A 72,089-nucleotide genomic window follows, 5' to 3' on the forward strand; every position below is an offset into this window, starting at 1 on the left:
GACATACTGAGGCTGGGGGAGCAAGGCTGAGACACACTCTGGGGCTAGGGGGGAAAAAGGCTGAGACATACACTGGGGCTGGGGGGAAAGAGGCTGACACACTGGGGCCTGGGGGGAGCAAGGTTGAGACACATACTGAGGCTGGGGGGTGCAAGGCTGAGACACACTCTGGGGCTGGGGGGGAAAAAGGCTGAGACACACACTGGGGCTGGGGGGGGAAGAGGCTGACACGCTGGGGCTGGGGGGAGCAAGGTTGAGACACATACTGAGGCTGGGGGGTGCAAGGCTGAGACACACTCTGGGGCTGGTGGTGAAAAGGCTGAGAATCACACTGGGGCTGGGGGGGAAAGAGGCTGACACACTGGGGCTGGGGGGAGCAAGGCTGAGACACATACTGGGGCTGGGGGGGAAAGAGGCTGAGACACACACTGGGGCTGGGGGGGAAAAAAGGCTGAGACACACACTGGGGCTGGGGGGGGAAGAGGCTGACACGCTGGGGCTGGGGGGTCAAGGTTGAGACACGTACTGAGGCTGGGGGGGGTGCAAGGCTGAGACACACTCTTGGGCTGGGGGGGAAAAGGCCTGAGAAACACACTGGGGCTGGGGGGAAAGAGGCTGACACACTGGGGCTGGCGGGAGGAAGGCTGAGACACATACTGGGGCTGGGGGGGAAAGAGGCTGAGACACACACTGGGGCTGGGGGGAGGCAAGGCTGAGACACATGCTGGGGGAGCAAGGCTGATACACATGCTGGGGGGAAAGAGGCTTGACACGCCGGGGCTGGGGAGAGCAAGGCTGACACACACACTGGGGCTGGGGGGGAAAGAGGTTGACACATGCTGGGGCTGGGGAGGAAAGAGGATGACACGCACACTGGGGCTGGGGGGGAAAGAGGCTGACACGCTGGGGCTTGGGGGGAGCAAGGCTGAGATACACTCTGGGGCTGGGGGGGAAAGAGGCTGACATGCACACTGGGGCTGGGGGGGAAAGAGGCTGACACACTGGGTCTGGGGGGAGCAAGGCAGACACGCACACTGGGGCTGGGGAGGAAAGAAGCTGACACGCTAGGGCTGGGAGGAGCAAGGCTGAGACACACACTGGGGCTGGGGGGGAAAGAGGGCTGAGACACATGCTGGGGATGGGGGGAGCAAGGCTGAGTCACATACTGGAGCTAGTTGGAGCAAGTCTGAGACACACACTGGGGCTGGGGGAAAAGAGGCTGACACGCTGGGGCTGAGGGGGGAGAGGCTGACACGCTGGGGCTGGGGGAGGAGAGGCTGACATGCTGGGGCTGGGACACGCTGGGCTGGGGGGAGCAATGCTGAGAAACACACTGGGGCTGGGGGGGAAAAAGGCTGAGACACATGCTGGGGCTGGGAGGAGCAAGGCTGAGACACACACTGGGGCTGGGGGGAAAGAGGCTGAGACACATGCTGGGGCTGGGGGGAGCAAGGTTGAGACACATACTGGAGCTAGGGAGAGCAAGGCTGAGACACATACTGGGGCTGGGGGGGAAAGAGGCTGAGACACACACTGGGGCTGGGGGGAGCAAGGCTGAGACACACATTGGGGCTGGGGGGGAGCAAGGCTGAGACACATGTTGGGGGAGCAAGGCTGATACACATGCTGGGGGGAAAGAGACTGACATGCCGGGGCTGGGGGGAGAGCAAGGCTGACACACACACTGGGGGCTGGGGGGGAAAGAGGTTGACACATGCTGGGGCTGGGGAGGAAAGAGGATGACACACACACTGGGGCTGGGGGGGGAAAGAGGCTGACACGATGGGGGCTGGGGGGAGCAAGGCTGAGATACACTCGGGCTGGGGGGGAAAGAGGCTGACACGCACACTGGGGCTGGGGGGGAAAGAGGCTGACATGCTGGGTCTGGGGGGAGCAAGGCTGACACGCACACTGGGGCTGGGGGGGGAAAGAGGCTGACACGCTGGGGCTGGGAGGAGCAAGGCTGAGACACACACTGGGGCTGGGGGGAAAAGAGGCTGACACGCTGGGGCTGAGGGGGCAGAGGCTGAAACGCTGGGGCTGGGGGGAAGAGAGGCTGACATGCTGGGGCTGGGACACGCTGGGGCTGGGGGGAGCAATGCTGAGACACACACTGGGGCTGGGGGGGAAAAGGCTGAGACACATGCTGGGGCTGGGAGGAGCAAGGCTGAGACACACCCTGGGGCTGGGGGTAAAGAGGCTGAGACACATGCTGGGGCTGGGGGGAGCAAGGCTGAGACACATACTGGAGCTAGGGAGAGCAAGGCGGAGCACACGCTGGGGCTGGGGGGGAAAGAGGCTGACACACTGGGGCTGAGGGGGGAGATGATGACATGCTGGGGCTGGGACATGCTGGGGCTGGGGGGAGCAAGGCTGAGACACATACTGGGGCTGGGGGGAAAAAAGGCTGAGACACATGCTGGGGCTGGGAGGAGCAAGGCTGAGACACACACTGGGCTGGGGGGAAAGAGGCTGTCATGCTGGGGCTGGGAGGAGCAAGGCTGAGACACACACTGGGGCTGGGGGAGAAAGAGGCTGAGACACATGCTGGGGCTGGGGGGAGCAAGGCTGAGACACATACTGGAGCTAGGGGGAGCAAGGCTGAGACACACACTGGGGCTGGGGGGGAGAGAGGCTGATACACTTGGGCTGGGGGAGATGCTGACATGCTGGGGCTGGGACACACTGGGGCTGGGGGGAGCAAGGCTGAGACACACACTGGGGCTGGGGGGGAAAGAGGCTGACATGCTGGGGCTGGGGGGAGCAAGGCTGAGACACACTCTTGGGCTGGTGGGGGAGATCCTGACATGCTGGGGCTGGGACATACTGGGGCTGGCGGGAGCAAGGCTGAAACACACTGGGGCTGAAGGGGGAAGAGGCTGACACACTGGGGCTGGGGGAGCATGGCTGAGACACACGCTGGGGCTTGAGAGGGGAGAGGCTGAGACACACTCTGGGGGTGGGGGGGGGAAAAGGCTGAGACACACACTGGGGCTGGGGGAAAAGAGGCTGACACACTGGGGCTGGGGGGAACAAGGCTGAGACACATACTGGAGCAAGGGGGAGCAAGGCTGAGACACACACTGGGGCTGGGGGGGACAGAGGCTGACATGCTTGGGCTGGGGGGGAGAGGCTGACATGCTGGGCTAGGACACGCTGGGGCTGGGGGGGGAGCAAGGCATAGACACATGCTTGGGCTTGAGGGGGAGAGGCTGAGACACACTCTGGGGCTGGGGGGAAAGAGGCTGACACACTGGGGCCTGGGGGAACAAGGCTGAGACACATACTGGAGCCAGGGGGAGCAAGGCTGAGACACACACTGGGGCTGGGGGGGAGAGAGGCTGACATGCTTGGGCTGGGGGGGAGAGGCTGACATGCTGGGGCTGAAACACGCTGGGGCTGGGGGGGAAAAAGGCTGAGACACATGCAGGGGCTGGGAGGAGCAAGGCAGAGACATACATTGGGGCTGGGGGGGAAGAAGGCTGAGACACATGCTGGGGCTGGGGGGAGCAAGGCTGAGACACATACTGGAGCTAGGGGGAGCAAGGCTGAGACACACACTGGGTCTGGGGGGGAAGAGGCTGACACGCTGGTGTAGAGGGGGGAGATGCTGACATGCTGGGGCTGGGACATGCTGGGGCTGGGGGGAGCAAGTCTGAGACACACACTGGGGCTGGGGGGAAAAAAGGCAGAGACACATGCTGGGGCTGGGGGGGAAAAGGCTGAGAAACACACTGGGGCTGGGGGGAAAGAGGCTGACACACTGGGGCTGGGGGGAGCAAGGCTGAGACACATACTGGGGCTGGGGGGGAAAGAGGCTGAGACACACACTGGGGCTGGGGGGAGCAAGGCTGAGACACACACTGGGGCTGGGGGGAGCAAGGCTGAGACACATGCTGGGGGAGCAAGGCTGATACACACGCTGGGGGGAAAGAGGCTGACACGCCGGGGCTGGGGAGAGCAAGGCTGACACACACACTGGGGCTGGGGGAAAGAGGTTGACATATGCTGGGGCTGGGGAGGAAAGAGGATGACATGCACACTGGGGCTGGGGGGGAAAGAGGCTGACACGCTGGGGCTGGGGGGAGCAAGGCTGAGACACACTCTGGGGCTGAGGGGGAAAGAGCCTGACACGCACACTGGGGCTGGGGGGGAAAGAGGCTGACACGCTGGGTCTGGGGGGAGCAAGGCTGACATGCACACTGGGGCTGGGGGGGAAAGAGGCTGACATGCTGGGGCTGAGAGGAGCAAGGCTGAGACAAACACTGGGGCTGGGGGGGAAAGAGGCAGAGACACATGCTGGGGTTGGGGGGAGCAAGGCTGAGACACATACTGGAGCTAGTTGGAGCAAGGCTGAGACACACACTGGGGCTGGGGGGAAATGAGGCTGACACGCTGGGGCTGAGGGGGGGAGAGGCTGACACGCTGGGGCTGGGGGAGGAGAGGCTGACATGCTGGGGCTGGGACTTGCTGGGGCTGGGGGAAGCAATGCTGAGACACACACTGGGGCTGGGGTGGAAAAAGGCTGAGACACATGCTGGGGCTGGGAGGAGCAAGGCTGAGACACACACTGGGGCTGGGGGGAAAGAGGCTGAGACACATGCTGGGGCTGTGGGGAGCAAGGCTGAGACACATACTGGAGCTAGGGAGAGCAAGGCTGAGACACACACTGGGGCTGGGGGGGAAAGAAGCTGACACGCTGGGGCTCAGGGGGGAGATGATGACATGCTGGGGCTGGGACATGCTGGGGCAGGGAGGAGCAAGGCTGAGACACACACTGGGGCTGGAGGGGAAAGAGGCTGACATGCTGGGGCTGGGAGGAGCAAGGCTGAGACACACACTGGGGCTGGGGGGGAAAGAGGCTGAGACACATGCTGGGGCTGGGGGGAGCAAGGCTGAGACACATACTGGAGCTAGGGGGAGCAAGGCTGAGACACACACTGGGGCTGGGGGGGAGAGAGGCCGATACACTTGGGCTGGGGGGAGAGGCTGACATTCAGGGGCTGGGACACACTGGGGCTGGGGGAAGCAAGGCTGAGACACACACTGGGGCTGGGGGGAAAGAGGCTGACATGCTGGGGCTGGGGGGAGCAAGGCTGAGACACACTCTTGGGCTGGTGGGGGAGAGGCTGACATGCTGGTGCTGGGATATGCTGGGGCTGGGGGGAGCAAGGCTGAGACACACTGGGGCAAAAGGGGGAAGAGGCTGACACGCTGGGGCTGGGGGGAGCAAGGCTGAGACACAATCTTGGGCTTGAGGGGGAGAGGCTGAGACACACTCTGGGGCTGGGGGGGAAAAAGGCTGAGACACACACTGGGGCTGGAGGGAAAGAGGCTGACACACTGGGGCTGGGGGGAACAAGGCTGAGACACATACTGGAGTTAGGGGGAGCAAGGCTGAGACACACACTGGGGCTGGGGGGGAGAGAGGCTGACACGGTTGGGCTGGGGGGAGAGGCTGACAAGCTGGGGCTGGGACATGCTGGGGCTGGGGGGAGCAAGGCTGAGACACACACTTGGGCTTGAGGGGGAGAGGCTGAGACACACTCTGGGGATGGGGGAAAGAGGCTGACACACTGGGGCTGGAGGGAAAGAGGCTGACACACTGGGGCTGGGGGGAGCAAGGCTGAGACACATACTGGAGCTAGGGGGAGCAAGGCTGAGACACACACTGGGGCTGGGGGGGAGAGAGGCTGAATTGCTTGGGCTGGGGGGGAGAGGCTGACATGCTGGGGCTGGAACACGCTGGGGCTGGGGGGAGCAAGGCTGAGACACACACTGGGGCTGGGGGGGGAAGATGCTGACATGCTGGGGCTGGGGGGAGCAAGGTTGAGACACACTCTGGGGCTGGGGGGGGAAAAAAGGCTGAGACACACACTGGAGCTTGGGGGAAAGAGGCTGAGACACACACTAGGGCTGGAGGGGAAAGAGGCTGAGACACACACTGGGGCTGGGGGGGAGCAAGGCTGAGATACATGCTGGGGGAGCATAGCTGACACACACACTGGGGCTGAGGGGGAAAGAGGCTGACACATGCTGGGGCTGGGGGGGAAAAAGGCTGACATGCACACTGGGACTGGGGGGGAAAGAGGCTGACATGCTGGGGCTGGGAGGAGCAAGGGTGAGACACACACTGGGGATGAGGGGGAAAGAGGCTGAGACACATGCTGGAGCTGGGGGCAGCAAGGCTGAGACACATACTGGAGCTATGTGGAGCAAGGTTGAGACACACACAGGGGCTGGGGGGGAGAGGCTGACATGCTGGGGCTGAGACACGCTGGGGCTGGGGGTAGCAAGGCTGAGACACACACTGGGGCTGGGGGGGAAGAAGGCTGAGACACATGCTGGGGCTGGGGGGAGCAAGGCTGAGACACATACTGGAGCTAGGGGGAGCAAGGCTGAGACACACACTGGGGCTGGGGGGGAAGAGGCTGACATGCTGGGCCAGAGGTGGGAGATGCTGACATGCTGGGGCAGGGACATGCTGGGGCTGGGGGGAGCAAGGCTGAGACTCACACTGGGGCTGGGGGGAAAAAAGGCTGAGACACATGCTGGGGCTGGGAGGAGCAATGCTGAGACACACACTGGGGCTGGGGGCAGCAAGGCAGAGACACATACTGGGGCGGGGGGGGAAAGAGACTGAGACACACACTGGGGCTGGGGGGAGCAAGGCTGAGACATACACTGGGGCTGGGGAGGAGAGAGGCTGATACGCTTGGGCTGGGGGGAGAGGCTGACATGCTGGGGCTAGGACACACTGGGGCTGGAGGGAGCAAGGCTGAGACACACACTGGGGCTGGGGGGAAAGAGGCTGACATGCTGGGGCTGGGGGGAGCAATGCTGAGACACACACTTGGGCTGGGGGGAGAGAGGCTGACACGCTTGTGCTGGGGGGGGAGAGGCTGACTTGCTGGGGCTCCGACACACTGGGGCTGGGGGGAGCAAGGCTGAGACACACTGGGGCTGGGGGGAAAGAGGCTGACATGCTGGGGCTGTGGGGAGCAAGGCTGAGACACACAATTGGGCTGGGGGGGAGAGGCTGACATGCTGGGGCTGGGACATGCTGGGGCTGGGGGGAGAGAGGCTGACACACTGCGGCTGGGGGGAACAAGGCTGAGACACATACTGGAGTTAGGGGGAGCAAGGCTGAGACACACACTGGGGCTGGGGGGGAGAGAGGCTGACACGCTTTGCCTGGGGGGGAGAGGCTGACAAGCTGGGGCTGGGACATGCTGGGGCTGGGGGGAGCAAGGCTGAGACACACACTGGGGCTTGAGGGGGAGAGGCTGAGACACACTCTGGGGATGGGGGGAAAGAGGCTGAGACACTGGGGCTGGGGGGAGCAAGGCTGATACACATACTGGAGCTAGGGGGAGCAAGGCTGAGACACACACTGGGGCTGGGGGGGAGAGAGGCTGACATGCTTGGGCTGGGGGGGAGAGGCTGACATGCTGGGGCTGGAACACGCTGGGGCTGGGGGGAGCAAGGCTGAGACACACACTGGGGCTGGGGGGAAAGAGGCTGGCATGCTGGGTCTGGGGGCAGCAAGGCTGAGACACACGCTTGGGCTTGAGGGGGAGAGGCTGACATGCTGGAGTGGGACACACTGGGGCTGGGGGGAGCAAGGCTGAGACACACACTGGGGCTGGGGGGAGCAAGGCTGAGACACACACTAGGGGTGGGGGGGAAGAGGCTGACATGCTGGGGTGAGCAAGGTTGAGAGACATACTGAGGCTGGGGGGAGCAAGGCTGAGACACACTCTGGGGCTAGGGGGGAAAAAGGCTGAGACATACACTGGGGCTGGGGGGAAAGAGGCTGACACACTGGGGCTGGGGGGAGCAAGGTTGAGACACATACTGAGGCTGGGGGGTGCAAGGCTGAGACACACTCTGGGGCTGGGGGGGAAAAAGGCTGAGACACACACTGGGGCTGGGGGGGGAAGAGGCTGACACGCTGGGGCTGGGGGGAGCAAGGTTGAGACACATACTGAGGCTGGGGGGTGCAAGGCTGAGACACACTCTGGGGCTGGGGGTGAAAAGGCTGAGAATCACACTGGGGCTGGGGGGAAAGAGGCTGACACACTGGGGCTGGGGGGAGCAAGGCTGAGACACATACTGGGGCTGGGGGGGAGAGAGGCTGACACGCTTTGCCTGGGGGGGAGAGGCTGACAAGCTGGGGCTGGGACACGCTGGGGCTGGGGGGAGCAAGGCTGAGACACACACTGGGGCTTGAGGGGGAGAGGCTGAGACACACTCTGGGGATGGGGGGAAAGAGGCTGAGACACTGGGGCTGGGGGGAGCAAGGCTGATACACATACTGGAGCTAGGGGGAGCAAGGCTGAGACACACACTGGGGCTGGGGGGGAGAGAGGCTGACATGCTTGGGCTGGGGGGGAGAGGCTGACATGCTGGGGCTGGAACACGCTGGGGCTGGGGGGAGCAAGGCTGAGACACACACTGGGGCTGGGGGGAAAGAGGCTGGCATGCTGGGTCTGGGGGCAGCAAGGCTGAGACACACGCTTGGGCTTGAGGGGGAGAGGCTGACATGCTGGAGTGGGACACACTGGGGCTGGGGGGAGCAAGGCTGAGACACACACTGGGGCTGGGGGGAGCAAGGCTGAGACACACACTAGGGGTGGGGGGGAAGAGGCTGACACGCTGGGGTGAGCAAGGTTGAGAGACATACTGAGGCTGGGGGGAGCAAGGCTGAGACACACTCTGGGGCTAGGGGGGAAAAAGGCTGAGACATACACTGGGGCTGGGGGGAAAGAGGCTGACACACTGGGGCTGGGGGGAGCAAGGTTGAGACACATACTGAGGCTGGGGGGTGCAAGGCTGAGACACACTCTGGGGCTGGGGGGGGAAAAAGGCTGAGACACACACTGGGGCTGGGGGGGGAAGAGGCTGACACGCTGGGGCTGGGGGGAGCAAGGTTGAGACACATACTGAGGCTGGGGGGTGCAAGGCTGAGACACACTCTGGGGCTGGGGGTGAAAAGGCTGAGAATCACACTGGGGCTGGGGGGAAAGAGGCTGACACACTGGGGCTGGGGGGAGCAAGGCTGAGACACATACTGGGGCTGGGGGGGAAAGAGGCTGAGACACACACTGGGGCTGGGGGGAAAAAAGGCTGAGACACACACTGGGGCTGGGGGGGAAGAGGCTGACATGCTGGGGCTGGGGGGAGCAAGGTTGAGACACATACTGAGGCTGGGGGGTGCAAGGCTGAGACACACTCTGGGGCTGGGGGGGGAAAAGGCTGAGAAACACACTGGGGCTGGGGGGAAAGAGGCTGACACACTGGGGCTGGCGGGAGGAAGGCTGAGACACATACTGGGGCTGGGGGGGAAAGAGGCTGAGACACACACTGGGGCTGGGGGGAGCAAGGCTGAGACACATGCTGGGGGAGCAAGGCTGATACACATGCTGGGGGGAAAGAGGCTGACACGCCGGGGCTGGGGAGAGCAAGGCTGACACACACACTGGGGCTGGGGGGGAAAGAGGTTGACACATGCTGGGGCTGGGGAGGAAAGAGGATGACACGCACACTGGGGCTGGGGGGGAAAGAGGCTGACATGCTGGGGCTGGGGGGAGAAAGGCTGAGATACACTCTGGGGCTGGGGGGGAAAGAGGCTGACATGCACACTGGGGCTGGGGGGGAAAGAGGCTGACACACTGGGTCTGGGGGGAGCAAGGCAGACACGCACACTGGGGCTGGGGAGGAAAGAAGCTGACACGCTAGGGCTGGGAGGAGCAAGGCTGAGACACACACTGGGGCTGGGGGGGAAAGAGGCTGAGACACATGCTGGGGATGGGGGGAGCAAGGCTGAGTCACATACTGGAGCTAGTTGGAGCAAGGCTGAGACACACACTGGGGCTGGGGGGAAAAGAGGCTGACACGCTGGGGCTGAGGGGGGAGAGGCTGACACGCTGGGGCTGGGGGAGGAGAGGCTGACATGCTGGGGCTGGGACACGCTGGGGCTGGGGGGAGCAATGCTGAGAAACACACTGGGGCTGGGGGGGAAAAAGGCTGAGACACATGCTGGGGCTGGGAGGAGCAAGGCTGAGACACACACTGGGGCTGGGGGGAAAGAGGCTGAGACACATGCTGGGGCTGGGGGGAGCAAGGTTGAGACACATACTGGAGCTAGGGAGAGCAAGGCTGAGACACATACTGGGGCTGGGGGGGAAAGAGGCTGAGACACACACTGGGGCTGGGGGGAGCAAGGCTGAGACACACATTGGGGCTGGGGGGAGCAAGGCTGAGACACATGTTGGGGGAGCAAGGCTGATACACATGCTGGGGGGAAAGAGGCTGACACGCCGGGGCTGGGGAGAGCAAGGCTGACACACACACTGGGGCTGGGGGGGAAAGAGGTTGACACATGCTGGGGCTGGGGAGGAAAGAGGATGACACACACACTGGGGCTGGGGGGGAAAGAGGCTGACACGCTGGGTCTGGGGGGAGCAAGGCTGACACGCACACTGGGGCTGGGGGGGAAAGAGGCTGACACGCTGGGGCTGGGAGGAGCAAGGCTGAGACACACACTGGTGCTGGGGGGGAAAGAGGCTGAGACACACACTGGGGCTGGGGGGAAAAGAGGCTGACACGCTGGGGCTGAGGGGGCAGAGGCTGAAACGCTGGGGCTGGGGGAAGAGAGGCTGACATGCTGGGGCTGGGACACGCTGGGGCTGGGGGGAGCAATGCTGAGACACACACTGGGGCTGGGGGGGAAAAGGCTGAGACACATGCTGGGGCTGGGAGGAGCAAGGCTGAGACACACCCTGGGGCTGGGGGTAAAGAGGCTGAGACACATGCTGGGGCTGGGGGGAGCAAGGCTGAGACACATACTGGAGCTAGGGAGAGCAAGGCGGAGCACACGCTGGGGCTGGGGGGGAAAGAGGCTGACACACTGGGGCTGAGGGGGGAGATGATGACATGCTGGGGCTGGGACATGCTGGGGCTGGGGGGAGCAAGGCTGAGACACATACTGGGGCTGGGGGGAAAAAAGGCTGAGACACATGCTGGGGCTGGGAGGAGCAAGGCTGAGACACACACTGGGCTGGGGGGAAAGAGGCTGATATGCTGGGGCTGGGAGGAGCAAGGCTGAGACACACACTGGGGCTGGGGGAGAAAGAGGCTGAGACACATGCTGGGGCTGGGGGGAGCAAGGCTGAGACACATACTGGAGCTAGGGGGAGCAAGGCTGAGACACACACTGGGGCTGGGGGGGAGAGAGGCCGATACACTTGGGCTGGGGGAGATGCTGACATGCTGGGGCTGGGACACACTGGGGCTGGGGGGAGCAAGGCTGAGACACACACTGGGGCTGGGGGGAAAGAGGCTGACATGCTGGGGCTGGGGGGAGCAAGGCTGAGACACACTCTTGGGCTGGTGGGGGAGATCCTGACATGCTGGGGCTGGGACATACTGGGGCTGGCGGGAGCAAGGCTGAAACACACTGGGGCTGAAGGGGGAAGAGGCTGACACACTGGGGCTGGGGGGAGCATGGCTGAGACACACGCTGGGGCTTGAGAGGGGAGAGGCTGAGACACACTCTGGGGCTGGGGGGGGAAAAGGCTGAGACACACACTGGGGCTGGGGGAAAAGAGGCTGACACACTGGGGCTGGGGGGAACAAGGCTGAGACACATACTGGAGCAAGGGGGAGCAAGGCTGAGACACACACTGGGGCTGGGGGGGACAGAGGCTGACATGCTTGGGCTGGGGGGGAGAGGCTGACATGCTGGGCTAGGACACGCTGGGGCTGGGGGGGAGCAAGGCATAGACACATGCTTGGGCTTGAGGGGGAGAGGCTGAGACACACTCTGGGGCTGGGGGGAAAGAGGCTGACACACTGGGGCCTGGGGGAACAAGGCTGAGACACATACTGGAGCCAGGGGGAGCAAGGCTGAGACACACACTGGGGCTGGGGGGGAGAGAGGCTGACATGCTTGGGCTGGGGGGGAGAGGCTGACATGCTGGGGCTGAAACACGCTGGGGCTGGGGGGGAAAAAGGCTGAGACACATGCAGGGGCTGGGAGGAGCAAGGCAGAGACATACATTGGGGCTGGGGGGGAAGAAGGCTGAGACACATGCTGGGGCTGGGGGGAGCAAGGCTGAGACACATACTGGAGATAGGGGGAGCAAGGCTGAGACACACACTGGGTCTGGGGGGGAAGAGGCTGACACGCTGGTGTAGAGGGGGGAGATGCTGACATGCTGGGGCTGGGACATGCTGGGGCTGGGGGGAGCAAGGCTGAGACACACACTGGGGCTGGGGGGAAAAAAGGCAGAGACACATGCTGGGGCTGGGGGGGAAAAGGCTGAGAAACACACTGGGGCTGGGGGGAAAGAGGCTGACACACTGGGGCTGGGGGGAGCAAGGCTGAGACACATACTGGGGCTGGGGGGGAAAGAGGCTGAGACACACACTGGGGCTGGGGGGAGCAAGGCTGAGACACACACTGGGGCTGGGGGGAGCAAGGCTGAGACACATGCTGGGGGAGCAAGGCTGATACACACGCTGGGGGGAAAGAGGCTGACACGCCGGGGCAGGGGAGAGCAAGGCTGACACACACACTGGGGCTGGGGGAAAGAGGTTGACACATGCTGGGGCTGGGGAGGAAAGAGGATGACATGCACACTGGGGCTGGGGGGGAAAGAGGCTGACACGCTGGGGCTGGGGGGAGCAAGGCTGAGACACACTCTGGGGCTGAGGGGGAAAGAGGCTGACACGCACACTGGGGCTGGGGGGCAAAGAGGCTGACACGCTGGGTCTGGGGGGAGCAAGGCTGACACGCACACTGGGGCTGGGGGGGAAAGAGGCTGACACGCTGGGGCTGAGAGGAGCAAGGCTGAGACAAACACTGGGGCTGGGGGGGAAAGAGGCAGAGACACATGCTGGGGTTGGGGGGAGCAAGGCTGAGACACATACTGGAGCTAGTTGGAGCAAGGCTGAGACACACACTGGGGCTGGGGGGAAATGAGGCTGACACGCTGGGGCTGAGGGGGGGAGAGGCTGACACGCTGGGGCTGGGGGAGGAGAGGCTGACATGCTGGGGCTGGGACTTGCTGGGGCTGGGGGAAGCAATGCTGAGACACACACTGGGGCTGGGGTGGAAAAAGGCTGAGACACATGCTGGGGCTGGGAGGAGCAAGGCTGAGACACACACTGGGGCTGGGGGGAAAGAGGCTGAGACACATGCTGGGGCTGTGGGGAGCAAGGCTGAGACACATACTGGAGCTAGGGAGAGCAAGGCTGAGACACACACTGGGGCTGGGGGGGAAAGAAGCTGACACGCTGGGGCTCAGGGGGGAGATGATGACATGCTGGGGCTGGGACATGCTGGGGCAGGGAGGAGCAAGGCTGAGACACACACTGGGGCTGGAGGGGAAAGAGGCTGACATGCTGGGGCTGGGAGGAGCAAGGCTGAGACACACACTGGGGCTGGGGGGGAAAGAGGCTGAGACACATGCTGGGGCTGGGGGGAGCAAGGCTGAGACACATACTGGAGCTAGGGGGAGCAAGGCTGAGACACACACTGGGGCTGGGGGGGAGAGAGGCCGATACACTTGGGCTGGGGGTAGAGGCTGACATTCAGGGGCTGGGACACACTGGGGCTGGGGGAAGCAAGGCTGAGACACACACTGGGGCTGGGGGGTAGAGACTGACATGCTGGGGCTGGGGGGAGCAAGGCTGAGACACACTCTTGGGCTGGTGGGGGAGAGGCTGACATGCTGGTGCTGGGATATGCTGGGGCTGGGGGGAGCAAGGCTGAGACACACTGGGGCAAAAGGGGGAAGAGGCTGACACGCTGGGGCTGGGGGGAGCAAGGCTGAGACACAATCTTGGGCTTGAGGGGGAGAGGCTGAGACACACTCTGGGGCTGGTGGGGAAAAAGGCTGAGACACACACTGGGGCTGGAGGGAAAGAGGCTGACACACTGGGGCTGGGGGGAACAAGGCTGAGACACATACTGGAGTTAGGGGGAGCAAGGCTGAGACACACACTGGGGCTGGGGGGGAGAGAGGCTGACACGGTTGGGCTGGGGGGAGAGGCTGACAAGCTGGGGCTGGGACACGCTGGGGCTGGGGGGAGCAAGGCTGAGACACACACTTGGGCTTGAGGGGGAGAGGCTGAGACACACTCTGGGGATGGGGGAAAGAGGCTGACACACTGGGGCTGGAGGGAAAGAGGCTGACACACTGGGGCTGGGGGGAGCAAGGCTGAGACACATACTGGAGCTAGGGGGAGCAAGGCTGAGACACACACTGGGGCTGGGGGGGAGAGAGGCTGAATTGCTTGGGCTGGGGGGGAGAGGCTGACATGCTGGGGCTGGAACACGCTGGGGCTGGGGGGAGCAAGGCTGAGACACACACTGGGGCTGGGGGGGGAAGATGCTGACATGCTGGGGCTGGGGGGAGCAAGGTTGAGACACACTCTGGGGATGGGGGGGGGAAAAAGGCTGAGACACACACTGGAGCTTGGGGGAAAGAGGCTGAGACACACACTAGGGCTGGAGGGGAAAGAGGCTGAGACACACACTGGGGCTGGGGGGAGCAAGGCTGAGATACATGCTGGGGGAGCATAGCTGACACACACACTGGGGCTGAGGGGGAAAGAGGCTGACACATGCTGGGGCTGGGGGGGAAAAAGGCTGACATGCACACTGGGACTGGGGGGGAAAGAGGCTGACATGCTGGGGCTGGGAGGAGCAAGGGTGAGACACACACTGGGGATGAGGGGGAAAGAGGCTGAGACACATGCTGGAGCTGGGGGCAGCAAGGCTGAGACACATACTGGAGCTATGTGGAGCAAGGTTGAGACACACACAGGGGCTGGGGGGGAGAGGCTGACATGCTGGGGCTGAGACACGCTGGGGCTGGGGGTAGCAAGGCTGAGACACACACTGGGGCTGGGGGGGAAGAAGGCTGAGACACATGCTGGGGCTGGGGGGAGCAAGGCTGAGACACATACTGGAGCTAGGGGGAGCAAGGCTGAGACACACACTGGGGCTGGGGGGGAAGAGGCTGACATGCTGGGCCAGAGGTGGGAGATGCTGACATGCTGGGGCAGGGACATGCTGGGGCTGGGGGGAGCAAGGCTGAGACTCACACTGGGGCTGGGGGGAAAAAAGGCTGAGACACATGCTGGGGCTGGGAGGAGCAATGCTGAGACACACACTGGGGCTGGGGGCAGCAAGGCAGAGACACATACTGGGGCGGGGGGGGAAAGAGACTGAGACACACACTGGGGCTGGGGGGAGCAAGGCTGAGACATACACTGGGGCTGGGGAGGAGAGAGGCTGATACGCTTGGGCTGGGGGGAGAGGCTGACATGCTGGGGCTAGGACACACTGGGGCTGGAGGGAGCAAGGCTGAGACACACACTGGGGCTGGGGGGAAAGAGGCTGACATGCTGGGGCTGGGGGGAGCAATGCTGAGACACACACTTGGGCTGGGGGGAGAGAGGCTGACACGCTTGTGCTGGGGGGGGAGAGGCTGACTTGCTGGGGCTCCGACACACTGGGGCTGGGGGGAGCAAGGCTGAGACACACTGGGGCTGGGGGGGAAAGAGGCTGACATGCTGGGGCTGTGGGGAGCAAGGCTGAGACACACAATTGGGCTGGGGGGGAGAGGCTGACATGCTGGGGCTGGGACATGCTGGGGCTGGGGGGAGCAAGGCTGAGACACACACTGGGGCTGGGGGGAAAAAAGACAGAGACACATGCTGGGGAAGGGAGGAGCAAGGCTGAGACACACACTGGGGCTGGGGGGGAAAGAGGCTGACATGCTGGGGCTGGGAGGAGCAAGGCAGAGACACACACTGGGGCTGGGGGGGAAAGAGGCTGAGACACATGCTGGGGCGGGGGGGGAGCAAGGCTGAGACACATACTGGAGCTAGGGGGAGCAAGGCTGAGACACACACTGGGGCTGGGGGGGAGAGAAGCCGATACACTTGGGCAGGGGGGAGAGGCTGACATGCTGGGGCTGGGACACACTGGGGCTGGGGGAAGCAAGGCTGAGACACACACTGGGGCTGGGGGGAAAGAGGCTGACATGCTGGGGCTGGGGGGAGCAAGGCTGAGACACACTCTTGGGCTGGTGGGGGAGAGGCGGACATGCTGGGGCTGGGACATGCTGGGGCTGGGGGGAGCAAGGCTGAGACACACTGGGGCAAAAGGGGGAAGAGGCTGACACGCTGGGGCTGCGGGGAGCAAGGCTGAGACACACGCTTGTGCTTGAGGGGGAGAGGCTGAGACACACTCTGGGGCTGGGGGGGAAAAAGGCTGAGACACACACTGGGGCTGGAGGGAAAGAGGCTGACACACTGGGGCTGGGGGGAACAAGGCTGAGACACATACTGGAGTTAGGGGGAGCAAGGCTGAGACACACACTGGGGCTGGGGGGGAGAGAGGCTGACATGCTTGGGCTGGGGGGGAGAGGCTGACAAGCTGGGGCTGGGACACGCTGGGGCTGGGGGGAGCAAGGCTGAGACACACACTTGGGCTTGAGGGGGAGAGGCTGAGACACACTCTGGGGATGGGGGGAAAGAGGCTGACACACTGGGGCTGGGGGGAGCAAGGCTGAGACACATACTGGAGCTAAGGGGAGCAAGGCTGAGACACACACTGGGGCTGGGGGGGAGAGAGGCTGACATGCTTGGGCTGGGGGGGAGAGGCTGACATGCTGGGGCTGGAACACGCTGGGACTGGGGGGAGCAAGGCTGAGACACATGCTTGGGCTTGAGGGGGAGAGGCTGACATGCTGGAGTGGGACACACTGGGGCTGGGGGGAGCAAGGCTGAGACACACACTGGGGCTGGGGGGGGAAGAGGCTGACACGCTGGGGCTGGGGGGAGCAAGGTTGAGTCACACTCTGGGGCTGGGGGGGGAAAAAAGGCTGAGACACACACTGGGGCTGGGGGGAAAGATGCTGACACACTGAGGCTGGGGGGAGCAAGGCTGAGACACATACTGGGGCTGGAGGGGAAAGAGGCTGAGACACACATTGGGGCTGGGGGGAGCAAGGCTGAGATACATGCTGGGGGAGCATAGCTGACACACACACTGGGGCTGAGGGGGAACGAGGCTGACACATGCTAGGGCTGGGGGGGAAAGAGGCTGACACGCACACTGGGACAGGGGGGGAAAGAGGCTGACATGCTGGGGCTGGGAGGAGCAAGGCTGAGACACACACTGGGGATGGGGGGGAAAGAGGCTGAGACATTCTGGGGCTGGGGGGGAAAGAGGCTGACACGCACACTGGGACTGGGGGGGAAAGAGGCTGAGACACACACTGGGGCTGGGGGGAAAGATGCTGACACACTGAGGCTGGGGGGAGCAAGGCTGAGACACATACTGGGGCTTGGGGGGAAAGAGGCTGAGACACACACTAGGGCTGGAGGGGAAAGAGGCTGAGACACACATTGGGGCTGGGGGGAGCAAGGCTGAGACACAATCTTGGGCTTGAGGGGGAGAGGCTGAGACACACTCTGGGGCTGGGGGGGAAAAAGGCTGAGACACACACTGGGGCTGGAGGGAAAGAGGCTGACACACTGGGGCTGGGGGGAACAAGGCTGAGACACATACTGGAGTTAGGGGGAGCAAGGCTGAGACACACACTGGGGCTGGGGGGGAGAGAGGCTGACACGGTTGGGCTGGGGGGAGAGGCTGACAGGCTGGGGCTGGGACACGCTGGGGCTGGGGGGAGCAAGGCTGAGACACACACTTGGGCTTGAGGGGGAGAGGCTGAGACACACTCTGGGGATGGGGGAAAGAGGCTGACACACTGGGGCTGGAGGGAAAGAGGCTGACACACTGGGGCTGGGGGGAGCAAGGCTGAGACACATACTGGAGCTAGGGGGAGCAAGGCTGAGACACACACTGGGGCTGGGGGGGAGAGAGGCTGAATTGCTTGGGCTGGGGGGGAGAGGCTGACATGCTGGGGCTGGAACACGCTGGGGCTGGGGGGAGCAAGGCTGAGACACACACTGGGGCTGGGTGGGGAAGATGCTGACATGCTGGGGCTGGGGGGAGCAAGGTTGAGACACACTCTGGGGCTGGGGGGGGAAAAAAGGCTGAGACACACACTGGAGCTTGGGGGAAAGAGGCTGAGACACACACTAGGGCTGGAGGGGAAAGAGGCTGAGACACACACTGGGGCTGGGGGGAGCAAAGCTGAGATACATGCTGGGGGAGCATAGCTGACACACACACTGGGGCTGAGGGGGAAAGAGGCTGACACATGCTGGGGCTGGGGGGGAAAAAGGCTGACATGCACACTGGGACTGGGGGGGAAAGAGGCTGACATGCTGGGGCTGGGAGGAGCAAGGGTGAGACACACACTGGGGATGAGGGGGAAAGAGGCTGAGACACATGCTGGAGCTGGGGGCAGCAAGGCTGAGACACATACTGGAGCTATGTGGAGCAAGGTTGAGACACACACAGGGGCTGGGGGGGAGAGGCTGACATGCTGGGGCTGAGACACGCTGGGGCTGGGGGTAGCAAGGCTGAGACACACACTGGGGCTGGGGGGGAAGAAGGCTGAGACACATGCTGGGGCTGGGGGGAGCAAGGCTGAGACACATACTGGAGCTAGGGGGAGCAAGGCTGAGACACACACTGGGGCTGGGGGGGAAGAGGCTGACATGCTGGGCCAGAGGTGGGAGATGCTGACATGCTGGGGCAGGGACATGCTGGGGCTGGGGGGAGCAAGGCTGAGACTCACACTGGGGCTGGGGGGAAAAAAGGCTGAGACACATGCTGGGGCTGGGAGGAGCAATGCTGAGACACACACTGGGGCTGGGGGCAGCAAGGCAGAGACACATACTGGGGCGGGGGGGAAAGAGACTGAGACACACACTGGGGCTGGGGGGAGCAAGGCTGAGACATACACTGGGGCTGGGGAGGAGAGAGGCTGATACGCTTGGGCTGGGGGGAGAGGCTGACATGCTGGGGCTAGGACACACTGGGGCTGGAGGGAGCAAGGCTGAGACACACACTGGGGCTGGGGGGAAAGAGGCTGACATGCTGGGGCTGGGGGGAGCAATGCTGAGACACACACTTGGGCTGGGGGGAGAGAGGCTGACACGCTTGTGCTGGGGGGGGAGAGGCTGACTTGCTGGGGCTCCGACACACTGGGGCTGGGGGGAGCAAGGCTGAGACACACTGGGGCTGGGGGGAAAGAGGCTGACATGCTGGGGCTGTGGGGAGCAAGGCTGAGACACACAATTGGGCTGGGGGGGAGAGGCTGACATGCTGGGGCTGGGACATGCTGGGGCTGGGGGGAGCAAGGCTGAGACACACACTGGGGCTGGGGGGAAAAAAGACTGAGACACATGCTGGGGAAGGGAGGAGCAAGGCTGAGACACACACTGGGGCTGGGGGGGAAAGAGGCTGACATGCTGGGGCTGGGAGGAGCAAGGCAGAGACACACACTGGGGCTGGGGGGGAAAGAGGCTGAGACACATGCTGGGGCTGGGGGGAGCAAGGCTGAGACACATACTGGAGCTAGGGGGAGCAAGGCTGAGACACACACTGGGGCTGGGGGGGAGAGAGGCCGATACACTTGGGCAGGGGGGAGAGGCTGACATGCTGGGGCTGGGACACACTGGGGCTGGGGGAAGCAAGGCTGAGACACACACTGGGGCTGGGGGGAAAGAGGCTGACATGCTGGGGCTGGGGGGAGCAAGGCTGAGACACACTCTTGGGCTGGTAGGGGAGAGGCGGACATGCTGGGGCTGGGACATGCTGGGGCTGGGGGGAGCAAGGCTGAGACACACTGGGGCAAAAGGGGGAAGAGGCTGACACGCTGGGGCTGCGGGGAGCAAGGCTGAGACACACGCTTGTGCTTGAGGGGGAGAGGCTGAGACACACTCTGGGGCTGGGGGGTAAAAGGCTGAGACACACACTGGGGCTGGAGGGAAAGAGGCTGACACACTGGGGCTGGGGGGAACAAGGCTGAGACACATACTGGAGTTAGGGGGAGCAAGGCTGAGACACACACTGGGGCTGGGGGGGAGAGAGGCTGACATGCTTGGGCTGGGGGGGAGAGGCTGACAAGCTGGGGCTGGGACACGCTGGGACTGGGGGGAGCAAGGCTGAGACACATGCTTGGGCTTGAGGGGGAGAGGCTGACATGCTGGAGTGGGACACACTGGGGCTGGGGGGAGCAAGGCTGAGACACACACTGGGGCTGGGGGGGAAGAGGCTGACACGCTGGGGCTGGGGGGAGCAAGGTTGAGTCACACTCTGGGGCTGGGGGGGGAAAAAAAGGCTGAGACACACACTGGGGCTGGGGGGAAAGATGCTGACACACTGAGGCTGGGGGGAGCAAGGCTGAGACACATACTGGGGCTGGAGGGGAAAGAGGCTGAGACACACATTGGGGCTGGGGGGAGCAAGGCTGAGATACATGCTGGGGGAGCATAGCTGACACACACACTGGGGCTGAGGGGGAACGAGGCTGACACATGCTAGGGCTGGGGGGGAAAGAGGCTGACACGCACACTGGGACAGGGGGGGAAAGAGGCTGACATGCTGGGGCTGGGAGGAGCAAGGCTGAGACACACACTGGGGATGGGGGGGAAAGAGGCTGAGACATTCTGGGGCTGGGGGGGAAAGAGGCTGACACGCACACTGGGACTGGGGGGGAAAGAGGCTGAGACACACACTGGGGCTGGGGGGAAAGATGCTGACACACTGAGGCTGGGGGGAGCAAGGCTGAGACACATACTGGGGCTTGGGGGGAAAGAGGCTGAGACACACACTAGGGCTGGAGGGGAAAGAGGCTGAGACACACATTGGGGCTGGGGGGAGCAAAGCTGAGATACATGCTGGGGGAGCATAGCTGACACACACACTGGGGCTGAGGGGGAAAGAGGCTGACATATGCTGGGGCTGGGGGGGAAAGAGGCAGACATGCACACTGGGACTGGGGGGGAAAGAGGCTGACATGCTGGGGCTGGGAGGAGCAAGGCTGAGACACACACTGGGGATGGGGGGGAAAGAGGCTGACATGCTGGGGCTGAGAGGCTGACACACTGGGGCTGGGGGGGAGAGGCTGACATGCTGGGACTGGGACACGCTGGGGCTGGGGGTGGCAAGGCTGAGACACACACTGGGGCTGGGGGGGAAAAAGGCTGAGACACATGCTGGGGCTGGGAGTAGAAAGGCAGAGACAAACACTGGGGCTGGGGGGGAAGAAGGCTGAGACACATGCTGGGGCTGGGGGGAGCAAGGCTGAGACACATACTGGAGCTAGGGGGAGCAAGGCTGAGACACACACTGGGGCTGGGGGGGAAGAGGCTGACATGCTGGGCCAGAGGGGGGAGATGCTGACATGCTGGGGCTGGGACATGCTGGGGCTGGGGGGAGCAAGGCTGAGACTCACACTGGGGCTGGGGGGAAAAAAGGCTGAGACACATGCTGGGGCTTGGAGGAGAAAGGCTGAGACACACACTGGGGCTGGGGGGAGCAAGGCAGAGACACATACTGGGGCTAGGGGGGAAAGAGGCTGAGACACACACTGGAGCTGGGGGGAGCAAGGCTGAGACATACACTGGGGCTGGGGAGGAGAGAGGCTGATACGCTTGGGCTGGGGGGAGAGGCTGACATGCTGGGGCTAGGACACACTGGGGCTGGAGGGAGCAAGGCTGAGACACACACTGGGGCTGGGGGGGAAAGAGGCTGACATGCTGGGGCTGGGGGGAGCAATGCTGAGACACACACTTGGGCTGGGGGGAGAGAGGCTGACACGCTTGTGCTGGGGGGGGAGAGGCTGACATGCTGGGGCTCCGACACACTGGGGCTGGGGGGAGCAAGGCTGAGACACACTGGGGCTGGGGGGAAAGAGGCTGACATGCTGGGGCTGTGGGGAGCAAGGCTGAGACACACACTTGGGCTGGGGGGGAGAGGCTGTCATGCTGGGGCTTGGACATGCTGGGGCTGGGGGGAGCAAGGCTGAGACACACACTGGGGCTGGAGGGGGAAGAGGCTTACACCCTGAGGCTGGGGGGTGCAAGGCTGAGACACACTCTGGGGCTGGGGGGGAAAAAGGCTGAGATGCACACTGGTGCTGGGGTGAAAGAGGCTGTCACACTGGGGCTGGGGGAGCAATGCTGAGACACATACTGTGGCTGGGAGGGAAAGAGGCTGAGACACACACTGGGGCTGGGGGGAGCAAGGCTGAGGCACACACTGGGGCTGGGGGGAGCAAGGCACATGCTGTGGGGACACATGCTGGGGGGAAAGAGGCTGGTGCTGGGGGGAGCAAGGCACATGCTGGGGGGACACATGCTGGGGGGAAAGAGGCTGGTGCTGGGGGGAGCAAGGCTGACACACACACTGGGGCTGGGGGGGAAAGAGGCTGACACATGTTGGGGCTGGGGGGGAAAGAGGCTGACATGCTGGGGCTGGGGGGAGCAAGGCTGAGACACACTCTGGGGCTGGGGGAGCAAGGCTGATACACACGCTGGGGGGAAAGAGGCTGACACGCTGGGGCTGGGGGGAGCAAGGCTATCACACACACTGGGGCTTGGGGAGAAAGAGGCTGACACATGTTGGGGCTGGGGGGGAAAGAGGCTGACACGCACACTGGGGCTGGGGGGGAATGAGGCTGACACGCTGGGGCTGGGGGGAGCAAGGCTGAGACACACTCTGGGGCTGGGGGGGAAAGAGGCTGACACTCCCACTGGGGCTGTGGGGGAAAGAGGCTGACATGCTGGGGCTGGGGGGAGCAAGGCTGACACGCACACTGGGGCTGGGGGGGAAAGAGGCTGACACACTGGGGCTGGGGGGAAAGAGGATGACACGCTGGGGCTGGGAGGAGCAAGGCTGACACACACTGGGGCTGGGGGGAAAAGAGGCTGACACATGCTGGGGTTGGGGGGGAAAGAGGCTGACACGCACTCTGGGGCTGGGGAGGAAAGAGGCTGACACGCTGGGGCTGGGGGGAGCAAGTTTCAGACACATACTGGGGCTGGGGGAGCAAGGCTGAGAAACACTCTGGGGCTGGGATGGAAAGAGGCTGACACGCTGGGGCTCGAGGGGGAGAGGCTGACACGCTGGGGCTGGGACACGCTGGGGCAGGGACACATGCTGGGGCTGGGGGGCGAACGAGGCTGATATGCTGGGACTGGAGGGGAGAATGAGGCTGACACGCTGGGGCTGGGGGGAGAATGAGGCTGATACGCTGGGGGGGAGATTGAGGCTGACACGCTGTTGCTGGTGGGGGGGAATGACGCTGACATGCTGGGGCTGGGTGGGGAGAATGAGGCTGACATGCACCTGGGTCCACCACTCTCTAGCTCTGCCACTGCTACTGAATGTGGGGAGATATATTTTAGAACCGACAGTTTGGAAGAAAAAAAAAAAAAGGTCAGCAGGATTTGGGAAACAGTTATGGGAGGGTTACAAACAAATGCTGTATAATAAAAGAACAGGTGCACATGCAAATATAGCACAAGCACAGTGACACCGGGAGGCTCTTAGTAATGGACTTAGGGCCTGATTCAGAGTTGGGAATAGAGAGAGAGATAACACTTAACTGTGTACCTGGACAAACCATGTTGCAATGCAAGGGGAGTAAATACATAATTTTTTTTTGCATGTAGGCGTGGGCGTGGCTGCTTTTGCATGTAGCCCACAAATACTGCACAGCTTTATTATTACTCTACAATTTAGATGTCAGTTTGGACACCTCCCTCCCAAATCTAAATCTCTCTGCACATTTTAAATCTGCCCCACCTGCAGTGCAACATGGTGTCACCAAAATGTTCAGTTGAGAGAGATATCTCTCTCTATTCCCATGTCTGAATCAGGCCCTTAGGCAGGGCCGGATTAAGGCCCACATGGGCCTGGAGCTGAAAATGTTCAAAGGCCTATACTGAGAAGGGGAAGAGCTGTGATTGGTGCTGTGTGAGTGTGTTCAGAGTCACCTTGGTGTGTGCACCCCCTACACTATGAACAATACATAGAAATAGAAAAATTGCAATAGAAAAACTATTTAAATACTTAAAATTTATGGCCAGTTAGGCAGCTGGTAATCTTGCTGTCATGTTGATGGGCCTATTTTTATGTGGAGGCCTGGACCTGTAGCTCCATCCGCCCCATTGTTAATCTGGCCCTGCCCTTAGGATATTTACTTTGCTGGTGTTGCTCAATGGGTGTTGTGATGAGAACTTGCAAAAAGTAGATTCTTACTACAGATCCAGAAATGGAAGAATATGAGAAAATCCAAAACCACTATATTACTTTTAGTTGTTTGTACTACCAGTGAATGTTAGTTATTCTTTCTAATGTGCATATTTTCAATATACTGTCTGTTTAGGTCTATCTATGAGACAATATACAATCTTTCTATGTAGAATTTGTTGTACTTGACAATTTCCCAATCCCTAGTTATTTATACTCAGCAATTGCCCAGTGCTATATCTCTGGTTTCAGTAGTGGGGTGCACTACCCTGTATGTTCTTAGTTTGTGTGCTGTTTAAATTTAGAGTTTTTAAAGATGAGTATCTAGAATGAAAAAGATTATAATCATGGTGTGATGTTAGGTAGGTGTTGTGCCCTAGGTCTGTGGAATATAAAAGATAATGCTCATGATCCTTGGTCAGATTATGTTGGGTAGGTGTGGTGCCCTAAGGTTGTATAGAATTGTGGCCGAATGTAGTGGGCTGAGCCTGCTGAATAAAGGTTAGTCCCAACCAATGCCACCTTACACTCAGAAAGTAATAAGGGGCTAGGCCCCACTGGGTTCTTCATTTTCATGAGGGCACTATAATGTTCTGTATCCAGGTCATTCCAAGTCAGCAAGGAGTAAGGTGGTGCTGTACACCAAGAGCCATCCCTCTTGAAAAACTCACCCAATAGGAATCCTTTCCTAGGGAGCTGATATATAAGGCCCTAAGCCAGGACAAAGGGTGGTTTTGTTAGGTGCTGTCTGGATATTATGGGTCTAGTTGGGCAATGGCAACGGGAGAGAGGAGCCAATTTCTGAGTGGTAATTGTGTGGCTACAAAGAAAGTGTCCAATTGAGGTCTAGGATACTGGTGTGGGTCTGCCAAAGACAGAGAAAAACCTAGGCATGGTTGTCTGGAAAGCATAGATAGTTTGGTTAGCAGAAAAAAAACACAGGTAAGTATAAGGACATTTTCCAAATGGAATCCTGGGACAGTCCTCTCCATTGGGTTTTGTTACAAGAGTGCATGGTTGCATAGTGGTTAGCACTGCACTCCAGGTTTGTTGGGTTTCCTCTGGTGCTGCAGTTTCCTCCCAATTTCCAAAAACATACTAGTAGGTTAGTTGGCGACTGACTACCGTGTAACATGTTTGTGTGTGTAGTTACAATGGGCAGGGGCTTCTGTGATTATAAAATATAATGATAATAATAATAATAATAATAATAATAATAATAATAATAATAATAATAATAATAATAATATAATTTATGATTAGGTTTAGTGGCCAGGCCATATTGGGTAACTGTAATCTCTATGTGTTTTGATCATGTCTAATGGTAAGTTTATGTTGGCGGATATAGGGTTGAAAATCAGTAGTTTTTTTGGGCATCTTAACTAATAAGAGTTTAGACGCTCAAAATGGATATACCCGACTAAACTCCAGGTTTGTGTGTCTAAAGTCCTAGTTTGGGCACCCAAGCTACGGACTTTGCAAACATTTTTTCTCGCACCTCAGGAGGCTGTGAGAAAAAATGTGTATGCCGCAGCTAATGGCGTCTATCAGACAAACAAGTGAAATTGCCAACACCCATTACTTAAGACGCCCCCCAAAAAATAATTGAATTCCCTCTATAGAGTTCATATTGGTAGGTGTAGTGTCCTATGTCTGTATATAATGTAATAGATGATTAAGGGGTCTATTTACTAAGCAGTGTTAGGAGGCAGAGTGAAAAGTGATAGGGTGCCAGCCAATCAGCTCCTAACTGTCATCTCACAGGCTGTGTTTGCAAAAATGACAGTTGGGAGCTGATTGGCTGGCACCTTATCACTTTCTTATCACTTTTCACTCTGTCTCCTAACACTGCTTAGTAAATAGACCACTAGAGCTCTCATATGTCCCAGTATTCCCATGATACTACTTTTTATCCAAATAATCCCTTTGGAAGTGTAGTTTTACCATGGACAGAGCACAAGCGGTTGCAGATCGCTGTTCCTAATAACAATGTGAGTTTTCCAATGTCAAATCCAATAAAATATTAAATATATAGGGGCCTATTCATCATCACTTAATTTTGACAAAAGCAGGTGAAAAAGCACATTTTCACCTGCAATTGTTAAAATTAAGTATTCGGGCCATTCATTAAGAAGGTGAAGCAGGGAATATCACAGATATCTCCTACCTACCTTCTGTTTTCGGAATGGCCCGCTGTCCCCATACACTAGTATGGGGACAGAATTCATCAAGCTCCGAAAATATAATATTTTCAGAGCTTGACTGCGGGGGCATTCGCCATCTTCAGATGGCGAATACCCCCGCTTGTTCTTCGCCGCCCGCTCTTCCCTATGGGAAGAGGGTCCGGCTTGCGAGAAGGGATCCTTTCGGATCCCTCCGCCCCTGTCCAGCTCCTTCCGCCGGACATCAGGGCTCTTGTGCGCATGCGTGACCTGTAGGTCACGCATGCGCACCACCGTCACTGCTCCGAAAGGATTCACTGCTCCGAAAAGGAAAAGGAAAAAAAAAGAACAAGTAAAAATTCTTGCAATAGCCCATAGTGACCATTTTCTATGAAAATAAAATTATAGGACAATTTGTTTGTTCTCTTTCTGCAAAATTACTATAGTGTGTATAGGGTTTGTAAATTACTCAGCACAATATATAAAGTTCATAGAGCAGTAACTCAGTTTAAACCATGGGATCAATTCACACACTAATGCTGTCCAGCATAAACTGATCCTCCTATAAGTACAATATAACTGAGTGACAAAGGGTACTCTGCATAGACAGGCAAGTTACGGCTCTCCCACTGTTGTTCTAGCTGTGATCTTACCTCCGGAAGCTTGCTCCCCGGGATACTTGGGAAGTCATGATGCTCCATGTGGTAGCCAACATTGAAGGTTAGCAGGTTGAGTGGTCCATAGTAAGAGTAGGTTTCATAACCCTTTAAAAACATGTAGTGCTCTGCTATAAAATGTCCCGATATTGGATGCAAACCCATTGACAGAATGGACCCAGCCAGTAAGTACACAACAGGCTTCAATCCCCACAAGCTGTATATAGCAAAGTCAAAGGAAAACTGAACAACTGTATTGATGACCTCCATTTGGGTAATGGGTTTGGGATTCAGATAAAGTGGACGTAAGACATAGAGCAGAGGCTGCAGAAAGATCCAAATGACCTTACGCAAAGGGGTGCAAAAAAAGTGCCCTTCAAAGTCTGTGGGGATGTCCACATCCAGGATATCGCCCCCGAGATATCGGTGATGGTCAATGTGGTATTTCTTGAAGGACGTTGAGTAGGGCATGCCAATGGGGAGGTTAGCAAATATGCCAAAGAAGCGATTCCACCGTGCGGACTTGTTACCAAAAGCAACATTGTGGGAGATGTCATGGATGGCAAGAGTCAGCGAATGGTTGATCACACCGCCGAAAGCATAGGAAAAGAAAAACAGCCACTTCCAGGGGAGATCACAGACAAGGTAGCAGCACAGAATCTGTACGAGGACCATGCAGGAAACAGTCCACTTAAGTTGTGGGTCGGGTCCCATCAAGTTCTTGATCTGAGGATATTTAGCTGGGGAAAAAAACAAGATGTTATGTAAATTCAGTGGATGTGATTTCAATAAGCCAATGTTATTCTTAAAAGAGGATCACTGAAGAGAAATGCTTTAACTCCAGCTCCAGTAAACATACACACTGCACAAGGTTGGGTACAGGATGCCGGTGCCCAGGATCCTGAGAGTCATGATCCCGATAGGGTTAGCATACCGACACCTGTCGGTAAGTATCCTAAACTTACCCCTAAACCTAACCATCCCTTCCAACAGCCTAAACCTAGCCCCTTACCCCAGAAGCCTATACCTAACCCCCCACCCCCGCAGCCTAACCCTCCCCCTAGGCCTTACCCTAACAGTCCCCCTAGTGCCTAACCCTAACTCCTAACCCTCCCCCTAACCCCAATACTTATCGTCAGGATGTCGGCTATTGGGTTGCTAGTCAGAATCCCAGTGCCGGCATTGTGAGCGCAGGCATCCCGACAATCGGGATATAAACTACATCCCCACTGGTCAATCATCGGCTGACGTGTACTTTAAAAAAATCGAAGACTCTGTCATAGTAGAGTATGTATTTGGGAAGATGTCTTTTTATATTGAGTCACTCACGTATATTTAAAAAATGTATTATACTTATCTGTGTTTACATCTAAAGTGTGCATTTGTTGGCACAGCCGGGGAAGCTAGAATAATTTAGTTTGTGTCAGTCTGGCTAAGGAACTGAGGAAATAGTTACAAAACCAAAGCTTATTATTAATCTCCTTAACGTAACCCTTTGTGCACTAGTTATGTCCTATTGTATTGCAGGAGGGGATTACAGTAGAACATCGACAGCCAATGATCCCTGTGCAGAAGCCAGGAACCATAAATGAGTGAGATACTGACCATTAGCTTACTCTGGCACAGTTTTAAAAGATCATAGAGTATTCAGTATATAAAAGGAGACTGATAATTTCTGTTATTGTCCATCTAACATCCCAAATAACATACTGGCCTGTGTTTCACTGCTGTAGGTAGCAACCGCTGACCTTAGAGGACCAACAGCACTGGAGCAGGCATATTCTTGTACAGCGATCTTGAGTAACATATATGTAACTGACTGCTGGTGAAAATACATTTCCCAGCAGCCCCTTCCAACCAGCCTACGATGGCTGGCATTATGGCAGGGGGGGTCTCCACTCTGCCTGGTAATAGTGCCAGCAACCATGGTGCTGATAGTGGCAATTTTGGGGGGACCTCACATTTTCATTCCCCACCTCCCCCCACCAGTTTTGCTGGATCCAGAATACAGGACCCCCCATTTAAAAAAAAAAATAAGATGAAGCAAGGTCTATGCTGATGGTCGTCATCATCAGCCAGATATTGGACTGGGGAGAGGCAGCCACAACAGATTTGCCCCCTAAGAGCTGTATATGCAGTGACTGCTACCCGTCTGCGTACTACACAAAGGGCCTAATTCAGCAGTGCACTGCTGAACGCAGATTCCCAATGTTCAGGAATCTGCGCATTGTTTTGCGCATCTACAGAACGGGTCTGCGAGACCGCATGTAGACTGCCAGCAGACCATCAGTGATTGACAGTCTGCTGGCATTTGTGGGCGGGGAGGGGGCGACGATGGCCGCCGTTTTCCTTAAACGGAGGCGTGTCGCCGCAGTTGGGGGCAGAGGGAAGAGGCCAGGATCTCCAGATTTCCTGGCCTCTTACTCTAATCTGCAGACGGCCAATAGTACACAGAGTATCCAATGCTGCGTTGGACAACTCGGATAAGTAATGCAGCAAGAGGCGTGATGCCTCCTGCTGCATTACCATATCTGCAAGGATCGCAATTGCAAAGCTGCCTGCGTGCATACATCATATACCTATAGCCTGTGTGTATACATCATATATCTATAGCCTGTGTGCATACATCATATATCTATAGCCTGCGTGCATGCATCATATATCTATAGCCAGTGTGCATACATCATATATCTATAGCCTGCGTGCATACATCATATATCTATAGCCTGTGTGCATACATCGTATATCTATAGCCTGCGTGCATACATCATCTATCTATAGCCTGCGTGCAGCTTTGCAATTGCGGTCCTTGCTGAATCAGGCCCAATGTGCACACACACTCCCTTAGTGTACTCTGACTATGCCAGTCTGCCCCATCTCATTCCACCTCTCTAAGCATACAGAAGACCAATGGAAAGTGTGATTCGGAGGACACCATGCCGATGTTTGTGCAGTTGGCTGGTGGTTTTTGTACTGCGCATGCGTCCGAGTCACAGTGCACGAGTCACCATGGCTTAATGACGGCAGTCATAGTAAGCATTTTGGTGCAGAGTGATTGACAGTCAGTGCATGTTTATGGGAGGTCTCAGGGTGTGGCTAGTCAAAACGTTGGTGTGTCGCAAGCAGTTTGGAGACATAACGCAGCCAGCGACTGCGTCATTGCACCCAGCGTCACTGGCCCCGGCAGCTTAGTTCTGACGGACATTCTGAGCAATCATGGGGTTGCTCAGAAGTTCAATGGTGCGACTGATGGTGCCTCTTTGTATGCAAGCGGCTTATTAGAGATGCAGTTGGCGGGTGTCTCAGTACAAATGTCAGCATTAGCATAACTTCTCAGCACCGCTGCGTACAAAGACGCATCCATGACGGGATTAGTGTTCACATCTGAATCAGGCCCAAAATCCTTTTTAAGGTGCATGCTCTCCATAATACTGCTTAATAACTATAATTTATTAATTAAAAAGATATATATTAACTCCTTATGCCTCGGTGGAATTACATTTGTTTAACATATTTTCCTACGAGAAGGGTAAAATATATATTGTAGTGAATGGGATTAAGAGGAAATATTATGACATTTTATGGTTTTATTGGTTGTGCATGAGTGGCAATGTTCCATTATAATGGCTGTAGATCCAGATTGTTAGCAGTTAGATGTAAAGTTGATAATATGCCTAGTTGCATCGTGGGCAGACTGTGCCTCATATTGCATAACCAACAGGTGCAGGACAATCCAGTTCTTACTAGCAAAGTTTGTGCTTATTTTCGAAGTTGGGAATGTTGGCAGGTATATGAAGTTTTCATCAGATTTATATAATATGACACCATGGCTCCTTCCCTTGTTATCTATTGATGTGCATTGTGTCTATACTAAAAGTCATCTACATTAACACACACTTATGGGGAAATATATCAAACCTTTCAGAGAGACAACATGGAGAAGTTACCGATAGCAAAACAATAAGCTTCTAGCTATCATTTATCTAGCACGGTTTTTAAAATGAATAAAGTTGATTGGCTGCTATTGGCAACTTTTGAGACATCCCCCCCCCCCTGTGTCATTACTTATAATCTATTTGTATGTCTCAGCCAACTATTGCACGGATTTAACGGTATATGTAATATATTTATAAATTATGCAAATAAAACTTTTCCACTGTAATGAAGCAACAGTTAATAAGTTATCTCGACAGAGGTGTCAGTCAAACATCATGACTGCTCCTTGCATTTTAATGTCGTCTTGCTTGCTAATAATTATCCGGATATGCCCATAATGCTACTAAAGGAGGAAACCAATTATACCCCTTTTACACCGGAGCTAAAACCCGGGTTATTGAAGGGTTATCCCGGGCAGCTCCTTGGTGTAAAAGTGGAGAGGGTTGGATCGCCGGGTCGAGTGACCCAGCAATCCGACCCAGGTAACTTGCAGGGTTTAACACAGGAGTAACCCGTGAAACCCTACAGTTTGACCTGGATCGTGCCGCATGCCTGCCGATTGGTCCAGCTTCAGCTTCAGTGGTCCAGCTTCAGTGGCGCTTGGAGATGACGTAATCTCCAAGGGTCCACTTCAACGCCGGAAAAGTCGGGTCCGGTGTGAACGGCACTGACTTGGGAATATCTTGGGACGGTGCCGGCTAAATTCCGGGTCTAATCCGGATTGGAACCCTGTTCCAACTCTGGGTCAGACCCGGAATTTAGGTGTAAAAGTGGTATTACTCATTCTCTTAATCTCTTATACAAGTGACTGAAACTTAATGATGTATATTAGGTGACACTATGTATGATCATTACTTTGTGCACCACCACACAAACCCCACTTCATTTCTCATTTTTGTTGTGCCTGGATAAAAATGCAGCCAGTCCTGTTTTAGAAAGATGTTTGACAATCATGATAAGTAAAACATTTACTATAACACTGCAGGGCAAATCAGGTGCAGGTGAGTCACCACTGTGAAACGCAGAAACTGCAGCTAGATTTCTCATACATAATTCACTGCAAATACTTTGAAAAGAGATTACAGCCACAACTCACACACACATAGATGAAACCATTCTCTCTCCCGCCCCAGGACAGCATCTTAGCTGCAGGGTGTCACAGGGATAGGGATACAAGAAGCCGCAACTAACAATTTGTCTTTATTTAATAAGTAGAGAAAAGTCGATCTATCTATCACCATATCTGTGGAGATTTGCCAGGTTGCTCAGACCAAAACTCCCCCGTGAAAAGCGTCCCCATGCAAAGCTCCGTCATGCGTCAGGCTCCCAACGAAGGTGGTTGTGGTACACCGAAACGGCCATCGAGCTGGCTGTGTGGGAATGGCGCCTGGCACTACACTTTTACAGACCTCTTCCAATCCGCTGGAAATTGCTCTGTTCCTGGACGTCCTTCTTAATTGATGATTGCAGACACCTGTGCTGAAACACCTGTCTCATCTATTAACTAGTTAAACACAGGTGTATGCTATCATTAAATGGGTGGGAAGTCCAGGAGCAGAGCATTTTGTACCGGGTGGAAGGGGTCATGTTGGAGGATAGGCTTTTATAATGAGTATTTCTTGGACATTTTGCTGCTGTATTTTGCAGCTATTAATACTGCTTTTACACCTAAATTCCGTGTCTGACCCAGAGGTTGGAACAGGGTTCTAATCCAGATCGGACCCAGAATTTAGCCGGCGCCGACCTAGGATATTCCCGAGTCGGCGCCGTTCACACCGGAGCCGGGTCTGCAGAGACCCGGCTTTTCCGGCGTTGAAGTGGACGCTTGTAGATGACGTCATCTCCAAGCGCCACTGTAGCCGGCCAATCGGCAGGCAAACGGCACAATCCAGGTCACCCCAGGACTGCCTAATCCCGCACAGCATACTGAGTGCTGACTAATTTCATGTTTCCATTTGCATCTGACTTGTGGCTTAAAACCAGGAGCGATATTTTATGAATATATGGACTGAGTACTTTTAATAGCAGTGTAATTTATAGGTTAGTCTTGGAGATCTCCATGGAGTCATTGTGATCACTATTGTTGTTCAATTAGTTTTATGTATTTTTATATGCAGTATTTGTTGGTACATATGTATGTGTTACATGTTCAAATATAAATGTTTGCAATTTGGCTAGTCATATCCTAGTCTGAATAAATATATATTGCATATAGAATATATAATTAAATATATATATTTTTTTATTGAACATCAGACCCCCTGATTATTCTATTCTACTTTATAAATTAATGGTGTCTTATCAGCACAAATAGACTTTTTTTTTTGCATGTCTTTGTTACACCATAGTATGTGATGGTGTAGGTGTGTATTCACAAGCTCACGTCATTTTTGCTGCTACAGTATTAACAAAAAAATATTTTGGTCATTTGACTGCAAGATTATAGAGATATATATGTATATCTTTATATTCATTAGCGCCTAGTCTCTTGTTTTCGTATTTTAAAAGTGCCAATCATTTAAAACCAGGTCGCTTCTATCTTTTAAATGATTGGCACTTAAAACAGAAGGACAGACTCGTCGGAATCACGCTCAACAGAATGTGACTCTATTAATATATGAAGGAGAAAAGTAAGTAATAACCAGGGTGCACTTAGACCATATTCATAAATAAAAATCAAACACTTTATTGGTATACAGTAAAAATTATTAATGACAAATATTATTTTAATATGTGGTGAAGTATAAAATTATATAAATTGTGAAAAGGAATGAAAATAAGTGTGATAAAATTTGTTCTACACAAAATATGGTCGAACCTGTGACCCTGCCTCCAAAATGCAAACCATGGCATAATGCAAAGGAGGCCAGGCTATGATGGCGAGATTCGCACAGAATTGCACCATCGTGACCCGTGCCATTTCATTAGGGAGTGGGCAGGGAGCAGGAGAGTGCACTATTATTCCAGGAGTCCTGGGGTCTCCCCAAAAGTTCTGAAGTCTCCTAATGTTCCGGGACTTGGAGAGTGGGCAAGTATGACCTACAGTACTAAGGCAACATGTGCAGACTTACGCTGTGCCTATATGCATGTCAATTTATGTAAGTAAATGAATAGATATGAAGTATAAGTATATGAATAAAGATGATATCGGCGGAGCGCCCCGATAATTGTAGCCTGTGGGGGGGGCGACCAAGGGTTAAATATTGCTCGGTCGGGCATGCCGGATTGTCCAGCATGCCCGTCCGATGCGATATTTCCCGGTAAACTGTCGGCCGCATCCGGCAGTGTATGCCCAGCCGCGGCCGACAGACAGACATTTCCTGTGTTCCTTCCTACGGGGGCAACAGGGAAATGTCTCCACCCCCGGGGGCGGAGCGCGATGTCTGGCTGATACACTGTGAGAGAAATCTCACAGTATATGCCGGCGACATCTGCAGCTGGCAGGCTGCCAGATAAAATGTCTGTCGGTCTGACAGGCATTTTATCTGGCCGTGTATGCCCAGCATTAGTATGTATTAGAAAACATGCATTGCCAACATACACCAATGAGTCATCCATTACTTACAATATATACAATATAAAGCACAGATGCACAACCCTTGTACATTTCCCCACCACCCTGACATATGACATCTTCCTTAGTAATGGGCACTGTTAGCAACAGGAGCCTATTACGAAGGCAGAGGTATATGTATTGGTGTCTATAGCAATGTACTCCTACACAAATCACTGGCAGTCAGCTAGCCAATAGCAGCTTGTTTCATTTAGGGGCAAGAACAGTTGCGTTGTTAAGGGATGGCCACTCCCCGTCTGGAAGGTATAGCACAACTCCAAAGAGGATCCTCTTTCAAAATTCTATGTATTATACTTTTTTAATTTAACATTTTTTGTTTGGTCCTCTCATACTAATGCAATCTCCTAATAAGTGCCACAGACCAATACAGTTTGTGCCTCCCTGCTCAGTAGGCATATCCTCATTATTGTACAAGGCATACTCACCCAAAATCTCTTTCCTCCGGTCTGTGTGTGGTTGGTCTGTGTAAACCCACTCAAAGTTATCCCTGACCACCTGGTTCCCCATGATGTGTGTCCCTGCAGAATGCACAAAGGAAAACGTTATCACCGGCCAAATGAATCATATTTTAGAGGTTCATTTCAGAAATCTATGTACTCAGTTATTGCTAAGATATCTATTACATGTCTAATACGATCACCTTAATTACATTTTAATAATTTTAAGGCCCTTTTTCCTATACGAGCTGTGTCATTCTGTGCAAACCCTAATTGTAAACCTAGTGAGACGTGCTACCATGCTGAGACTTGTAATGCCATGCCTGAAAAAGAAAATGCAGGTGCCCACTCTAAGCACTAAGAAACCTGATAGTAAAATAAAATGATGATGTACTTTACAATTAACGTGAAGTATAAATGAGGTTCTCAGCGCACATTTGTCAATATATGAGTGTATTTTGTGATTATAAATATAGGCATGTATACATATAGCATAATTTCATCATTAATGCAATTGCAATATATCAAACATGGGCTCCGACAAATAAAAAAACACATTTATTAATGTCATGAATTCAACACATCTATTGCACCTGATAGTGTCGTAAGCCATGTAATTGCAACGTACACCCACAGCAAGTAACTATTCCTGTTTGTAGGTTACCAAATACATGTACAATTGTAAATATACATGGCTATCATTAGTTAATAAATCAGCAAGTGGAATTCCACTAACACTATTGACAATATATACAGTAGGTACATTACCTGCGGTGTATCCTGTTGTCAGTGCAGCAACCTGGAATCAGAGGGAGAGAGCGGAAAAAAAAAAAAGAGAGTATGATGGTGTCATCAGGTAGGGGAGGCTCGGTTTCACCCCATACTCTGCACTCTTATAGGATACACCTTGTGTCAACAACAAAAAAAACCTTTTACAGATAAGATATCCATGTGACTGACTACAAGTATAACCTGTTGCTTTTCTTAATCCTCTGCATTCTGCCCAGTGCAATGTCACGCCCAGCTACTGTCATTTGCCCAACCTGTTCAACCACATGCTGCAAGGAGAGAGACGTGCTATCTAACGAAATTAGTTAACTCAGGTATAAAGTAGGGGTGTGCACCGGCCACTTTTCGTGTTTTGTGTTTTGGTTTTGGATCTGGATCTTTCTTCGTGTTTTGGATCTGGATTGGTTTTGCCAAAACCACCCTTCCGTGTTTTGGGTTCTGGGTTTTGTGTTTTGGATCTGTATTTTTTTTTTAAAAAAGCATAAAAACAGCTAAAATCACAGAATTTGTAGGTTTTTCTGCTCCTATGCTATTATTAACCTCAATAACCTTAATTTCCACTCATTTCCAGTCTATTCTGAACACCTCACACCTCACAATAGTGTTTTTATGTCCAAAACGTTGCACCGAGGTAGCTGGATGACTATGCTAAGCGACACGAGTGGGCGGCACAAACACGTGACCCATCTAGGCGTGAAACTGCAGTGGCAGACAGGATGGCAGTTTGAAAAACTAGGCCCCAAACTGTACATAATGCAAAGAAAAAAAAGAGGTGCAAGATGGAATTGTCCTTGGGCCCTCCCACCCACCCTTATGTTGTATAAACAGGACATGCACACTTTAACAAACCAATCATTTCAGCGCCAGGGTCTGCCACACAACTGTGGCTGAAATGATTGGTTCGTTTGGGCCCCCACAAAACAAGCTGGCAATTAATGTGTCCCTGCACAAACTGGCTCTATGGAGGCAAGATGTCATCCTCATCCTCCTCATCCACCGATTCCTCACCCTCTTCAGTGTGTACATCCTCATCCTCACAAAGTATTAACTCGTCCCCACTTGAATCCACCACCACAGGTCCCTCTGTACCTTCTGGAGGCTGGTCTCCCTGGAAGAGCTGATAATTCATTTTGATGAACATCATCTTCTCCACATTCTGTGGAAGCAACCTCCTACGCCTTTCGCTGACAAGGTTCCCGGCTGCACTAAACACTCTTTCGGAGTACACACTGGAGGGGGGGCAACTCAGGTAAAATAGAGCCAGTTTGTACAGGGGCCTCCAAATTGCCTCTTTTTCCTGCCAGTACAGGTATGGACTGTCTGCCATGCCTACTTGGATGCTGTCACCGATGTAATCCTCCACCATTCTGTCAATGGTGACAGTATCATATGCAGTGACAGTAGACATGTCAGAAATTGTTGCCAGGTCCTTCAGTCCGGACCAGATGTCCAAACTTGGTCCTGCCTGCCCTGCATCACCGCCAGCGGGTTGCTTAGGATACCTAAGTTTTTTCCTGGCAGCCCCAGTTGCAGGAGAAAATGAAGAAGGAGCCGTTGACGTGTCACGTTCCGCTTCAGCTGACAGTGTGTTCACCAGCAGGTCTTTGCACCTCTGCAGGCTTGTGTCGGCCGGAAAGAGAGACACCACATAGGCTTTAAACCTAGGATCGAGCACGGTGGCCAAAACGTAGTGGTCTGATTTCAACAGATTGACCACCCTGGAATCCTGGCAAAGCGAATGAAGGGCTTCATCCACAAGTCCCACATGCCGAGCGGAATCGCTCCGTCTTAGCTCCTCCTTCACTTTCTCCAGCTGCTTCTGCAAAAGCCTGATGAGGGGAATGACCTGACTCAAGCTGGCAGTGTCTGAACTGACTTCACGTGTGGCAAGTTCGAAGGGCTGGAGAACCTTGCACAACACGGAAATCATTCTCCACTGCGCTTGAGTCAGGTGCATACCCCCTCCTTTGCCTATGTCATAGGTGGATGTATAGGCTTGTATGGCCTTTTGCTGCTCCTCCATCCTCTGAAGCATATAGAGGGTTGAGTTCCACCGCGTCACAACCTCTTGCTTCAGGTGATGGCGGGGCAGGTTCAAGAGTGTTTGCTGGCGCTCCAGTCTTCGGCACGCAGTCGCTGAATGGCGAAAGTGGCCAGAAATTTTTCGGGCCACCCAAAGCGTCTCCTGCACGCCCCTGTCGCTTTTCAGAAAATTCTGCACCACCAAGTTTATTGTGTGAGCAAAACATGGGACGTGCTGGAATTTGCCCAGATGTAATGCCCGCACAATATTGGTGGCGTTGTCAGATATCACAAATCCCCAGGAGAGTCTAAGTGGGGTAAGCCACTGGGCGATGATTTCCCTCAGTTTCTCTAAGAGGTTGTCGGCGGTGTGCCTCTTACTGAAACCGGTGATACACAGCGTAGCCTGCCTTGTAACGAGCTGGCATTTCTGAGATGCTGCTACTGGTGACGCTGCTGCTGTTGCTGCGTAAGGTGATACATCTACCCAGTGGGCTGTCACAGTCATATAGTCCTTAGTCTGCCCTGTTCCACTTGTCCACATGTCCGTGGTTAAGTGGACATTGTGTACAACGGCATTTTTCAGGACACTGAGGACACTTTTTCTTACGTTTCTGTACAGTCTCGGTATCGCCTGCCTAGTGAAGTGGAATCTAGACGGGATTTGGAACCGGGGACACACTACCTCCATCAATTGTCTAAATCCCACTGCACTAATGGCGGATACCGGACGCACGTCTAACACCAACATAGCAGTCAAGGCCTCAGTTATACGTTTTGCTTCAGGATGACTGCTGTCGTACTTCATCCTCCTCGCTAAGGACTGTTGGAGGGTCAATTGTTTAGTAAAAGTAGTGGTGTTTCTACTTCCTCTCTGGGATGATGAACGACTCCCAGCAGCAGCAACAGCAGCAGCGGCAGCAGTAGGCGTAGCAATGCAGGATCCTCCGGAGGAATCCCGGATAGGAGAGTCAGTCATGCCAGTGACATGGCCTGCAGGACTACTTCCGATCCTAACTAAGGAGGAAATTGACGAGGAGGGAGTTGACGGTGTGGTTTGCAGGCGCTTGGATACAACAGGACAACGGGATTTAGGTGTCCCTGGACTGCTTACGGTCTTAGCCAAAGTTTCTGAACTTGACAGTAACTTTTTATGAACGCGCTGCAGGTGCCGTATAAGGGAGGATGTTCCTAGGTGGTTGACGTCCCTACCCCTACTTATTTCACCTTTACATATGGTACATATGGCAAGACAGTTGTTGTCCGGATTTGGATAGAAATATTGCCAGACCAAAGAGGTGGAATGTTTGGTCTTCTGCCCAGGCATGACCGTGATGGGCTTTTTCATCCCACGGACAACAACTGTCTCCCCCGGAGCCTGATTTAAACAAACCACATCACCATCAGAATCCTCCTCGCCAACTTCCTCCTCAGCGCCAGCTACACCAGTATCCTCATCCTGTTGTACTTCAACAGTGACATCTTCAATTTGCATATCAGCAAGTGGACTGTGGGTGCTCCTTTCAGCACTTGCAGGGGGCGTGCAAATGGTGGAAAGAGCCACCTCTTCCCGTCCAGTGCTGGGAAGGTCAGGCATCGCAACCACCACCACACTTGGACTCTCCTTGGGGATTTGTGATATCTTCTTAGAAAGCACAGTTCTTCGCTGTGCTTTTGCCAGCTTAACTCTTTTGATTTTTTTAGTGGGAGGAGGGCTTCCATCGTCATGTGAAGCTGAACCACTAGTCATGAACATACTAGGGATCGACCTTAGCCGTTCCTTGCCACTCCGTGCCGTAAATGGCATATTGGCAAGTTTACGTTTCTCTTCAGCTGATTTAAATGTCTTTTTCAAGGTCATTTTCCTGAACTTTGCCATTTGGGATTGTATGTGCCCTCTACTATGACATTGGGCATCGGCCTTGGCAAACGACGTTGATGGCATGTTATCGTCTATGTCATGACTAGTGGCAGCAGCTTCAGCACTAGGAGGAAGTGGTTCTTGATCTTTCTCTATTTTATTTTTATCGGAGAAAGTTTGGTCCTCCATTTATGTTATATCGATTTGATATATACGTGCGGCTAAACACAGAAAATAATTTTTTTTTGGGTTTGGACTGGAGTGTACTTTGTGGGTTACAGCACCCTTTAACGGTCAAGCCAGCCGGCCCTTTACTTATGACACAGGCGCACGCTTGGCACTACTTTGTTGATGCACGTGCGGCTACTGCGCACACAATTCACAAACACAGAAAATAATTTTTTTTTGGTTTGGACTGGAGTGTACTTTCGGGGGTTACAGCACCCTTTAACGGTCAAGCCAGCCGGCCCTTTACTTATGACACAGGCGCACGCTTGGCACTACTTTGTTGATGCACGTGCGGCTACTGCGCACACAATTCACAAACACAGAAAATAATTTTTTTTTTGGTTTGGACTGGAGTGTACTTTCGGGGGTTACAGCACCCTTAACGATCAAGCCAGCCGGCCCTTTACTTATGACACAGGCGCACGCTTGGCACTACTTTGTTGATGCACGTGCGGCTACTGCGCACACAATTCACAAACACAGAAAATAATTTTTTTTTTGGTTTGGACTGGAGTGTACTTTCGGGGGTTACAGCACCCTTAACGGTCAAGCCAGCCGGCCCTTTACTTATGACACAGGCGCACGCTTGGCACTACTTTGTTGATGCACGTGCGGCTACTGCGCACACAATTCACAAACACAGAAAATAATTTTTTTTTGGTTTGGACTGGAGTGTACTTTCGGGGGTTACAGCACCCTTTAACGGTCAAGCCAGCCGGCCCTTTACTTATGACACAGGCGCACGCTTGGCACTACTTTGTTGATGCACGTGCGGCTACTGCGCACACAATTCACAAACACAGAAAATAATTTTTTTTTTGGTTTGGACTGGAGTGTACTTTCGGGGGTTACAGCACCCTTAACGGTCAAGCCAGCCGGCCCTTTACTTATGACACAGGCGCACGCTTGGCACTACTTTGTTGATGCACGTGCGGCTACTGCGCACACAATTCACAAACACAGAAAATAATTTTTTTTTGGTTTGGACTGGAGTGTACTTTCGGGGGTTACAGCACCCTTTAACGGTCAAGCCAGCCGGCCCTTTACTTATGACACAGGCGCACGCTTGGCACTACTTTGTTGATGCACGTGCGGCTACTGCGCAAACAATTCACAAACACAGAAAATAATTTTTTTTTTGGTTTGGACTGGAGTGTACTTTGGGGGTTACAGCACCCTTTAACGGTCAAGCCAGCCGGCCCTTTACTTATGACACAGGCGCACGCTTGGCACTACTTTGTTGATGCACGTGCGGCTACTGCGCACACAATTCACAAACACAGAAAATAATTTTTTTTTTGGTTTGGACTGGAGTGTACTTTCGGGGGTTACAGCACCCTTAACGGTCAAGCCAGCCGGCCCTTTACTTATGACACAGGTGCACGCTTGGCACTACTTTGTTGATGCACGTGCGGCTACTGCGCACACAATTCACAAACACAGAAAATAATTTTTTTTTTGGTTTGGACTGGAGTGTACTTTCGGGGGTTACAGCACCCTTAACGGTCAAGCCAGCCGGCCCTTTACTTATGACACAGGCGCACGCTTGGCACTACTTTGTTGATGCACGTGCGGCTACTGCGCACACAATTCACAAACACAGAGAATAATTTTTTTTTGGTTTGGACTGGAGTGTACTTTCGGGGGTTACAGCACCCTTAACGGTCAAGCCAGCCAGCCCTTTACTTATGACACAGGCGCACGCTTGGCACTACTTTGTTGATGCACGTGCGGCTACTGCGCACACAATTCACAAACACAGAAAATAATTTTTTTTTTGGTTTGGACTGGAGTGTACTTTCGGGGGTTACAGCACCCTTAACGGTCAAGCCAGCCGGCCCTTTACTTATGACACAGGTGCACGCTTGGCACTACTTTGTTGATGCACGTGCGGCTACTGCGCACACAATTCACAAACACAGAAAATAATTTTTTTTTTGGTTTGGACTGGAGTGTACTTTCGGGGGTTACAGCACCCTTAACGGTCAAGCCAGTCGGCCCTTTACTTATGACACAGGCGCACGCTTGGCACTACTTTGTTGATGCACGTGCGGCTACTGCGCACACAATTCACAAACACAGAAAATAATTTTTTTTTTGGTTTGGACTGGAGTGTACTTTCGGGGGTTACAGCACCCTTAACGGTCAAGCCAGCCGGCCCTTTACTTATGACACAGGCGCACGCTTGGCACTACTTTGTTGATGCACGTGCGGCTACTGCGCACACAATTCACAAACACAGAAAATAATTTTTTTTTGGTTTGGACTGGAGTGTACTTTCGGGGGTTACAGCACCCTTTAACGGTCAAGCCAGCCGGCCCTTTACTTATGACACAGGCGCACGCTTGGCACTACTTTGTTGATGCACGTGCGGCTACTGCGCACACAATTCACAAACACAGAAAATATATTATTGTTTTAGCACTTGGCGGGAGCACCCCTGATGGACAGAGCACCCCCTGGACAACACTACAGCACTCCTTTAGGACTGGGACACTGCACAGGACTTTGGAGTGGACACAGCCCCTATGGAGAACTGACTGCACAACACAGTCCAGCCAGCCCCTATGGACTTTGAAGTAGTGGACACAGCCCCTATTAACAACAGCAGCACAGCACAACACAGCCAGCCCCTATGGACTTTGAAGTAGTGGACAACAGCAGCACTACACTACACTACACTACACTACACTACACAGCCCTAACTCCCACCCTCCCTCTTCACTGTCCACAGCCGAGTGAGAAAATGGCGCCGACGCGGGTACCTTATATAGGATCCAAAACCCGCGAGACTCGGAAGGCGGGATGATGACGTTTTGCCTCGATTTCAGATCCGAGTCAGGCCGGAAAAGTCGAGCCTGACTCGGATCGGACTCGGATCGGGGGGGCTCGGGGGGGTTCGGATTTCAGAAATCCGAACCCGCTCACCCCTAGTATAAAGCACCTTTTACTTTTGTAACTGTAATTAGCGAAGACAGGCCTGAATGATATATATGTTATAGTATATATAATTAATTACAATGTATAATGAACCTATGCGCTCTATTACTCGGCGGGCTATGGCTGTAAAACTAGGGTCCAAAAAAAAAAAATTGCTTCTTGATTTACGTTTCTGTTTATTACAATCTGTGTGACCACTAGAGATGCGCTGTCCCCCGTTTTCGTTTTAAATACGGATTCATCTTCGTGGTCTGGTTTTGCAAAACCACCCGCAAGTGTTTTGGTTTTGGATCTGGTTGTTTTTCTTGTTTTTGTTTTTTAAATGATAAGTTTTTAAAAACAGCTAAAATCATGTCATTTTTGCAAGCCAAAATCTGACATTTGGATTTAAAATTCTGAACCACTGGAAGATCAGAACTGCGACTCGGATTTATCTGGACCTCCTCAGGAGATTAGAACCGCGACTCAGATCTATCTGTATTCACAAAATTCGGGTGGATTTGGATTCCTGGAGAACCAAATTGCACATCTCTAGTGACCACTAGGAGCCCTGATTTTCAGTATTACACTATAGTTCACACAAAAACAGTCTGTCAGACTGACTTGTAGCTTGTATCTTTCTAATAGCCTGTGTTCAAGTGAATGCTTTCTAAAATCATCCTTTTATATTGTACTTCTATTAATTAGGAAACTATCCAAAAATGCCATTTCTACTTCCCATACTTGGCAAAACTGTGGGAGTCTATTAGTAGGGGCCTCTATGGTTTTGGACACTTACTCCTGCTGGTCCGTCCAGTAATGATGCAGTCCCATAGTGCTCCAGTGTTCACAATCTGAAATTTGGAAGTGCAATACTAAAAATGCTGGTTGCTATGGGTATTTTTTTTATTTTTACATTTTATTTAAAGTTTATATTATAAATGTATTTACATTTTATTTAAATTTCGTATTACAGATGTTACAGATGTTGGTCTTACAGATGTGTCCTTATGCACTGTAGCTTCAGTCGGGCCAAATAGCCCCTCTCGTCGCGCCAGGTCCTGGGCAACACGGCTGCGCCCAGTGTCCTTCTCGCTGAAAATGTGCATCTTGTTCACATAAATAAAACAACTGGGAGTGACAAAACTACATTACTAGACTGCACTGATCTATTTGATGTGCCACATCTGAAACTCCAATGAGAGCAGCCGTGGCTTTTCCTCACGCCAAGTTCCGTTCTTCTTAAACTGCAACTTTGTTCGTGTGTAAAACCAATTTCTGTGCAGTTAATGTCGCAGCCCAGCATCTCTTAAGCTGCATACACATGTACAGATTATCTGTCCAACCAGCCAACTAGCTGATTGGTTGGAATGAATATCTGGTAAGGTATGAAAGCAAATGACAATCAGCAATTTGCTCCCAAATGCTGGAAAATGGACCAAAACTGTTGTTTGAACAAATAGTTTAGATCAAACATTTAACAAACTTGTCTGAACGACCATTTTCATCTGTTTTCTGGCATTTAGGAGCAAATTGCTGATCATCATTTACTCCCATACGTTACCAGATTTTCATTCTAACCAATCAACAAGTTGGCTGGTTGGATGTAAGTTGGTCAAGTGTGTGGCCAGCTTAACACACGGAGAGCAGCTTTTCGCTGCATCTGAAATGCGACCAAGATGCACAATCATCTTAGTTGTGTCTGGAGACTTGTGCCGTATGGCATAGAGATGCCAGGTGTATGGGGAAACATCTGAACAACCGAAAAACCATGAACATGTAAAGAAAACAACCCCTTACTACTAGTAAGCACACAGAGTTACCATGCAACCATAACTTAAAACGGAATTGGTATGAATTACCGTCGGACGGGATGCCGGCGGTTAGAAGACCGACAGCGGCATCCCATTGTGCAAAATACCGGCAGGGGCCAGTATGTAGACTAACCCTACTCCTCCCCCCCCATACCCTCCTCCCGGTGGTGCCTAACCTAAACCTCCCCTTCCCGCACCCTAACCTAACCCTCCCAGGGTGGTTCCTAACCCTAACCCCCCCTTTCCCATAGCCTAACTCTAACCCTCCCCAGTCATCGCCTAACCCTACCCACCCCGGGAGGTCCCTAAATCTAACCCCCCATCCCCGGACTAACCCTAACCCACATACTTACCTTCAGGATGCCGACGTCGGTATCTTGATATTTTCGAGATAGTGGCATCGGCATTCTGACGGGCGTCGGGATTCTGGCATTGGTGTCCTGAGGTCCGGCATCTTAACTGGATCCCCTTAAAACTATTTGTAGAAGAAATATGATTGTTCTCCCCTTGCCACGATTTGGAGTACATGGCTAATGGCCATCTTATATCTTGAATAATTATCCATACTGAATACATTTCTCAAACATAAAATAATATGTAAATATAAATAATAGATATTTTATTCATGGTTATTCTTCTTCATGGATTATAAACAAAGGGGTCTATGTAACTATCAAGGGAAATATATTATTTATTAAATAAAGTGCACACATGGGGCCTGATTCAGATGTGGACGCAATGCCGATATTTACGCAGTTGAGCGATTATCGGCCAACTGCACATGCAGCACGGTTGCACTACGCATGCACCAAGATACCTTAGTGATGGGAATTCTTTGCAAAGTGATTGACAGTCAGGGAGTGTTTAAGGGGCGGTTACCGGGGAAAACACAGGCATGCCTATTTTTGGGGAGTGTCTCAGCACACTACTGCCATCCCGCACACAGAAAGCTTGGAGCCAGTGCCTCAGTTCCCGCAGTCATTCAGTGTGAAAATAGGATTACTAAGATGATCTATTATCGAAGGATCTGCGGCCACCGCTGCCTATTTGTACGCAGTTGCTTGGAACTGCGAAGCTGCCTGTAGGCGTCTCAATACGTTTCCAGGCGGCTGCGTGCTTTGGCGTATTTTCGTACAGCAGCTGCTTACGGGATCGCCGTTGTGATTGCATTAGCGCCCCATCTGAATCACAGCACATTAAAGAGAATATTTCAGTCACTCACATAAGTCCCTGTCTCAGTGGAGCTTACAATCTATATTCCCGACTACATGTACACACACATACACACTAGGGATCATTATTTGCCACTAGCAGTATGTTTTTGTGGTGTGGGAGGAAGTCGGAGTACCTGGAGAAAGCACACGGAAACTACACATATAGGGCCTGAAACAGAGGTAGATGAGGAGGCAGCTGCGTATTTACGCTAATGCCACATCATATTCAGCTCATTCCGAGATGCCCACTTGCAGCGGCGCTAATCCGTCTCGGTGTGTCATTAGATGCAACATCGATCGCACCAGCCCTATGGCAGGTCCAACTTCTCCGCCTGAACGTGACGTCCTGTGCCAGTGCTACTGTGGCTTTAGATGCAGTCGCTGTCAGCGGCACGCCTGCGTCTTGCTTGCCACCCCCGTTAGCTCCCAGGAACACCCATTGAAATCTACAGCTCTTGCGTCCAAATGAATTCTGCGCCTCTGTGAGGATGCGCCATGTGGATACATGAGCTGTGCAACTCGGACACATGCGCAGTACTTCTAACATTCGCCAACTGCGTGCATATCGGCACTGAGTGCAGTTAGCGGGCACCTCTGAACCAGGCCCATAGTGTCTTGGTTAGGAACTAAACTCATGACCTCATGACTGTGTCACGCCCAGTGTCAATCACTCTGTCAATCGTGCTGCCCTAAATATAGAGTAAAGAGCAAAGAATTTCCACTCTTTCAATCATATTTGATTCTAGATGACCCCTGGAATTTAGTGACCTAAAACAAAATAAAAAATAAAGGCATAATTATATTATGGTTCAGAGGCCCTGATTCAGAGCCGGACGCTCTGACAGAGCGCTCTCTCTGAATCAGGGCCGTCCTTAATATTTAGAGCGGCCTCCTGGCCGCTCGTATAGCTGTGGGTGACCACCCACAGCTATAGCGAGCAGCCAGGAAGATGGTCGCGATGGTCAAGACCATCGCGACCATTGGGCTTGCGACGAGACCCTTGTCGTAGGGTCTCGTTGCCGCAAGCCCTGGAGTGCTTTCGGCTCTATCAGAGCCGAAGGCACTCCCACTGACATCACTTGTGATGGGGCCGCCTCCGTCTGGGCAGCCACGCCCCCGGCACGCCCACCATAGGGGGCGTGCTGTCACTCACCATTGACAGCACGCCCCCTTTGGTACGAGACCTGGAGCGACGGCTTGCCTGTCACTATCCGAGTCTCGCGCATGCGCACGATGGAGCCGGCTCCGTCGTGCGCATGCGCACTTGGCCAACATCGACCCACTTGCGAGCACTCAGCGCTCACGAGCGGGTCTGAATCAGGCCCTGAATCAGGCCCAGAGTTCCCACATACATTATTTTTCATTTCTACTTAACTCTCCTTTGATATTGTATTTTGTGTTACGGTTTATTTTTGGGGGAGAAAGGTGATGTTGGTTATGTCCTACCCTGCCCTTCACCTGTTCCTAATTATTTTATAGCTCACCTAATTCCACCTAAAACTAAGAGCCTGATTCATTAAGAATCGCTATTGCTAAAGCGCACTCAGACAGGCGATTGTTGTGTTGAAGGTACCACTGCAATCGCACTACGATCACAGAGGCCATGCTGAGCCATCAGACTGATTGACAGGCAGTAAGCATTTGGGGGTGTTGACGAGAAGAGGGGTGGTCGGAGAGACGCAGACTTGCCTGACCGTTTCAACGCCGTTGCATGGGCGTGCATAAATTAGCCATTGCTATTGCATACGAAGCCTGAGTACTCAGTGCATGCAACAAGGTTAGTAATTTCTAAGTAAGGTCAGGGCTGCTGTAATTCTGCGTGAGGGGCCGATGGTACTCGATATTACCGATGTTTATGGAGGTTTGCAAGGTATGACGGATGTGAGATAGCGGTAGTGGGAGGCAGTGGGCGTCTCTATGCTGGCAGTGCGACGGCATTGTGATAGCAATCATTAGCATTTTTCGCAGCAGACCTGCGTGCGATTATGGAGCTGAGATAGCAATAGCGATTCTTAATGAATCAGACCTTAAGTTATAAGTTTCAGCTGGAATTACATAGACAGACAGACAGACAGACATCCTGAAAAAAAACAGTCACTCACTCAAAATAAAAGTATATTTACTAAAATGAGGGTTTTTAAAAGTGGAGATGTTGCCCATAGCAACCAATCAGATTCTAGCTATTATCTCCTAGAATGTACTAGATAAATGATAAATAGAATCTGCTTGGTTGCTATGGGAAACATCTCCACTTCTAAATACCTGCACTTTAGTAAATATACTCCCCATTGCCAGAGTCCAGTATTTTTAGTAAGGAATGAAAAAACAGCACTCAGGATTAGATGCAATAGACCAATGTGTTTAATGTGCAAACAACAACATTTATATATACATACTGTAAGTATACTGATAAGTAATGGCCTTGAAAAAGAGTGTCAAACTCGAAACGAGTTGGCGGCTGTTGGAGGAGTGATCCACTGATTGAAGTTTGAGGGACCAAATCACTGCGGCACGTGAAGTCATGAGGGGGATTCTGGAAACCCCGACTTTATTACACGCCTGAGTGAAGCTAATATCTGGTATAGTCCCCACTACTGTAGAGACATTATTAAACTAATTTTATGTGGTAATGTATTATTGTGGAAACCATTTTGTCTTCTACATGTGGGAGCACTGTAACCACGGATGCACACACATCCAGTGCAGAGAGAGCAGTGACTCAGACATATGATTGCCTTTTTTATTTTTCTCCCTTTGAATCATGCCATAAAGTTGGTTGCATTCATTGTTCCACATACCTGTGCCAGGATTGTCTATAACCTTTGTATCTGCACAAGCAACTTCTGCTGATTAAAATGATATGCGGCATGCCTATATTCTGTGTACTACTGCGGGTGTATCTGCATGCAAAATGCTACGTTACAGTGTCACAGCTGCTGATACTATAATGTAGCATTTCCCATGCAGATACAGCCGCAGTCGCACACAGAATATAGGCATGCCGCATATCATATCAATCAGCAGAAGTTTCCAAATAAGATGCATTGGAAGGTAAAAAGTTGCACGAAAAGACGCTCAGCACTGAGTCGCACGGCACTCGCGCGTAATGTTTATCGCGACTTATAGTGCATGGAGGTAAGATGTATGTGGACACATTTGCAATATACTTTCCAACAATAAAATGTAAATTTTCAAGTTATGAACATATATACTACAAGTGACCCTTGAATAAATATGTACATAACTTTAACAGTGTTTAGGCAGCACGCATGGGGCCTGCTTCAGAGTTGCACATTAGGAAATAGATGCAGATCTCCACCTGTATTCAAAGTCAGACTGTCAGGTACCGCTCTTACCCTTGTGGTTGTGCTGCTCTGTCTTGGCGGGGGTCCCGGCCTGGAGGCTCTCAGAGTGCGATGGTTGCCTGGCTCCCAGGCGGTGGTCTCAGGGGCTCGGAGCTCCGGCGGCATTCACGCCAACTCCGGACACTGGGCGCTGCCATATTGGTCCCGGTCAGCTGACTGCTTACCTCCGGTGCCAGCTAGGCCAGCGTCCACCTCACCGCATCAGCCAATCCAGCTCCCCTGGCTAGTTGTCTTAGGCTCTTTGACGATTCCTACTCCGGCTCCAGTTTGTGCTCCAAGTCCGGTCCCACTCCGGATTCAGTGGGCTTGATTCATCACGGGTCGCAACTGCAACAGTGTACGCAGATCAGCCGATGGTATATACTGTGCATGCACGAGTTAGCATTGCGATCGCACTGTGATCACCTACGCAGATACAAAGCCATCGCAGACGGAGTGATGGGATGTCAGTGTTTGGGGGTGGCGACAGGGGAGTGGTTGGAGAAACGCAGACGTGCTTGTCCATTTGAACGCCATTACATGGGCGTGTATAAATTAGCCACTGCAATGGCATACGCAGCTTGTGTACTCACTGCATGTGATGAGGTTAGCAATTTCTGAGTAAGGTCAGACTTGTAATTGTGTGTGAGGGGCCAATGTTACTCTGTGTTTCTAATGTATACGCAGGTCTGCAAGGTATTACATATGTGAGTAAGTGGTAGTGGGCTAGAGAAGCACACTACCGCTAACTCACATCTGTAACCTTGCAGACCTGCGTATACATCAGTAACATCGACCCCTCACACACAATTACAGTTGTGCAACGGCTTTGCGATTGCATTCATTAGCAGATTTTTGCATGCGCAATCACAACTGCAATCACAATAGCAATCCGTAGTGAATCAGGCCCCGTGCTCCAAGTCCGGTCCAACTCCGGCTCCAATCTGTGTTCCAAGCCACGTTTGTCTAGTCTGGTCCTACTCCAGCTCCAGTGTGTCAAGTCCCACTTCGGCTCCAGCGTGTGCTCCAAGTCCGGTCCCACTGCAGCTCCAGTGTGTGCTCCAAGTTCGGTTCCAATCAGGTCTCAGTATGTCCTCCACCCTGTTCCAGTCCGGTCTCAGCGACCACTCCAGTCCAGTTCGGCTCTGGGGTCTACTACAGTGCTAGCCCCAATGTTTACATTTAATGCACTTTCTTTCCAATACTGTCCTGCTGCATACGCATATTTAATATTACATCTATGAGAAGGAGCTATATTCGGCCATCTCTGCTCCAAACCTCCTGAACCACCAGTGAGAAGGTATCTAGGTCTCTCCTGTGCAATCCAGAGTCCCCATTCCTGACACAGATGCATCTGTGCGACTGCACCTGCCCATCTCTCCTCTGGTGAAAGTTGCTGCCAGCAATAGCAGCACACATGTGCACCTGCAGTCAGACAGATCTCTGCATATGCTCACCTCTGAATAGTCCCCAATTCCGTAAATATGACACAACCACGGCAATCCTTTCCTACACGCAAATGCCCAGTTACGCCTACTCACTCACTCAGTCATAAGTGGAGATACAACTGAGAATTTCCTGCAAATACTGAAAATTCTGTATGCGGGCACTGATGCATGCATGATCCATATGCATAAGAGTCCTTGGTTGCTCATTCTTATCCGAGAGACCCATTAGAACTCTTAAATAAATTTTAATACAGAGGATGTAAGTCCCTGGACCCCCTGCTCTGGAGCTTCTGAACAGACTTAGGCCCTGATTCAGAGCCAGACGCTGTGACAGAGCGCTCGCTCTGAATCAGGGCCGACCTTCTTGATTTTTAGAGCGGCCTCCTGGCCGCTCGTATAGCTGTGGGTGACCACCCACAGCTATAGCGAGCGGCCAGGAAGATGGTCACGATGGTCAAGACCACCGCGACCATCGGGCTTGCGACGACACCCTTGTGGTAGGTTCTCGTTGCCGCAAGCCCTAGAGAGCTTTCGGCTTAAACAGTGATGACAGTGGGGCCGGCCCGAGACGGTAGGCGTTCCCATGGGAACGCCTCCGTCTGGGCAGCCACGCCCCCGGCACGCCCACCAAAGGGGCGTGCCGTCACTCAACATCGACAGCACGCCCCCTTTGGTACAAGACCCGGAGCGACGGTTTGCCCCGTCGCTATCCGGGTCTCGCGCATGCGCACAATGGAGCCGGCTCCATCGTGCGCATGCGCACTGGGCCACCATCGACCCGCTTGCGAGCGCTCAGCGCTCGTGAGCGGGTCTGAATCAGGCTCTTAGGGCCTTATTTAGAGGTGCACAGAAAGATGTGCTGTTCCTATTTTGCACTGGTGTTTTTACATAATTATGCACATTTATTAAGCTATGAACCTAAATTAGAGCACATAGGCCCTCATTCAGAGCCGTACGCTCTGAGCAGAGCGCACGCTCTGCATGAGGGCCGGGCTCCATTTTCATGGAACGTCCTCCTGGACGCTCGTATAGCTGTGGGTCACCACCCACAGGCTATACGAGCGTGCATTTCGATGGCCGCGATGGTCGTGACCATCGCGACCATCGAAATTGCGAGCCGGAGCCTGCGGTTGAGGTTTTCAACCGCAAGCTCCGGAGTGATTTTGGCTCTATCAGAGCCAAAATCACTCCCACTGACATCACTAGTGATGTCAGTGGGCCGGCTTCTGACGGGAGGCGTTCCCGTGGGAACGCCCCCGTCAGGGAGGCACGCCCCCGGCACGCCCACCAAAGGGGGCGTGCTGTCAATCAACATTGACAGCACGCCCCCTTTGATCGGACACAACGAGCGAAGGAAAGTCCTTCGCTCGTCGTGTCTGGCGCATGCGCACGACGGAGCTCCCTCCGTCGTGCGCATGCTCAGTGCAGACCATCGACCCACTTGCGAGCGGACAGCCGCTCGCGAGTGGGTCTGAATCAGGCCCATAGAGCCTGATTCAGCAGCGTACGCAATTGAAACTACGTACGCAGATCGGCCGATTGTTCAGTACTGCACATGCACTGTGATTACGCACATAGGAATCCATTGCATAATGAGTGACAGGCTGTGAGCGTTTGGGGGTGGTGATGGAGGAGTGGTTGGAGAAACGCAGTTGTGTCTGTCTGTTTGAACGCCGTTACAGGGCTTGCAGAAATTAGCCACTGCGATTGCATACACAGCTTGAGTACTCACTGTGTGTGACGAGACCTGCAGTTTCTGCGACGGGTCAGAGATGCTGTAATTGTAACAGGCCGATGCTTCGATGGTACTGATGTATACGTAGGACTGCGAGGTATTATGGATGAGAGAAAGCAGCATTGGGCGTCTCTATGCTGACTGAGCTGTGGCAGACATTAGCATATTTTCGCAGCTACGTGCGTTTACATAGCTGCTATCCATACTGAATCAGGCCCTAGATGCATCAGGAGCAAGATATGACTAATTTTAAGCTTCATGTATGAATGCACTCACATGATGTTGAACATTATAGTTATGTGCACCACAATTTTGTGAAGTATTCTAAGATACACACAGATACTCTACACCAGAGGGTCCCAAACTCCACCACAGTCCAGGTTTAAAAGATATCCATGCTTGGGCCCAGATGGTTAAATCAAATTGACTGAGGTGCTAATTTAAGTCACCTGTGCTCTACTGCAATGGTGGAGTTTTAGGATCATCTGCTGTACACTAAAGTTTACTAAGAACATAATACAGAGTAATGCGTACAGAAGGCCTGTTTCAGACCCGGACGCTATTTGTGGCCGCTCGCTCTAAAAAAGGGGCCGGATATTTAAATTGAGCGCTCGCTCTCTGCGGTGTGAAGACGCCTCTATGTCTGTGCGAGCGTCCGCTAAATGCGCTCGCTATTTTTTCAAGACGCCCCTTTGCCGTTCGCAAATCACGTCATCTCCTGTTTTTATTAGATTAATCGGGAACATCGAACGGCATCTGAACTGCTCGCAGCGCTTGAGGTAGGAATTACTTCCCGCAATAACTGCGAGCAGTTCAGGCTAAAAGACAACCAAGTGACGTGATCGATGACGCTCCTTTGCTAATTATGCACTCCCATTAAACGCCCTTTTGACCGTTGGGCACGCCTGCATTCGCACAACCACTCCCCCGTTTTCAAGCACCTTCCCCTGTTACCACCCACAAACGGCACATTTTGTCACTCACAATATTAGCCCCTCTGTGTTTTACGAGCGCACGATTTCCAACCGCAATGACTGGTTTGCGCATGCGCATTGCGGACCATATGCATGCACAGTTGTGCGACCATCGCTCAGAGTGAGCGTGCGGACGCTTACGAGCGGGTCTGAATCAGGCCCACAGTGTTTCATCTACTTCACTGAAGATGCACTGCAGTATTCTGTCAGCTTATATAGTAACAAGAGGAATACATCCTATGCATGGCCATGAGATACACAACCTAGCAGTTAGAAACTTGCTCATGTTCCTCCTGAGGCTATAGTTCTCATTGTCTCTAGCACCTGTGGATGATGGGCAGCAAAGTACTAAATGTAACAATGTATATCTATATAATAAGCAATTATTGTCTGTCTCTGTCCTTTGCCAGAGTTTTGGACCTAGCTCCACCAAATTTGGCATAGTGGTGTAGTTGGAACAGGATTAAGCTTGAACTGTGTCAGGGCCACACAATCCCTTAAAATGGTGACACTCTTAAATTTCACAGATTCCAGGGCTAGCTCCAATGGAAATTGGCATTCTGCCAAAAACATGTGTGAAAGCTATAAAAGTATATTTTTTTAACCTCGCAGTCTGAGCAAACTTTATGACTCATGCAAATTCATAGTAAATCCTTTTAAAGAGACCATATACTGTATATTAATCAGCCCTCTGTGTTTAAATGCAAGGATGTAACTAGAACTTTGTGGCCCACATAGCAAGATCTTAAAAGGCCCCCTCAGAGATAAAAAAACAACACAGTAGTACCCCTTATACCACGCAGTAGCAGTGCCCCTTTTACATTATGCCACACAGTAATGCACCTTACACATTATACTGCACAGTTATGCCCTTTACATATTATGCCATAGTAGTAGTGCCCCATATAACACATTACATGCAATAGTAGTGCCCATTACACATTATACCCCACAGTAATGCCCCTTGCACATTATGCCCCCCCCAGCAACTCACCTCCCCGTGTGCTTCCAGCAGCCTCTCACCTACCTGTGTGCCATCAGCAGCCAACAGGCGTGGATTTGGTGCTGAGCCGCCAGCTAGTTACAGCTGGCGCAACGGCAGACATGGATAGAAAGCTCTGGCACAATTGGAGCTCGCAGACCGGCAGCCAATCAGGAGTCGCCACTTCATTGGCTGCCGGTCCGTGAGCTCCGATTGTCTCACAACCGGCGGTGCGGTCTTCCCATGTCTGCCTGTTGGTGCGCCAACTGTAATCAGCTGGCAGGCCCACATCAAATCATTACCTCTGACACCCGGGTCCCCTCAGCAGCCCTGACTGGACTGGCCCACCTTGTGTCCATGACTGGGTGCAGGGGGAGCAGCCACACCCCTTGCACCCATGGTAGTTACGCCCCTGTTTGCATGCATGTTGGCAAACAGTGGGGTCTTTTTCAGGATCAATGGAATGGGGTTAAAAGTGAGGACAATCTAGACAAATAAAGGCTGCAGGTGTACTTCAGGGTACAGTCTTCAAGCCGGGTAACGCCGGGTATCCCAGCTAGTATGTAATATTTATTTTTGTTTTCTTAATATAGTACTGTATCAAGTGTCTGTGTGTTAGAATATTTCATTTGTAATGTAACACCCCTTTGCCAGTGTCTTCTGGGTAATGGTGTGTGCATGTGGTGCAGTGCACATTTTTGTCCCAAACCTTGATATGCAGTTCTGTTTGGGGTAATGTCTGGGACCACAATCACCAGGGGGAAATTTGCCTTGCCACCTACTACGGCCACAAACATCACAGGAATGGATCATCACTAAGATATGTAACAAAAGTCACCTTTGCACATTTATGAATGTGATAGGATAAATCTTCGCCCTAATGCTGGGTACACACTTAGCGATGTGTACCCAGACGACATGTAGGCCGGATGGGCCGACATATCATACTGCTTGTACACACTGAGCAATGTAATGAACAATCCCTCGTAGCGTCTTTCATTACTGTAAACGGCGCAGCATGCTATATCATCTGGTTGGCCGTGCAGCGCGGTCGACCAGATGATATCATATGTGACCGTGGGAGCGTGATATGTCGTTCTGACAACATATCGGGTCGACATCGTCCTAGTGTGTACCCAGCTTTAGAGTCAGTCTTAGGCCCGTATTCAATTCAAGCGAAAAGTCCATTGTCGGACTTTTCGCCATCATCGCTGGTTTTGCAGGCGAAAAAGTATTGCACTCATCCCAGCTTATCCCCATATTCAATTCCAAATCGTCGAAAACTGGACCCGGCGAAACTCAAATCGGCGAAAAGTTCTGTCAGTTTTGGGGAAATCAGCCTGACACCCCCCAAAAGATGCACTGACAGGGGGGAATCACTATGGGTACTCCCTAATAGCCCTGGTAAAAGTATGTGGGGTCTTTAAACGGTCTCAATAGGTGCTGTTTTGCGTGTTTAAGAAGGTGGTGAAGTATTGCATTTAGGAGGTATTCTTTGCAAAATAAGTAGTCCCATCAAATTTGGGATACATGAAAATGGGTACTAGCATATTTTGAAATTGGTAATGTGAAGTTTTAAAAAACATGAAAAATCCACCTGCCGCAAACAACTGCAATCAAAACACCTGGGGCATACATGGGGACCCCCCTGGAGTCTATTTCGCTAGTTTTTAACTTTGTAACCCAACTTTTGTGTTTTTTTTCGTCCCCAAAACGAAAGTACTTTTTTGGGGTGCCCTAAAGTACTTTTGAAAATTTTTTGACACAGATTACCTTTAGGGAACTGTCCAAGGGGTGCAGGGTGGTTTTGACAAGTTTGCGCCACAAAACCCCAATTCTGCACTTTTTCTCGCCAGCTATTCATAGGCGAAACTTTTTATCCTGACTGATGACACTTGTAGCCTGCAGGTGCCTGTTCATTGATAGCATAGCACTGCAGATTACAGCCATTTGGTCAACATGTTTTGTTCCCCCTTATATCATTAAAGATTTATGTTTAACATTGTTAATTGAAATTCTTAGTCCTAAAAGCACAAATGAAATATGTTCTATTGCAAAACCAAACAAGTCAGTCCCTGAGGGTCTATGGCACACAAGGCACTAAGTAACACTACACTACTTCCATATGTGCCCTAACCTTTCTTGTAGAGTCAGTTTTGTAGTAAGCACATGTGCAAAATGACAGATTTTTGGAAGTGTTTCAGGAAACAGATATGCATTTATTTAGAGTTGAAAGCAAATGCAGCAAACAGATTGATTATTTCCACATGGAGAAATTTACTGCACCTCTAGTGGAGAAAATGTAAAATGACAATGCATATATACACCCATCTGTATTGTACAACATTATGTCATGAAATGCATAAGGTGTCATAAGTGCAAGATATTAGATTTACATGATGTGTCATCGGTAATATGGATTATCTTTCTATTTCACCTAAAGGCTCTTCCTGCCCTATGTACTGTGCCTCCTCTTGTTTCATACACCGAAAATTATTATACTATCTACAGTATGCAAATGTTTATTAGTGGAACTTACAGTTCAAGCCTGGGCATTCAGGACCTCATTCAGAGTCGGTCGAACGGTTGTACAGAAAAAGGGGCCGGATATTCAAATGATTCCCTCGCAAGTTGCGCCCCTAAGTTCGGATTGGTAGTTGGCCGACCAAGGGGAGGAAGCGGTCGGAAGCCAAAAAAATACGCCCCCTTCTCGTACGCTTTGCACGTCATCTCCGGGCATAAAAGGATTAATCGAGACCATCGGGAACCATCGGAACTGGTCGTAGAGCTTAAGGTTGACCATACCCTCTCTTAAGCTCTACGATCATGTCAGTGTAAAAACCTCCCATGTCACATGTGCCATGACGCTACTTTGTTAATTATGCACTCCCATAATCCGTATGCACTCCCATAAAATGCCGTTCGCATAATGAGGCACGCCTGCGTTCAGATCTCCACTCCCCCGTTTTCAAGCACCTTCCCCTGTTGCCACCCACAAACGCCTCCATCTGTTACTCAAACTACTGACCTGGCTGTGTTCAAGGAGAGAGAAATTTCTGATCGTATCGGCTAGTTTGCGCACGCACATTGCGAACTTTACGCATGCGCAGTATAGCGAACATCGGTGGCGTACGACCGTGCGGCCGCTTCGACCGACTCTGAATGAGGTCCTCAGTTTCATGTAGCATTTAGAAACTGGGTAGATGGTCTTGCATGAGCCACCCCATGCCGGATTAACAACAGGTCAGCCGGGGCGGTTGCCCAGGGGCCTCCACACATAGCTACAAAACCAGCATAGGGGCACTGTGGCATATATGAACTGAGGTGTCTGTGTGGTATAATGTGAACTGGGGTCACTAGTGTGTTTAACACATGTGTACCAGCATACCGTATTGACAATTGTATTGGTAGGGGCCCCTACAAACCTTAATCCGGCCCTTCGCCTACCCATGAGACTGGCCTGATCTGAGCCACTATTACTAAGGCCAATGGGTATCGCTCAGCCACCTCAGCAATATTTTATATTTTATTTTAGATTACTTTTTTTTATCAGTGTACAGTATATTGAAATATTAACACTTATAGGAACATAGGAAGAGGATGACAAAGGAACACTACCGTACACATCCTATGATAAGAATAATAACAGACATTGATTATCAATGACAATGAAAGTTATATGGCGATTAGCAGTAAGTTAATACAGGTCTACATAAACTTTGAAGATTAAGATTCCACAGCATATAATAACATTGATACAGCTGACAAGCAGTGAAATAACAATAAATAACAAGTAATAATGGCTCCATCCGCTTAGCCAGTAATAACTCAAGTGTGGTTAGATGCCCTAAAACATGCAGTAATCACATCTACACCTACAAGCACACACTCAAACTGAGTAACAATGCTGTTTGTACAAATATGAAAACAATAAAAAGATCAATGAGCTCAGAAATGCTGTCACAAAAGAAGTTTGTAACTAAAGTCGCTACAGCGAGGTAACAATAACTTTAGTTGACTGTAAGACTGGTCCACTAGCGAGTGGGGCTTGCTTTGTCCTTTTAGTGGTTCTAGAATATTAACTTTACACAGTGATGCTTAATTGTAAGAAATATAGTACCAATACTGTATACGAAGACAGATAAAGGGAGGAATAGCCCTGGTAAAATATATACTAAGGACACTACTCAGCATACTGCACAACAAATGGTAAAGAACATATTAAGAAAAGACAGCGCTGGGATACAGGTTATAAATGTATCAAATAGACTCACTGAAATGGAAACAAAAGTTTTTCTACAATGTATTAAAACATAAACATTAAAATGTAACACAGGGCCTGATTCAGAGCCGGACGCTCTGAACGAGCGCCCGCTCTGAATCAGGGCGTGTTTTTTTTTTTTGCGAGGCGGCCTCTTGGACGCTCGTATAACTGTGGATGGCATAGCTGTGGGTTACCACCCACAGCTTATGCGAGCGTCCATGATGATGGTCGCGATGGTCAAGACCATCGCGACCATCGGGCTTGCGACGAGACCCTTGTGGTAGGGTCTCGTTGCCGCAAGCCCTGGAGTGATTTTGGCTCTATCAGAGCCAAAATCACTCCCACTGACATCACTAGTGATGTCAGTGGGGCCGGACCCAGGTGGTAGGCGTTCCCATGGGAACGCCCCCGTCTGGGCAGCCACGCCCCCAGCACGCCCACCAAAGGGGGCGTGCTGTCAATCACCATCGACAGCACGCCCCCTTTGGTGCGAGACCCATAACGACGGCTACCCCGTCGTTATTCGGGTCTCGCTCATGCGCACGACGGAGGTGCCTCCGTCGTGCGCATGCACATTTGGGAAACATCGACCCGCTCGTGAGTGGGTCTGAATGAGACCCACAGTACACAAATAAAAACATCGCCCACAAAACACCTCTGGGTGTAAACAGAGACAGCGAAGAAACAAACAGAAAAAAGTGATATAGTGCTTGGTAGTAATAATCATTCCAAAGCCTGATAGAAAAGTATCCATCAAATAAATCCAGGGGGCATGGGTGAAATTATGTAGCTGAATATATTGTGCTTTTTTATGTGTTCTAAACTCACTACCTTTTGCTTTCCGTGTATAGCATATCCACTTGCTCTATCCCCCTTTGTTAAGGAACTGGTGGCCAGAAGGTCACAGAGAATGGTTTGTGATGCCTGATGTAATATTGAGACTTGAACCCCATCGGTCCCACAGACAGAGATTCACGGGGCAGTAGGAGAACCGATCGCCATGTCTGGCAAGCACTCCAACTCATCCTGCCGTGGGGATCGTAGCTGGAGCCACTTCTGCAGATGCAGATTTCCTGGCCCAAGCTGAGCAGTACTGTTGCCCTTTCTGAGTAAGTTTAAGCTTGGGTGATGGCTGCGGTGGTGATCCAATGCTGCATCTTCAGATGCAGCACCCGGATCTGCAATGATGGCAGACTTGACACTAGATATAGCTTTGCATATTTTGCTTGCAAAAGGTATGGTTCTGTAATTCAGCGGTAGGCAATGTTTCTTCTCCTTGGGTGCCAGACGTTTAACATTAAAAGCCCCAATAATTTCTGGTCTGCCACCACCACTACACAGGGGTGCATCTAGGGTTCCAAGCGCCCATGGCAAAGTAAGGGACTTGCGCCCCCATATTGTAATTGTGGACAGCATGCTCTGCAAAAGGGGTGTGGCCTTGTGGGGAAGGGACGTGGTAATGCACACATTACTGCCCCTTACTCGCATTACACTGCAGCAGTTTGTGAATATGGCGCTGCCAGAGTATGTACCTTATGCCACACAGTCCATTCACGTAGTGCTCCTTATACACATTGTCACACTGTAGTAGTGCCCCTTATAACACATTATGCCATGCAGTAATTCCCCTTGCACATTATGCCATGCAGTAATGCCCTTACACATTATGCCATGCAGTAATGCTCTTTGCAGATTATGCGCCACACTGTAGTGCCCGTTACACATAATACCACACTCTAATGCCCTTTACACATAATGCCACACACTGTAATACCCTTTACACATAATGCCACATACTGTAATGCCCTTTACACATAATTCCACATACTGTAATGCCTTTACACATAATGCCAAATATTGTAATTCCTTTACACATAGCCACAATTTGTAATGCCCTTTGCACATAGCCACAATTTGTAATGCCCCTCCCCCCATGAATCACCTCTCCCCTCCAGTGAATCCCTTCTCCTCCCTCTCCCCCCCTCCAGTGACTCACCTGCTTCTGTACCTCCAGGTCAGGCCACTCCCCCATGGCCCTGGTCTTCACTTCCCCCCTGCGCTCTCAGTTCCCAGAATGCACTGCGCAGCAGTGTTGATGTCACGGAGTGTGCCGCACCGGCACTCTGGGACTCAGGAGGCAGTGAGTGGCCATCATGACTCCGCTGCCGCGGGGGTCTCAGATGCCGTGCACCGCCTTTTTAGATGGCGTGCTGGTGAGGAAACAGCTCCTCTCCTCATTATACATAATCAAGCACTGCCCCACATCATGACATCACCGCTGTGCTCTGATCCTATTGGCAGTATAGCAGAGGAGGCGGAGCTGGGGAACAAGCTGCAGGTCCTCCCGGTCAGGCAGAGGTAACGTGTTCCTGACTGGGCGGGCATTAATTACATTAAGAACATTTTGGATCGCCGGCAGAAGCTAATGGGTGGTCCGGTGCACCCCTGGACCACCCCTTAGTTTCGCCTATACCCCCGCCGGTGATTGGAGGAACAGAATCTGAAAGCAGTTCTGTCTGAACTACTATGCGATTCTACCCCTTGGCCATGTGTGATACCGCTGGGTGGCCCCCCTACCTCGGCCGGCGCCCCTGGCAAGTGCCATCCTGGCCAATGGGTAGATACGCCCTTGCCACTACAACTTATACAAACAAATTCCAAATTAATAATGAGTGCAAAATATGTCAGTGGCTTCTCTATCCTTCCTAAATTTGAAGTTAGTTTGCTCAGGTTTAATTGATAATATGTAGTCTGTAGACAAAGACATGCTTCAGAATTGTACTGTTATTTGGGATGCAGGTGGCCACGATGCCTGCACCGATATTACCGGCACCAGAATCCCGATGCCTCTCACAATCCCGAGGTCGACATCCCGACCACCGGGATACTGAAGGTAAGTAGTGGGGTGGAGGGGAGGGCTAGGATTAGGCACTAGGGGGAGGATAGGCACTATGGTGGGAGAGTTAGGTTTAGGTGCGGGGAGGGGGAGGTTAGGTTCAGGCACTAGGAGGGGAGGTTAGGCACCAAAGAGGGAGGGTTAGCATACCAAAAAGTGTCAGTATGCTAGCCCTGTCGGGATGCCAGTATCAAGATTCTGACAGCTGGTATCCCGACTGCCGGCATCCCATACCCAAAACCTGATATTCACCTATGAGCAGGACTTAATGTGGCAAAGTTCATTCAGCAAGGGCCCAGGCTACACTGGGTTTTGCATATCTAATACTTAACCTAAGATATAACAGCATGAGAAGAGCACGGTATACTAGGACAGAAGGGATTCCCTATTCAAATGGACTTAAAAGGACTTGCATTTGTACTTTATTATGTTTTCTTTCTGTTTATCAAGTCACCATGCTTAGAAAGGTAACACAATGATGATCATACAGCTAAATAAATAAATGAAGAAATCATGCTTTGGTTCTTCGGTTTGGAGAAGGTCTAGCAAAAAAAATCTCCACTGAGAAAGATCAGATTTTGGAGGAGGGAAAAAAAGCCTATTAGGAAAGGGTCTAACCTTATGGGTGCCACTCTAAGAATAATCAAGTGCTGCCTAACGGCACTAGTGCCAAAGGATGCCTACCCTTGATGTAATTTATGCTAGCCACTAGATATCAGTGGTTGATATGTCGCCCACAACTGCTGGCCGCTGTGTAGCAGCGTAGTGGCACATCATACAGTGGGAGAGAGGAGACTGCTGCTGTTCAGTGGCAGCAGCCTTCCTGCCCAGCCCAACACACACTGCTATGTGCTGGGCTGCAGAGGGTCCATGGAGGTTGCTGCTGCAGCAGTCTCATCCATCTCCCAGTCCCTGCATGATGTGCCACTGCCTCTGTGCTGCTATACAGCAGCCAGGTAAGAGGTGTTACCGGGGCGAGGCAATTGCACTAATCTCTGCCCTGTCTCAGCCTTTGATAGATTTGGCCCTGAATATTACAATTGGCACAAGATATATCTCAGTATATGACACTTGGCCACAAATAATGCTCTATATAGTTTGGGGGAGTTATCTTATTTCTTCATAAAAGAATATATTTGTTGAGCATTCTGCTGTGTTCTAGGAGTGTGATTTCTCCAATGTCCTGTGAAGTAAACATGCATACAAGCTATTATAGGGGGTATATTTACTAAAGTGTCTGTTTTTAGAAGTGGAGATGTTGGCCATAGCAACCAATCAGAGTCTAGCTATTATCTTCTAGAAGGTGCTAGATAAATGAAAAGTAGAATCATATTGGTTGCTATGGGCAACATCTCAACTTCTAAACACCCGCACTTTAATAAATATAGCCCTAGGTATTATTTTCATATTAAATGCTGTTTGTTACTGCCACTTAAGTCATCACCGAATTTAGTCGCCCAACACTAATATAGACCATTCTATCTATTTCTACAATATTAATAACATCAGCACTGTATACTATTTTACAGGCCAGAACCTATGTCTAACTCAATACCTCAAGAAATAAATAGCCATATGGACATACCCGAAGGTAGAGTTATGTAATGCAATAGATAATATATGCACATAAATATTAGTTCAGTTTACAAAATGGATGTCCCACGGTAATTGACAGGTCCACTGGATATGTACATTTACTTATTTATTCCTTTTTATCCAATGAACCCAAAACTAGTTGTTATAATAGTGAATACTTTTTCCAAATGAGTCAAACCTATACTGCACCAGCAGTCGCACCAGCAGTCACTTTACGTACAACTGTTTTTACCACATTAGGCTTCCCATACGTTTGAGAGTGACAATGGTATACCCCTTACCTCACAGATCTTGAAACAATTGTGTGGCCAGGTAGGAATGCAACTGAAATTCCATGTTCCCTACCATCCACAGGCAACAGGGACAGTGGACAGAATCAATAGGACTTTAAATAGTATTCTTACAAAAATGGTACAGGGTATCTCAATTACCTGCTATTATTTATCTATCAAAGCCATAAACTGAAGGGTAGCAGGCTTGTCACCTTTTGAATCAATGAAAGGGAGAAAAATGCCTTTGATATTACATAATGAACCATACATTGCACAACGTGACAAACAAATGATGCAAAAAGAACACTGGCTGCAACAATTGCAAGAACAGATTATATTCCTACAAAAGTTGAATCTAAAGGCTCCTACTGTGCTAAAACGACTAAAAGGAAGAAATGGATAAAAAAAGAATAAAATACATACTGATCAATGCAATCTTATTAAAAGTAAAATAGGTTTAAAAAAAATAAAAGTCTGCACTCATGCTTTCACCACTTAACTGGGTAATTTTATTATAACAACCAATCAGAAATTGTATTTTTTTTCTGTTAATGTAATTAAAAGGTAGAATGCATTTAATAAAATGGATTTATTTTATTGAAAAAAATATGCCTAGGGCATGTCTCGCACTCCCCCTAAATCTTCATAGTCCCCAACTGTGATAGTATCTCCCAACTTCGGGTGGTGATAACACAGAAATATGTGGACGTACATATTCCTTCAGCAATTCACAAATATCTGCATGTTACTTTCTTTTCTTGCACTGCAATTTACCGTATATAGAAATAATTAAGAATATACATATATTAGTTGTGAGCATTGCAGAGGGCCGCATTTGTCGAATGGCCTCAGGCCTAGAGAGGATAAGGCCTTCCCTTTTCTCTCTAAAGTAAGCAAGTGTGTGTCTGATGCAGAAGCCATCTTGTTTGATAATATAGCTGAAAGCATGTTAAGTGATGTATTAAAAAGTATGTAGAGATTAGTGTTTTATTTCTCTGCATGAGAGATTAACTGTGGAGATATGTATAGGTTAAACTGCTATATACATTGTTCTAGCAATAAGAATTATAGGTTTAAAATGTATCAGTTTTAACATGTGCAGAATAGTTGACAGAAAGTTTCAGTTATATAAACAAAATAGTTAATTCAAGATAGCATTTGTCTGCAATAATCAGAAATGAAGGTTAAATGTGCAATTATGTTAGAATTCTACATGGGAACAAAAAGATAACACAGAATACTGACAATATTATGGCTAAAGCACAGATGACCAATGAGGGCCTAGTATTTACGAATATTAAATAAATTAGTAATACTATTGGGATTAATTGGATGTATAGACAAAATTATAGTATAAAACTCATGAGAGAAAGAGGAAGGGTGGGGGAGCAGTCGGAGAACAGAGGAGAGAGCACAGGATGAGGTTCGGGGGTGCCGATGCCGTTATGTATGTATGAAAAATTGCCTGACTGCTATCCTTCTGGTCTGTACTAGATATCACAAATTTATTTTACAAGTACTCCCTACTAAAAAAGCAGACAAATTTACCTAACTGTCTTGCACAACAAAATAAGCAGCCTATAGGCAAATCAAATGAGTTAACACCACACTCATAAGCATAAATTCAAAAGATCGAATGATATGTCCAATTGGCGCTGATTAATAATAATACAAATTAGGGAATACACACCAGTGTGAAAATAACAAATTGTGAATGAACCCACACCTACAGTGCCTTGCAAAAGTATTCACCCCCCCCCCTTTGCATTTTTCATGTTTTGTTGCCTCACAACCTGGAATTAAAATGGATTGTTTGAAGGTGTGCATCATTTCATTCACAGAACATGTCTACAACTGTGAAGTTGTGTGTTTTTTGTATTGTGAATCAAACAACATTTAGAGCAACATAATAGAAAACTTCACCGTGCATAACTATTCACCCCCCTAAAGTCAGTACTTTGTCGAGCCACCTTTTGAGGCAATTACAGCTGCAAGTCGCTTTGGATAAGTCTCTATGAGTTTGCCACATCTTACCCCTGGGATTTGTGCCCATTCCTCAAGGCAAAATTGCCCTAGCTCCTTCATGTTGGATGGTTTCCACTTGTGAACAGCAATCTTCAAGTCTGACCACAGATTCTCAGTTGGATTGAGATCTGGGCTTTGACTAGGCCATTCCAACACATTTAAATGTTTCCCCTTAAACCACTCAAGTGTTGCTTTAGCAGTATGCTTTGGGTCTTTGTCCTGCTGGAAGGGGAACCTCCGTCCCAGTCTCAAATCACAGGCAGACTGAAACAGGTTTTGCTCAAGAATATCCCTGTATTTAGCACCATCCATCTTTCCCTCGACTCAAATTAGTTTCCCTGTCCCTGCTGCGGAAAAACATCCCCACATCATGATGCTGCCACCATGTTTCACTGTGGGGATGGTGTTCTTGGGGTGATGGGATGTGTTGGGTTTGCGCCAGACATAGCATTTTCCTTGGTGGCCAAAAAGTTACATTTTAGTCTCATCTGGCCAGATCACCTTTCTTCATACATTTGGGGAGTGGCCCACATGCCTTTTGGCAAACTCAAATCGTGTCTTCTTATTTTCATCACTAAGTAATGGCTTTTTTCTGGCCAAACTTCCATAAAACCCAGCTCTATGGAGTGTACAGTTTATTGTGGTCACATGCACAGATACCAGTCTCTGCTGTGGAACTCTGCAGCTCCTTCAGGGTTACCTTTGGTCTCTGTGCTGCCTCTCTGATTAATACCCTCCTTGCCCAGTCTGTGAGTTTTAGTGGGTGGCCCTCTCTTGGCAGGTTTGTTGTGGTACCATGTTCTTTCCATTTGATGATGATGAATTTAATGGTGTTCCGGGGGATCATCAAAGATTTGGATATTTTTTTTATAACCCAACCCAGAATTGTACATCTCAACAACTTTGTCCCTGACTTGTTTGGAGAGCTCCTTGGTCTTCATGGTGTAATGCCTCTTGCTTAGTGGTGTTGCAGCCTCTGGGGCCTTTCAGAAAAGGTGTGTTTATACTGACAGATCATGTGACACTTAGATTTCACACAGGTGGACTTCATTTCACTAATTATGTGACTTCTGAAGGCAATTGGTTGCACCAGAACTTTTGAGGGGCTTCATAGCAAAGGGGGTGATTACATATGCACATGCCAATTTTCTGAATTTTATTTTATAAAGATTTTTTTTTAATATATATTTTTCTCATTTCACTTCACCAAATTAGACTATATTGTGCAGATCCATCACACAAAATTCAGATTAAAAAATAAATACATTACAGGTTGTAATGTAACAAAAAAGGTAAACAGCCAATGGGGGTGAATACTTTTGCAAGGCACTGTATATAAAACATATAAACTCTTACTCTTGAAAATGAATATAGTTCCTATCCTCTGTATGATATTTTTCATTGATGTGATATTATTTTCAATAGTTGATTTCCCCAAAATAGAAAAACACATAATAGTATAGACTGTTTTATTAGCTGATTAATTATGCTTGTTCAATGCACTCACATTGTCCATAGTAAATATAGGCATGTAACCATTTGATAGTTGGTGAAACCTTTGGGACTCCTTTCTGTATTTCTTAGATGTCCGGTTTAACCAAAAGAACAATGGAACAAATAATATTGCAGACGTTTTTCACACAACAAAGAAAAAACTTGGTTTAATATCCACTCACAAATTTCACATAAAAAAAAGCATGAACCATTTAAGATGGTAAGTCTCTGGAGCAGTCTCACCATCCCGTTTGGGAATGCAGATGGTAAAAACCGGGTAGTGCGGTCTGAGTCCCGGACACTCATGCACACCTCCCGCTGCGCACTCCTCAATGGTAGGTGGTTTCCAGAGTCCTTACAGCAATCACAGTCACCAGCTCAATGCGTTTCAGATCCAATCCTTCGGGGTTGCTGGTGCCGTTATGTATGTATGTATGAAATATTGGCTGACCGCTATCCTTCTGTTCTGTACTGGATGTCACAAATTTATTTTACAAGTGTCCCTACAGCTGTTGGTATTACTTATGTTTTTTGTTGTAAGTCTGAACTGGCAAAATATATGTATAATTAAGCTGTCTAAGTAAAAGCATTGTCATTTATTTCAGAATCTGTATTTGTGTGAATTATTTCATTACTCTTTATAACAAGTAAGGTTTGTAAGAAATCCAGAACACATCACATTATCAGTGGCAATAGAGATCCCAGCAGCACAATATCACCCTAGATGTAATAGTTCCCCCAGTACCAACCCCTACCCCTGGAAAACAGTTAAGTGTCGGTGGGACTGATCAGCCAAATAGTTCCCCTCCTCGCACTTTTGTTCCCAGCACATTTGCCCCAAAGTTGCATTTGCACAGCATTCTGGGGCTTAATTTAGTCAATGATGTTGGCATTCATATACAGCTACATCACTGCTGGGGGCCGGGCATGCAGGGGGAGATCTATTGTGCACAGGTTCAAAATAAAATCTCCTCATGAACACCCGGGGCACAGACGAGGACGGCACAGTCGCATGGGATGTGGCTGTGCCAGATAAGTGGTTAATTATATTTGCAGATGAGTCTTGTATTGAATCTACTTAGGGGATGCTAACCAACCAGGAAATGAACTTTGAATCCACCATATGAGAAGACCATGGAATAGTAGAACAGAAGGGTTTTCCTAATTATTTGGACTTAAAAGGACTTGTGTTTGGACTATTGTTTTCTTTTATATTTATCAAGCAAGGTAACACAATGACAACTATACAGTCGCTAAACTGTATAACGTAAGCAATTGTTGGATTTGCTCACTCACCCTGAAAAATAAGAGATAGTACAAGTTTTGATGGGAGTACCCATGGTTGCCATGATTCCTAGATTGGTTTATTTCAGCAAGGCGGTGCTACCTGGAGAAGGGCTCTTCAGTAACAGAGCACAAAATGAATACATTTCCTCACCCTGCTAAGCAGAAGAATATTTTGGTGACCAGAGAGGTGTAATATCACAGGAACAAGTAAGGCTATTAGTTAAGCTGGCCACACATCTAAAGATTATCTGTCCAACCAGCCAACTAGTTGATTGTATTCCTTACCAGATTTTCATTCCAACCAATCAGCAATTTCCTCCCAAGTGCTGGAAAATGGACCAAAACTGTTGTTTGAACAAATAGTTTAGAACAAACATTTAACAAACTTGTCTGAACGACCATTTTCATCTGTTTTCTGGCATTTAGGAGCAAATTGCTGATCATCATTTACTCCCATACGTTACCAGATTTTCATTCCAACCAATCAACAAGTTGGCTGGTTGGATGTAAGTTGGTCTAGTGTGTGGCCAGCTTAAGGCTAATTTATAAACTATCTATGGTGGAGGTTATAGTTGGACTCTTTTGAAATATGTTTAACAAGAAAATAATAGAGTGAATGTATAGACTATAGATTGGTGTCATAATGATGAAGTTACCCCCCAGTTTTGCTTACAATGAAATTGCTTCTGCCAACATATTTTTTATTTGATGTATTGTACTGCTTTGCATAGGGCTCCTGCTGCAGGAGCAGCCCACTACTCACACCAATATCACTGTGTGCCCTGTGCACAGACTGCTATGTAGCCCATCCTATTCAAGTAACTGCAGACCGAAAGCACCCCTCCCCTCTCCCCAACAACTTGATGGATCACGATGAAACAAAGTGCAGGTTATTTCTAGGAGTTTCCACTACAAAATTATGCAGTTTTAATGAACATCAGTTCAGTAGTTTTTTGCACCAACTTGGAACAAACAGATGCAACATTTACTAGGAAAAATTCTATATTTTTGTGTCCCTGACAGGTGTAGTCAGTATGGCTTATATAAACTGAATGGCAGGATTACATTGATGGATAAGGTGTTGAATGAAACTACAAGTGTTCTTTCTTTAACTACTTAACTGACGATTATTTTTTTTTTAAAAGGGACATAAGATATTGAAGTATAACCCCCTCCCCCTCAGTGGCAGTAAATTCTCCATATCAATCCGTGTCAATAGACACCCCCCTCCCCTCCCATCTCCCCAGTGGCTTTAGCCAACCCCCCCATCCACTTTTGCCAATAGATTATTGCAAAAACCTCCCACACACACATTCATTCTGGGGAGCAAATTCAGCAGTGATGTTGGTGTCAGTGACCGATATGTCACTGCTGGGGGGGGGGAGCAGAGGAGGGGAAGGACATTTGTACTGCACCTGTAAAGAACAGATTTCCTCTTAAATCACTGTGTGATGGAGGAGCAGAACGCGATTATGTCATGTATAGCCAAGTTTGTGGATTGGTGGCTCTGGAATGTTGTACCTTTGTCAATACGGGGTTTGTGCCCTGGGTAACAGATGTTGGAAGTCACTAGCTGTGGGCCATAGAGTGGTTAAACAGTATGCCTGGGAGTACAACACGTCGAAGCTGGATTATTGGCTGAGACAAGATCAGTTTAAAATTGAATCGCAGGGACACCATCTTGCGATTGATCGCAAGACGCCATTTTGCAAATGGCCGCCTAAGCACCATTTTAGATAAACTCACACTTTAGTACATGTGGCGATATTACTATTAGAATCATGCGATTGCATCTGTGACCATCGCCATAAGTTACGGCGATTCATCAAAAGCCCATTTCATGACTTTACTTAGCTTGGGTGCTCTGGATAAAGTGTATATTATTACAGTATGTCAAAATTGGATTGCATTAGCTAAACAGAGCAAATGGCCACGTGACAACTAGCTTGTGTAGACAAGGCTTCCTGGACATAACGTCTGCTCTCACTCCAGGTGGCCCTGCTCGAATACAGCAAGAGGGTCGTTTGTAGCACCTTACATTAGCAGGCTTCCTGCAATAAAATACCTTCAAAGCCAAGAGTGTTATCTGAGGTTTGGGTCTTGTAGCTGTTCTAATTTGCATTTACACAAGAACCTGGGAGAAAAAAGGACTGCACTTTTGAGCTTGGGAAGGGTGGGGGCTGCTGAGAGAGGGGGGGATGTGGAACTATAATGCTTAGCATTCCACATTGCTAGGTGTTCACTTAGTTTAAGTGAACATTTAAGTGCACCATTTCTCATACACACATTAATATGCACAATTGCGCTATTAACTAATCGCATATTAGTTATGCATAAGATCCTGTATGAAAACGCTGTTTATTAGCTTCATGCGCACGCATCTGTCCCAAGTTAACTAGCGTCTTTACATCACACCCCGCATACTTACACATTACATATTCACATAAAAGTTTTAATAAGCTTTAAGGTATAAGTTTCAAGTATGCACATTTACTATAATTGCTATGAAATAAAGGTTATTTCGTAACTAAGGTTTTATACGTGATAAGTAAGCCATGTTTGGAATTGTACTGATGTGTACTCTCTCAACAGTATTCCGGTACCATCGGTGTGGAGATCGCATGATGCATTCTCAACTTATGGACCGCAGAGACTTCAAGCAACAAAATGTACATTATATGAACAACTGATGATTGCATCAGGCAGGAAGCCAGAGACCCACAGTTGTTAGAGGCTGGGTTGTGTCTATTTGAATCAACCTGTTAAATGCCTTGTAACATATGCCATCTCCGTTACGACCAATGGTATTAGCAACAAACTTCTCTATTGTTTGTTTATTTCTGGGGGTTATAAATATGCTCTGACCCTGGGTTCCTAGTCTTTGTGCTGAATGCTGATTGACGAGGGGTTTCTTGCTGATGCCTAACATCTGGACCAGAGAGCGCTGCGTATGTATAATTGTACTTGGGGCTGTATAATCTCTTTGCGCTAAGATTATATGAGGATCATAGCGTGTAACTGCTGTACTTTTACTTGAAATAATACTTTGTGCTTTGGAACCACATGTTCTAAGTCTGGAGTCTTTATTTACTGGATGACTGCATACGCAAATTAGCGTAATCCTTAGAGGTTTATAGGAAGGATATTAGAAGGTATAGGCAGGGGTATATAGAGGTTCAAAGGCAGTATCCTTAGTTGGGGGGCTCATCGTGAAGTCACTTACCTACTCACACGGCACATACGGTTATCGTTATCGATATCTCAGCAAAGGGTGGAGTGGCCACATGCACGATTTACCTGCAACCGCTTTGTGCTGAAAGATCGCTATCCGTTTTCGTGTGAGCCAAGGAAGCTGACTAGAATCCAGGGACAAGAGAGGAAAAAGTTTGTTTTCCTTTGTTGATAGAACCTAACGTTTAAAGGAGTTTTGCACACAATAAAGACGCACTTTTGTGTACGCAGCTAAAAAGTTGTCATACGGTTGTGTGGTAGTCGCATTATTGTGTATGTGACTGGTCGCACAATAGCGTATACGTACTTCCGGTTGTGCTGCCACGTGTTTAAATAGAGCCATTGAGGTTTACATTTTTCAATTGTTATCAATATCTGGGTTAACGTGTATTTTTCTGTGCAGGAAAAAGTGTGTAACAGTGAGTATTTGTTGGTAGGGGTAACTTGTTCCCTACAGTTAGAGGTACCGTATGACCTTTAAGGGCTAAATGCTAGTTGCTTGGTAAGCAGCTTACCGTTCTATACACAGTAGCAGGTGTACATGTTGTCTTTGTTGTAGAGAGGTGCGTGGAAGTAGCCTACTTAAACTTCCATAGGTGTGGAAGTTGCCTTACTAAATCTTATCCGGGTGTGGAAGTTGCCTTTTTCAAGTCTTATCCAGGTGTGTGGGCGCTGCCGTTTAAATCATCCACAGGTAAGTGAAAGTATCTTGATTGTTTTTCACCAGTTTAAA

The 72,089-nt window shown here is 50.8% G+C and overlaps 1 protein-coding gene across 1 annotated transcript; it reads right to left on the reverse strand.

The window, feature by feature from the left end:
* Positions 1 to 27,011: 27,011 nt before the first annotated feature.
* On the reverse strand, positions 27,012 to 35,903 carry LOC148538545 (sphingolipid delta(4)-desaturase/C4-monooxygenase DES2-like; the record flags this gene model as incomplete). The annotated part of the gene is made up of 3 exons (XM_088452571.1): positions 35,730 to 35,903; positions 34,950 to 35,042; positions 27,012 to 27,754 (listed from the first exon to the last, which is right to left on the reverse strand). Coding segments are annotated over exons 2-3 (825 nt in total), but the record flags the coding sequence as incomplete, so codon positions are not given.
* Between the last annotated feature and the right edge of the window lie 36,186 nt (positions 35,904 to 72,089).

The sequence above is a fragment of the Taudactylus pleione genome, unplaced genomic scaffold (genome assembly GCF_031769625.1).
Source record: "Taudactylus pleione unplaced genomic scaffold, aTauple2 ptg000039l, whole genome shotgun sequence".
Lineage (NCBI taxonomy): Eukaryota > Metazoa > Chordata > Amphibia > Anura > Myobatrachidae > Taudactylus > Taudactylus pleione.